At 33.1% G+C, this 61,723-nt stretch overlaps 5 protein-coding genes across 5 annotated transcripts; all 5 read right to left on the reverse strand.

Annotated features, from left to right (window-relative positions):
- Window positions 1-1,387: 1,387 nt before the first annotated feature.
- LOC132744643 (uncharacterized) lies at window positions 1,388-3,097 on the reverse strand. The gene has a single exon (XM_060733403.1). It carries the CDS (start codon window positions 3,095-3,097, stop codon window positions 1,388-1,390), a length of 1,710 nt encoding a protein of 569 aa, XP_060589386.1.
- Window positions 3,098-23,069: 19,972 nt separating this feature from the next.
- LOC132744627 (uncharacterized) lies at window positions 23,070-26,754 on the reverse strand. Its single transcript, XM_060733382.1, has 3 exons — window positions 25,881-26,754; window positions 25,226-25,555; window positions 23,070-23,713 (listed from the first exon to the last, which is right to left on the reverse strand). Exons 1-3 carry the CDS (start codon window positions 26,752-26,754, stop codon window positions 23,070-23,072), a joined length of 1,848 nt encoding a protein of 615 aa, XP_060589365.1.
- A 4,951-nt stretch (window positions 26,755-31,705) lies between these two features.
- Window positions 31,706-33,415, reverse strand: LOC132744628 (uncharacterized). Its single transcript, XM_060733383.1, has one exon. It carries the CDS (start codon window positions 33,413-33,415, stop codon window positions 31,706-31,708), a length of 1,710 nt encoding a protein of 569 aa, XP_060589366.1.
- Window positions 33,416-37,847: 4,432 nt separating this feature from the next.
- On the reverse strand, window positions 37,848-38,975 carry LOC132744629 (uncharacterized). Its single transcript, XM_060733384.1, has one exon. It carries the CDS (start codon window positions 38,973-38,975, stop codon window positions 37,848-37,850), a length of 1,128 nt encoding a protein of 375 aa, XP_060589367.1.
- Window positions 38,976-39,041: 66 nt separating this feature from the next.
- LOC132744630 (transcription intermediary factor 1-alpha-like) lies at window positions 39,042-39,554 on the reverse strand. The gene has a single exon (XM_060733385.1). The coding sequence runs from the start codon at window positions 39,552-39,554 to the stop codon at window positions 39,042-39,044; it is 513 nt and encodes a 170-aa protein (XP_060589368.1).
- Between the last annotated feature and the right edge of the window lie 22,169 nt (window positions 39,555-61,723).

The following is a 61,723-nucleotide window of genomic DNA, read 5'->3' on the forward strand; positions in this document are numbered from 1 at the left end:
TTTAACAAACAAGAACATTTAGAAAATGATGATTGCATGCACAAATTTATTTGACTATTGTTGCTTTTTGCAGAAGTTTGTAAAATGTTGTTCTGTTTTACGTAAAAATCTATAGATTTAAAATATTTTGTTCAAAAACTTTGTTGTTTAGGTGTTTGAACAAAATATGTCAATTCTGACCAATTTTTGTCCTATTACCTTGAAATAAGTGATGACGCGGAATTAGTGAGGTTGAGTATAAGTCTATATACTGTGTTCGTGGCGTAAAGGGGTATAACTAAAGATCACTTATGCTGTCAATCTGCAAAAAGCGGTGACTTCCCTTACAATGATGAAACGGTGAACAAATTAAAAATAATAATACATGTAAATGCTTTCATAGAATATGTGACAACATATGTCAAATTTCCATATAAAACATAAAATACACGAGGGGCTATTTACATTTGTAACACATTCTTAAGAATTAAAACATATCGTGTGTGAACATAATTCAGACGTAAATATATTGTATTAAAGATATAATTACGCTCATCTTTAGGTTAGATATTTTTATGCAGAAATTTATTGAAATCCTTACTGAAATTTATTTTTGAAACAATAGAATGCAAAATAGAATGCAAAAACTATGTTTGGGAAGCTACATTCCATTTTACTGGACAAATGATTTGGTTATTGCTTTTTAATGGCACTTTATATTCATACTGTGTTTACCAATAGTTTTATAGAGTTTAAAACGACAAAATATGCAAAAATAGCCTTTACTTAGTTAGTCATGCAGTAGACAAATAGTAGTCAACATTTCTAATTCAGCCATTTTTCGCAAATAACATGTAATTTATTACTTTAAAATTGAATCATTTGACTTTTCCTAAAATCAGAGTAACTTTTTTCTCAAGTTTTATTTTCTTGAAATATATTGGCTCATCTGGTAGCATGCAGCTCTAAGTGTTTCATAAAATTATCATTGTTTTAATTAAAATATATTAAATAATAATTATAATTAAAATTATAATTATAATTAAAAGTGTACACATTTGTTAATAAATGTAATGCAGTATCATTTTAATTATCCCGATTACAAATAAAAATAATTAAAAAAAATGTTATTTTCCACTGACTACACCTTATGGTATATTTTAAGAATTGATGATAGATTAATGAGTTTTCAACAAACCCCTGATGTAAGTGCACAGTATTATTTCCAACAAGAACTTTGGGCAATTCTAAAACTCACTTTCCAATAAATTAATTGTAATGTCTTTCAAATGTACATTTCTTTAATATTTTATTCTATATATGTAACACATATAATAAGTTGTATGTAAGTATATTTATAAATGACTTTGCTTTTGCAATAACGAAGTCAGAACAATAGTTGATAAAGTCATGCCTGCTTGTATACCAGGATGGAGTTTCCATAATAATTACATAGATACAAAGTGGAAGTGGCATCATTAAAACAGACAGACTGCAAGGCCTTAAGTCTGTCTGTTTTAATCGGCAAGATTTTAATTTTTCTGCAATCCTGCGAAACTAGATGTAAGGTTTCATTTCCACTGCTGCAAACAAGAACTGAACCATCCTCACAAACAGTTAATGACCTCGGCCTCTGAAAACTTTCGTCCTGGTAAGTGGCAAGTAATTTGCCATCAAACGAAAATTTCATCAACGAAGAGTTGTAATGATCAGATACAAAGAAACTACTCCCACATACGTTAACCTCTACACAACCAGGCCAACCTAAAGTACCAGCTGTAATATCGCGTACAATCACTCCCTCCAGTGTCAAAATTTGAAGTTTTGGTGGTCCGACAAAAGATACCACTAATGTATTCTGGTAGTGAGCTATCCCTCTACATTCTCCGTTGACTTTTATTTCTCTGATTGATGTCAATTTCTTGTCTGTAACTGAGAGGAAATGAATCTTCTCAATAACAGGTAATGTAACTGCAATCTGGTCGGTGGCTACGAACGTTATATCCCACGGCCTAATTTTCAAGAGAATCTGTGATGAAATACTTTTTTGTTTTATGTCTACCACTTTAACGGAGGTGTTTGCATTATCTACGCATAAAAGTGAGTCTGGTGATAAAAGAAGCATGTTTGAAATAAGGGCATTTGAATGAACAATAATTTCACTATCAAATATTGGTTTAAATTCAGCAATGCTGCATTCCTTTGAAAGATTGTAAGAAACTAACTTTGAAAAAAGCTTTCCCAGAGGGCAGTTTCCAGTAACCATCGCGTTCAAGTCACTGTTACGTACAAACTTATACTCAGTAAATGCTGTTTTTACATTTTGTTTCATGTCTTGCTCTAAATCACTCAGGCGAGTTTCTGTTTGCTTTGCTTCAACAAACAGGTCAGTGGTTTTCTTTGACTGTGATGTTAAACATTCAGCAATGTCATCTAGTTCAGACTTGATAGTTATCAGCAAACACTCATTTTTAGTTATAGCACTTTCATTTCCTTTCCTTAGACGTTCACATTCCTTTAGTATTGATTGTTCCATCTTGTTTAGATAATCTTCAATTTCTTTTCGGAATCTTTTTATTTCTTGAACAGCGGAAACGAATTCTTCAGCACATACTTTCTGGTCTGTCCCTGTTGCCATTATCTTGGAATCAACCTTTGTTTGGAGTTTCTCGAGTTTGACCAGAATAGCTTTATATTCCTCGCCGTTAACGAATTCGTCAGCTATATCCGGGATAAACTCAACCTGACATGCCTTGTGGTCAATAAACAAGCAATTACCGCACCCGACTGTATCATGATCTCTGCAGAAGTACTTGATTATCTCTAATTTGTGTTTATTGCAGGTCGAAGTACATAGTTGTTTGACAGTTTGTGGTTCGACTTTCTTTGGCATATTAGCCTTATCCAGAATAGTATGATGTTTACTGACAGTTACTTTGCGGTGATATTTGATACACGTTTTACACAGATATTCCTGGCAGTTCTGACAGAAACCATCGGCTTCTAAACTCTCACCGTCAGCTTTACATGGTTGACATAACATTCCATGACATTTAGATGATCCCAAAGATGACGTTAGACCTTGAACTCTATCTCTGGTCTTTCCGGGTACCTCCATTGTCTGCAGTTTAAAGTCTTCTATAAATTATTAAAATGCTGTAATACGATATTACTTGATAAATTCAATTCGAATATATATTGTATTTTCACAATATTTAGTGCACACACCGTAGTATAATTTACGTCTAATGAAATGATATTTGCTAAAATGTTGATAAGATAATGATTTGAATTACATGTATGTTTATCTCAGTGTTATATAATATATCAATATCTCACTAATCTACCCCATGTTATCAATGTGTATTTGATATGATTGTACTTCTACATGTATGTTATTGAAATATGAGAGTACATGTATTAAAATCAAACAAAGGAGAACAAAGGCCATTGGACGTAGACTCTACAATAAACTGATCATGCAGCCGGAGTTGCGGACTTTTACTGAACTTATCCTTCAAAATTTGGTGAAATTAACGCCAATACACTGTTTAAAGCTGCTTATAGGCATATCGTCTTAAGTGATTACAGGAGCCAAATGCTGTGTCAAAACAAATGTGCACAAAAATAATATGATAGAAGTGAAAAAAAATGCTAAAGGTTATGTGACATAAACATTTTTTCTTGTTTCTTTGGTCATTAAAAGTAGCTTAATCTGGAAAAACACAGTAATGATCCGCAAGGAACTTGATTTTATTTTCTTATACAGGGCCTTTGATAAACTCAATTGTGCATTGCCCCTATCAAAGTATCTTTATTTCGGTCTCTAAGAAAAGTTATGATTAAAGTTGCATTGAACAAAATTTCGCTCACATCACTTTCCCAATGCAGAATATGGAATCAATACATATCACAAACATGTCAACTGATAATTTGTCCTGAATGAATAATCTAATCAAAATCATGTGTAGAAAGTGGCTAAATCAGTACAGGTAAAATTTTATAATAAATCATAAAACTTCTAGACATGTATCCATAGGATACGATGCACTTCCGCTGTATTGTCACAAAACATCCTGTACAAATACTTAGGAGTTTAGCATAGCACACTTAAATATTTATAAATTGTTGACACATTTAGACGGCGCGTAAATTTGCGTAAAGTTTGAAGCAGAGATTAATTGAAACAAAGAAAGTGTCCATAGGATAAAAAAAAAACCCATATTTCGTTGTATGGCCACAAAATACCGTGTGCAATAATCTTTGCGTATAAAGAATGCAGTAATTCTTTTCTAGGTACACGTGACAAAAGTCGGAATATGTTATTGGCTAAATAAAGGTTAATACGTGTAACACTGGTAAACACTAATTAAATTTTGATATGTAACAAAAAATGTGTTTATTCGCACGACGCAAATGTTCTTTGAGAATTAAATGACACTAGCAGGTAGCTAATTATTAAGACAATACATCAACTCATCAAAGCAGATAATATAACTTATTAAACACCTAATAAAATATAACCAATGTACTTTTAGCATTGTACCAGATAATGTACCAAAAGAATTCATTGCTTAAGAAATAACATCGGCCTGAGAGGTGTATATCGGCTATTTAACACCGGTTTGGAGCTTTGATGCGTAGGAATTCACCACGAAGGCAGTAGGCCTGAGTGGTTAATTTTGTCGCATCAAATTGACAAAACCGGTGTTAAATAGCCGATATACACCTCTCAGGCCGATGTTATTTCGATTTAAACACGATAAAATAAGGAAAATCACTAGCGGAAATAACTTCCGGTGCCGATTTCGTATTACGCTGTTTGATTTTCGCACCCTACTGTTGCGAAGATATATAAATTATCAAACAAAAGAAATAATAAGAAAAAAACGTTATTTATCAAGTTATCAACAATAAAAACTTACGTCGTATTGTGTTTACATCAGTGCCCCATTTATCTTTCTTGTATGTATGAAATAGTGTCAGCTTGTTTATGAATGAGTTGTTTACTTAGGATGACGTCATTACGCTGCTTACGGATTGGCGCCGTTTTGTCAAAATATTTATTAACTGATATGGATCTAATATGTGACGTTAGTGTATGTGAGATATTATTTCGGTATTGTATGAAAAGAAAACATTATACAAACTGAAAATATAAATAAAAATGCTTTTTATTGTTGCTTTAAAATGCTTTGTAAACTATACAATCGAGGGTGAAAACATAACAGCGCATACTAGTATACAAGTAGTCCCTTACCGGTGTTTATTGGAAGTTTAACACCAGTTTTTTCCTTCTTTGTCTATAGTGACAAAATCACGTGAGTGTTAGAATATGAATTTAACCTCATTTTTTTTGTTTCAGAGTGCAAAACGTCCAAACCAAATCCATATCGTATGCCATATAGCCTCGTTTTCATTTTCCGAGCCAAAAACATTCAAATAAAATTAGTATCGCTCTCCCATTTAGCCTTATTTCCATATTTAGAGACCATAATAGCTTTATCAAATGCTTATCATACTCTATCTAGGCTCGTTTTTCTTCTTGAGAGACCAACTTTCGATGTCCAAAGTAATAAAGTTCTGTCATATTATCAATAACAAAATGGTATTGTAAAATATAGTTGTCATTAAACAGTTTTAGAACAATATTGATTCTAATGAACGCGTGCACAGCTGCAAAACCTATATCAGACCAGCCTCGCACCTCTGACAGCTACGTACTTGTCGTTTTGAATCCAGCAACCTTATAATATATTATAAGTAAATTATCTTTAAAGGTCCAATATGTCTTAGTATTGTTTTTATCCCCCCCCCCTCCCGAAAGCGTTTTATTTCTAACGTCCTGTTAAAGTTTCCAAAAAGTTTTCATTGGCAAATAACAATTAATATAGTTTACGGATAAGGAATAAATAAAATGTACACAGTGACATTTGTCATTAAAATTTCATGTATATTGTTTTATATAAGTATCTTCCCGTACTTACCCTTTTCGTATTTATTCTTTTTGTATTTGAACCACAAATTACATTTTTTCATGAATATAACTATAATGTTGTTGTTATATTAATGAAATAAATGTTGTTGTTGTTGTAGTAAAATATAATGGTTAATGTATGTGCATGATTATTTATAAGCAATATATACACGATATCATGTCTCTATAGTCATTTTATTATCCTTATACAGGCAATATTACCATTGAAGCAAAAATAGAAAATGGCAAAGATAATAAGTTTATATTTTGTCTTTATTTTTTGCAGGCTGAACATTTCATAAAAAGCAAATGTGTCACAATATCTATGAAACATAAAGTAATTGACTGAAATTGAAATACAAGGGCAACCAATATAAATAAAAATCTCGCATTATTATTATAATTTGTTTGATACATTTTACTAAAAAAGGCGGTAATTTCCCTTACAATGAGGTAACAGCGAACAAATTAAATAAAATAATACATGTAAAGGCTTTCATAAGATATGTGTCAAATTTCATTATGAAACATAAAATCAAAGGAGAGCTATTTACATTTGTAACACATTCTTAAAAATTATGACATATCGTTAGTGGACATAACATAGACGCAAATATATTGCTTTGAAGATATTTAGGTAAGAATATTTATTGAAATCTAGGAAATCCTGACTGAAATTTTCTAAATTGAACAATTGTTTTTTTATTGATTTTAATGGCACTTTATATTCATATAACCCTATAGTTTTATAGAGTTAAACACTTCAAAATATAGAAAAATAACCTTACTCCGTAAGTCACAGAGTAAAGAAATGGTGATAAATAATGCAAATTCTGCCATTATTCGCACATAATATGTAAATATTACTTGAATTTTTAATCATTCTTCAAATGTAAGTAATTTTTTTCTCAAGTTTGATTTTCTATCAATATTTAGGCTTATCTGGAAGCTTGCAGCTCAAAGTGTTTAATTAAATTAACATTGTTTAAATTAAAAAAATGAATAATGATTATAATTAAAAGAATAAACATTTGTAATTGAAAATGATGACGTATCACTTGAATGATCCCGATAACAAATAAAAGTAATTTGATACAAAAAATTGTTGTTTTTTTACACTGACTTCAGCTCATTGTATACTTTAAGTATTCATGACACATTTATGAGTTTTCAACAAACCTCTTATGTAAGCGCACAGTATATTTAACCACTGCTAACAACAAAAACTGGGCCATTTTTCTCTGACGCCTCTATAAATTACTGTCCAATAAATTTGTTGTTATTTCTTATTCAAATGTACAGTTTTGAATATTTTATCATAAATATGCATCACATTTAATAATGGTTGTATGTAAGTTTATTTATAAATGACTTTGCCTTTGCGAAAATGAAAGTCAATGGTTGACAAAGTCAGGCCTGCTTGTAAACCAGGACGGAGTTTCCGAAGTTGTTACTAAGATACAAAGTGGAAGTTGCTTCATTAAACAGACAGACTGCAATCTATTAAGCCTATATGTCTCAATCGGCAAGATTTTGATTTTTCTGCAATCTTGCGAAACTAGTTTTAATGTATTATTTCCACTGCTGCAAACAAGAACTGAACCATCCTCACAAACGGTAAATGACCTCGGATACTTAAAACTTTCGTCCTGATAAGTGGCAAGTAATTTTCCATCAAACGAAAATTTCATCAACGAAGAGTTGTTATTATCAGATACAAAGAAACTACTCCCACACACGTTAACTTCTACACAACCAGGCCAACCTAAAGTACCAGCTGTAATACTGTGTACAACCTCTCCCTCCAGTGTTAAAATTTGAAGTTTTGGTGGTTCCACAAAAGATACCACCAATGTATTCTGGTAGTGAGATATCCCTCTACATTGTCCGTTGACTTTTATTTCTCTGATTGGTGTCAGTTTCTTGTCTGTTACTGAGAGGAAACAAATCTTCCCAATATTAGGTTATGTAACTGCAATCTGGTCGGTGGCTACGAACGTTATATCCCACGGCCCAGATTTCAAGAGAATTTGTGATATATTCATTTTTGTTTTATGTCTACCACTAAAACGAAGTTGTTTTTTCTATCCACGCATAGAAGTGCATCTGATGATAAAAGAAGCATGTTTGAAAATTATGGCACCCTCTTTCTCAGCATTTGAAAGAACATAAATTTCACTGTCAAATACTGGTTTAAATTCAGAAATGATGCATTCCATTGAAGGGTAATAACAAGATGACTTTGAAGAAAGTTTACCCAGACTGCAGCTTCCAGAAACCATCGCGTCAAAGTCACTGCTACGTACGAACGTATACTCAGTATATGTCGTATTTAGAGTTTGTGTTAAAGCTTGCTCTAACTGACTCAGTCGAGCTTCAGTTTGTTTTGCTTCAACAAACAGGTCAGTGGTTTTCTTTGACAGTGACTTTGAATAAACTCAAATTGAAACAGTTTATAAATGTGCGTAAAGTTTAAAGCAGGGTTTTGTTGAAACAGGGAATGTGTCCACAGGATACGGATAGCCCCATATTTCATTGCATTACCACAAAATATCCTGTGCAATAACCTTTGCGTATAAAGAATGCATTAAAAATTTTCTAGGAACACGTGACAAAAGTCGAAATATGTTATATTTCTAAATAAGGGTCTATAACACTATTAATCACTACTGGAATTTTGATTCCAAATTTCGATATCGAATCGAATGTAATCAAAGTAAAAAAGTTCTGTCAAAATATCAATAACAAAAAAAACAGTTTTAGAACAATATTGATTCTAGTGAACTCTTGCACAGCTGCAAAACCTATATCAGACCAGCCTCGCACCTCTGACAGCTATGTACTTGCCGTATACTCAGTATATGTCGTATTTAGAGTTTGTGTTAAAGCTTGCTCTAACTGACTCAGTCGAGCTTCAGTTTGTTTTGCTTCAACAAACAGGTCAGTGGTTTTCTTTGACAGTGACTTTAGATATTCAGTAATGCCATCTAGTTCAGACATGATAGTTTTCAGGATATCCTCATTTTTAGTTATAACATTTTCATTTTCTTTCCTGAGACGCTCACATTCCTTAAGCACTGATTTTTCCATCTTGTTTAAATAATTTTCAATCTCCTTTCGGAACCTTTTGATTTCGTTAATTGCGAAAACGAATTCTTCAGCACATGCTTTTTTGCCTTTCTCTGTTGACATTATCTTGGAATCAACTTTAGTTTGAAGTTTCTCGATTCTATCCAGAATAGCTTTATATTCTCCGTTGATGAATTCGTCAGCTATATCCGGAATAAACTCAACCTGACATGCCTTGTGTTTAATTACCATGCAATTACCGCACCCGACTGTATCATGATCTCTGCAGAAGTACTTGATTATCTCTAATTTATGTTTCTCGCATGTTTCAGTACAAAGTTGTTTGATGGTTTGGTGGTCAACATTCTTCGGTATATTAGCCTTATCTAGAATAGTATGATGTTTACTGACAGTTACTTTGCGATGATATTAGATACACGTTTTACAAAGATACTCCTGACAGTTCTTACAGAAACCATCTGCTACTAAAATCTCCCCTTCGCTTGAACAAGGTTGACATAATACTCCATTGCATTCAAATGATCCCGAAGATGACGCAAATCCTTGAGCTCTATCTCTGGTCTTTCCAGGTACCTCCATTATCTGCAGTTTAAAACAACAAGGCTTTTATAAATCAACTCAATTCTGTAATACGATATTACTTGATAATTTAAATTCGAATATATCTAGTACACACACCGTAGTATCTTTTACTTCAACTGAAATGATGTTTGATTGAAGTTTAGTCTAACATTTTGATAAGATAATAATTTGAACACAGGTGCTCGTCCAGTCTTGGTGCCCATATAAAAAAATGGAAAAAAAAAACACAAAAAACATCAAAAACAACTATTTTGGGTTGAGTGTAAGAAAACAAAATGACAAACATTTTTTCCTATATACCATTACTACGAAAAGGTCACATAGTCGCCGTTACGCTACGGAGCTTTACTAGGACACGCTGAGGAACAACCACAATGTCGAGTTCTGTAAACAATACAAGCTATTTTTGTAATCTTAACACATCGTGCATTTAGAAAATTGTTAACATTCTTCTTCTACCTTTCTAACCTACATTTAAACTCGGGCACTCCCTAAAATAGTTATTTTATTTATTTATTTTTTTAATTTTCAATTTTTTTATATGGGCACCAAGACTGGACGAGCACCTGTGGGAAAATATATACGTTGTAAGAGACAAATATAGATGTTTATTTGGGAGACCTACTATAAAGAATCTCAATTCAAACCATTGAAAACGTTAAACAGAAAAATCCTAATCTATTTCGCAATCTAGGGCAAATTAGATGGTGAATATCGTATTTCACTCAATGAAAACGCACAGCCATATGCTTAATCTGTACCAAGGCGCGTGCCTTAAACTTCGCATCAATTTATTGGTTACTGTTGCCCTATTGTTCAGCGAACGTAGTCGTAGGGGGCCAGAACAGCGAAACAATACGGTGTATGTTTTCGACAAAATGGCCGACAATCACTGTTGTTTTGCAAGATTTTAACAAATTGGAGTGTCTAGTTTAAATGTAAGTTATTTAAGATTGTATGTAAGGTAGAAGAACAATGTTAACAATTTTCTAAATGCATGATGTGTAAAGAGTTGCAAAATAGCATGTATTGTTACAGAACTCGACATTGTGGTTGTTTTAGTAAAGCTCCGTAGCGTTACGGCGAATAGGTGACCTTTTTCGTAGTTATGGTATATTATGAAAACGAAAATTTCATATTTTTTTTTACACTCAACCCAAAATAGTTGTTTTATTTTATTTTTTTTTTATTTTTTTTTTTTAATTTCATTTTTTTATATGAGCACCCAAGACTGGACGAGCACCTGTGAATTTGAATTGCATGTATTGTTTGTTGTTATATACCATTATCAATATCTCACCAATCTACTCCATATTATCAATGTATATTTTGATATGATTTGTACTTGTACATGTATGTTCATTGAAATATGAGAAAACATGTATTTAAATCAAAGCAAAGGAGAGCAAAGGCCATTGAACGTAGACTCTATAATAAACTGATCATGTGTCGGATTTGCGGACTTTTCCTGGACATATCTTTCCAACTTTTGTGAAATTAACGCCAATAAACTGTTTAAAGCTGCTTTATAGGCATACCTTTTTAAGTGATCACAGGAACCAAATTCTGTGTCAAAACAAATGTGCACAAAAAATTTATATGATAAAAGTGATAAAAAATGCTTTAAGGTTATTTGACATTAACATTTTTTCTTGTTTCTGTGGTCATAAAAAGTAGCTAAATCTGGCAAATCACAGTTAATGATCCGCAAGAAAATTTGATTCTATTTTCTTAATACAGGGACCTTTTGATAATGTCAATTGTGCATTGCCATCATCAAAGTCTTGTCATTGTGGTCTCTAAGAAAAAGTTATGATGGAAAGTTGCAGTGAACAAACTTTCGCGTTAACATCAATTTCCCCATACAAACATGGGGAAAACTTTATAATTTGTTCATGAATGAATAATTTTGTCGAAAATCATTGTGTAGAAAAGTGGCTTAAATCAGTTCAGCGTGAAATTTAAGAATAAATTTCATAAACTTCACTAGACATGTATCGTAGGATACGATGCACTTCCGCCTGTATTGTCCAAAACATTCTGTACAAATACTTAGGTGTTACATAGCACACTTTAAAATATTTATGTGCCTTTACGATTGCTAAATAAACTTTTTGAAAACTTCAATGAATTTGGCTTGACAAATTGAAAAAACAGTTTATAAATTTTGCGTTAAGTTTAAAGCAGGGTTTTTTTGAAACAGGGAATGTTGTCCACAGGTACGGATAGGCCCCATATTTCATTGCATTACCAACAAAATATTCCTGTGCAATAACCTTTGCGTTATAAAGAATGCAGTAAAATTTTTTCTAGGAACACGTGACAAAAGTTCGAAAATATGTTATATTTCTAAAATAAGGGTCTATAACACTATTAATCACTACTGGAATTTTGATTCCAAATTTTTCGATATCGAATCGAATGTGAATCAAAAGTAAAAAAGTTCTGTCAAAATAATCAATAACAAAAAAAACAGTTTTAGAAACAATATTGATTCTAGTGAACTCTGCACAGCTGCAAAACTATATCAGACCAGCCTCGCACCTCTGACAGCTATGTACTTGCCTAACAGAATCAGTTTTTGAATCCAGCAACCTTATAATATAATACAAGTAAAATTATCTTTAAAGGCCCGATATGCCACAGAAAATTGTTTTATTCACCCAAAGCTTTTTTTTTCTGACGTCCTGCTTATAGTTTCCAAAAACGTTACTCATTAGCAAATAGTTTCTACCATCTTTTGCTTTTTTTGTTGCTTTGGACAGATAGTACAGCTACATTGATTTAATTTAGTATTGCTGTATGGAAGTCAAAAATATTACTTTGTTACATTCCGCTACTTTTTATGGAGAATAATGTTTACATTCAGCGCTCCTTTCATTCATGTGATAAAACAAACTAACATGCTTTAAAAAACCATTATTTAAATGTTATAAAACTCCGTGCTTGCCCTTATTTTTAAAAATTTTTGTTTCTGAGACCACAATGTGCCTTTAGAAGTGTGTAAAAATTGTGATTTAAATAACGTACGACTAGTTGAGTATTCTTATTTCCAAACGAAAAGTGTTTCCATAACTCCATATTAGAATAATATAATAATAATACTTGTCAAATTTTTATTTCCAAAATTTCCAACTCCACACAAGAATAAATCAAATTAATTTACACAATTCATGATCGGACAATCCTATGCATGTGTAATCTGTGAAACTGATCTATTACTATTATGTTTATCTGATCTGCAAAATGTGTCAAACAATACAAACACACAGGTAGTGTCTAAATCAACGATACAATTGATATGATTTACGGATAAGGAATAAATAAAATAGGACACAGTGACGTTTGTCATTAAATTTCATGTAATATAGTTATATATTAGTATCTTCCCGTACTTACCTTTTTCGTATACATTTTTTTCTTTTTGTATTTGAACCACAAATAACATTTTTTCATGTATATAGCTACATTGTTGTTGTAATATTAATGAAATGAATGTTGTTGTTGTAGTAAATAAAATGGTAAATGTATGTGCATTATTATTTATAAGCAATAATCGTGTCCACGAGATAGCTAAGTCGTGGCCACGATATACTATGTCGTGGTCACGTGGTCACACGTTTCATGTTCCTATAGTCATTTTTATCCTTAAACAGGCGATATAACTATTGAAGCAAAAATAAAAAATGGCAAGGAAAATCAATTTATATTTTGTCTTTATGTTTTGCAAGCTTAACATTTTTATAAAAAGCAATGTGTCACCAGATCTATAAAAATAAAGTAATTGACTGGAATTGAAATACAAGGAGAAGCCATATAAATAAAAATTATGCATTATTTAGGAGGAAACATAAATCAATAGTAAAATACGAATTAGTTAAATACATTAATCAACATATTTTGTTTACAAAATTTCATTTGGGGTAAGTACGGGACGTAAAGGCGTGTAACTTAAGATTAAGGCGGTAACTTCCCTCACAATGAGGTAACATCCTACAAATTTAATGATTAAACTTTTGTAAAGGGGCTTTCATAGTGTATGTGTCAAATTTCATTATGAAACATAAAATCAATGGAGAGCTTTTAACATTTATATCACATTCTTTAAAATTATGGCATATCGTTAGTGAACATAACATAGACGCAAATATATTGTCTTAAAGATAAACTGCGCTCTTCTTTGGGTAACATATCTTTATTGCAGAAATTTTATTGAAATTTTCTAATTTGAACAAACAAATGAAAATAATCTGTTTGAGAAGCTGCATTACGGTAGCACAAAGGTGACATGCGTGTATTTTTATTTATCTCGTGGCCACGAGATACTATGTCGTGGCCACGAGTTAATAAGTCGTGGCCACGAGATAGCTAAGTCGTGGCCACGAAATACTATGTCGTGGCCACGAGTTACTAAGTATCTCGTGGCCACGAGATAAATAAAAACACACACATGCCACCTTTGTGGCACCGTACTGCATTCTCTTTTACTGGTCAAGTTAAATTAGTTGTTGCATTTGAATGTCATATATTCGTTCTGTATTACTGATAGTTTAAGCAGAGTTTAAAGCGTCAAAATATGCAAAAATAGCCCTTATGGTACGTTAGTCACGTAGTAGAAAAATTATGATAATAACATACCTCGGACATGAATTTAATATTGCATCTTGAATTCATTTGAATATTTTTAAAATCTAGTACATTTGTTCTCAAGTTTGATCTTTTAGAGCATACAGCTTTAATGCTAAAAAAAAATTATTCATTATCTAAAAATAGTTTGAAGAATAATTATAATTTAAGAGTTCCTAAAAATTTCCTCCTAAAAAATATTGATGACGTATCTTTCTAATTCATCTTGAATTACATATATAATAAAAAAAGAAAACAAAACAAAAATGTTATTTTATACTGACTTAATCTTATGGTATATGCATTATAGATTTCTGAGATTTCAACAAAGATGTAATGTAAGTACACAGTATTTTTTTCCACTGCTAACAACAAAAACTTGGCCAGTTTTTCTGACAATAGCTTCCTTTCCAATAAATTGATTGTAATTTCTTATTCAAATGTACATTTGTTAAATATGCTAGTCTAAATATCCGACACATACAAAAAATGATTGTATGTAAGTATAAAGTCTTTGTTGAAGTAAAACGTATGTACAGTAATTTAATCAGCGTTAATGTAAGTGAGAACAATGGTTGATGAAGTCACGCCTGCTTGTATACCAGGATGGAGTTTTCAAAAATATCTACATGAAATAATGATCGTATGTAAGTATGCATTTATAAATGACTTTGTCTTTGTTTAAGTAAAGCGTATGTACAGTAACATAAGCAGCGTTAATGTAAGTGAGAACAATGGTTGATAAAGTCACGCCTGCTTGTATACCAGGATGGAGTTTTCAAAATATCTACTTAAATACAAAGTGGAAGTTGCTTCATTAAAACAGACAGACTGCAAGTGATCGAGCCTATCTGTCTCAATCGGCAAGATTTTAATTTTTCTGCAATCTTGCGAAACTAGATGTAAGGTATTATTTCCGCTGCTACAAGCAAGAACTGAGCCATCCTCACAAACGATAAATGACCTCGGTTTATGAAGACTTTCGTCCTGGTAAGTGGCAAGTAAGTTTCCGTCAAACGAAAATTTCAGTAACAAAGATTTCTGAATATCATATACAAAAAAGGTACTCCCACACAAGTTAACTTCCACACAAGCCGGCCACTGTTAAGGACTTGTTGTAATATTGTGTACAACCTCTCCGCCCAGTGTCAAAATTTGAAGTTTTGGTGGATCGACAAAAGAAACCACCAATGTATTCTGGGAGTGAGTTATCCCTCTACATTCTCCGTTGACTTTTATTTCTCTGATTGGTGTCAGTTTCTTGTCTGTAACTGAGAGGAAATAAATCTTCACAATAGCAGGTAATGTAACTGCAATCTGGTCGGTGGCTACGAACGTTATATTCCACGGCCATGATTTCAAGAGAATCTGTGATGAAATACATTTTTGTTTAAGGTCTGCCACTTTAATAGAGTTGTTACCTCTATCTATGCATAAAAGTGCGTTTGATGATAAAAGAAGCATGTTTGAAATAATGACATTGTGTTTGTCAGTATTTGAATGAACATTGATTTCACCATCATATACAGGTTCAAATTCAGCAATGCTGCATTCCTTTGAATGGTTGTAACAAGATGAATTTGAAGAAAGTTTTCCCAAAGGGCAGCTTCCAGAAACCATCGCGTTCAAGTCACTGTTACGTACAAACGTATACTCAGTGAATACCATATTTACATTTTGCTTCATGTCTTGCTCTAACTGACTGAGTCGAGCTTCAGTTTGCTTTGCTTCAACAAACAGGTCAGTGGTTTTCTGTGACTTTGACGTTAAACATTCAGCAATGCCATCTAGTTATTAAAAAAAAGTTGATAGTTTTCAGGAAACACTCATTTTTAGTTATAGCATTTTCATTTTCTTTCCTGAGACGTTCACATTCCTTTAATATTGATTGTTCAATATTGTTTAGATAATCTTCAATCTCCTTTTTGATTTCTTGAATTGCTGAAACGAATTCTTCAGCACATGCTTTCTGGCCTATCTCTGTTGCCATTATCTTGGAATCAACCTTTGTTTGGAATTTCTCGAGTCTGGCCAGAATAGCTTTATATTCCTCGCTGTTGATGAATTTGTCAGTTATATCCGGGATAAACTCAACCTGACATGCCTTGTGGTCAATTACCATACAATTACCCAAATGTATCATGATCACTGCAGAAGTACTTTATTATCTCTAATTTGTGTCTCTCGCAGGTTTCAGTACATAGTTGTTTGACAGTATGCGGTTCAACATACTTCGACATATTAGCCTTATCTAGAATAGTATGATGCTTACTGACAGTAACTTTGCGATGATATTTGATACACGTTTTACACAGATATTCCTGGCAGTTCTGACAAAAACCATCGGCTTCTAAACTCTCGCCGTCAGCTTAACAAGGTTGACATATATAACAACTTTGAGATGATCTCGAAGATGATGTTTGAATTTTATGTCTATTTTTCTTCTTTCCCGAAACCTCCATGTTTTGCACTATTTATAGCGGTGGTTTAAAACGGTTTGTTTACTGTTAAATAATGTTTTGACATGTCTCATTTCCCATGTAACCATGAATAAGTCCAATATTATAAAACTTTAGTCTATAATTTTACGTAGTCATTGTCTAACGTAAGAAAATTCTTAATTCATTCGATTTTATTCATAAAATATGCAATTTCTCAAGCCGTTCAAATACTTCCTTGCCGAATATATGCAATCCCGCATATAATGTTATTCTTCTCTCTTACTTTTGGATGCTCGCCCATATGGTCTCTTTCCGGTGGCGAGGGTAAACAAACCCAAACACACATTACTTTTGGATAAGTCTATCTTAACACATGTTGTATTTCATTTTGAACTACATGTAGTATTGTATAGAGTAAGGGAGCAGAATTAATGTTTAAATAGGAAATCGGAAAATTGTCAGACTTGTGATTGTTTCAAGATTCATTCTAGAACTACAACGTTGGCAGATAAAGAATCGCTCTAGAATTCTAGATAGCTTTATTTACACTCTTAAAACGCGAGTAAAACAATTACATGTATTTCCTTATAAAAGCCGTGTTAAGCTGTAAATATCCTAAACAGCGATAAGACCCAATATAACCTTTACACTAAATATATAATCAATAAAAACAAGAAACAAGTAGGAATATGTCTTATTATTGGTAGCATATATCGACAGATCGAACTTAAAATCAAAATGATGATGTTCATTAATTCGCCTGGCGTCTGTAATACGTCCATCGCTATCAAGGAATAATGCCTTCATCGAATTTGGATTTTGAAATAAGCCCTCTAAGAGAACATCGACGCGTCTATCCTCCCGAAAGGCATCGGATGAAGGAAAACTTAAATGAAAAAACTAGTTTAAACTTTAACAAGTGCAACAGACATAACAAAACATTCAATTATGATGATGTTATTCTATTGAAAATAAATTGAGTGTGTGGCGGCCGGGAAATACTAGATAGATAAGTAACACCGATTGTACAGCCTCGGATGACCTAAAACACATAGAGTTGTGCTTTTATAATCGGTACAGGAAAACGAGCATTTTTCCCGCCAATATTCATAAGCTAATGATGATGTTATAAATAAGCATACGACAGTTTGGTCCGAGTCGAGTGTTACGCTACCAATTATAAAGCCTCGAATGACCTAAAACATGCCAAGTTTTTTTTTATAAACAACATTATGGTTATGCAACAAATAAGCAGACGACGGTTTGATCTAAACTCTCTCTATGTTTGTTCATGAGTCGAATGGCTTTGTAAATTTCACCAAGGCAACGTTTATATGTCTTGTTAGATATACTGAAAGGGATGAAAAAGAAATAAGAGCCACCACCATGCTGGGACCACGCTCGACAATTTCTTATATTTTAAATAAAACACAAGAGAAAAAGAACACTTCAAGAAAATACCATTTTCTAATACAAAGCATATTAGTTAAATTTCATATTTTACTTTGATAGTCAAGATCATTTACAGATAAACACGGGGGAGGAAGTGTTACACGAAGGATGGAGTTCTGTGACGTCTTCAGTGTTATCACAAGAACTCCGGGACATTTGAAAAATCGGGTATAAATCTGTTAGCCGGTGCTTTATCTTTGCAATTTTGCATTATAATTAGGTAATTAGGTATGGCACGGATGAAGACCAGAAATAAACAGGTCAAAACTTGTGAATTGGCAAATTGGTGAATTTGGAAAATTTACTCAAAACTACCAGATTTGAAGCAAGAGTCGATGAAAAATAGCCTGTGAATTAGTTTTTGACACGTGATGCAAGATGTAAGACAATCTTAATCGTTAAAGTTTAATTAAGCACCTAAAACTCATTTTGGAAAGATGAAAATAACCATTTTTAACGAGTGTTTTTGTAGTATATACAGATGTTTTCCGACGAAATCCGTGACAGTTATCACAAGAACTCCTGAACAAGTTATCATAAGAACTCCATCCTTCTTGAACACTTCCACCCCCGTGATAAAGTCATATGTTGTCATATTTGTTGTTTGGTCCCAGTATGAATCAAATCTGTCGATTTTTATAAACAAATATCAAAGTTATTGCTATTTGAACAAAATCATAACGGTCAAGGCCACTTATTGTTAAACTTTAATAATACAGCATATCAGTTTTGTAACAAGTATTCTTTCGTACATGTATAAAGCAAAACCGTAAAATATGATACAGTTATCGCAACAAAGGTAAAGATCCATAATTTCATATTTATTGTGATCTAGGAGCAGTTAGTGGGGTGTCTGGGTCAATGTTGCACGGCCAAGATGTCCAAGAGATGATCAATCGGCGACATATTGGTCGATATAGTTGACCATGGTAGCAAGGTGATTCCGTTTTGTCTGAAGTAAACCATATTTTCTTCAGCTACTTAAGGAATATTAAAATGGCTGTTAAAAGTGTATTGATGTATGGTATCACCAGTGGACGAACACCTCCCCCTTGTATCTTCGTGCGTTCAGGTTTACATTTCATCCAACACATAATCTCCCTTATGGGCCTTGTCATTAATTACGATAATGTCCAAATATCTATCGGAGTGGAATCCACCCAAAACTATCACACTTCGATGGCTGATTAGGTACTTTGCGCGTTGCGTTGTCATCAGCGACAACGCAACATATATCGTGATCGCCTTTTCGTCCTGTGGCTAGCGACAAAACGAGAAAACGCCAAACAGCGCGTTGTCACGCTGTCGTCTTGTCTTCCTGTCTCTAGCGAACCGCACCAAGTGGCGCATTGTCGTGTGACGCGCCGTCGCGATGTCGCCTGTTGCATGGCTTATAAGCCAATCCTTCGATTTGAACCGAGCGACAATGTGACATCGCGACAACACGCCACACGACAACGCGCCGTTTGGCGTACATCGTCGACAGGACGATAAGACGAAAGTCCGACAACCCTCTGTTTGGCGCTTTGTCCTGTTGTCGCTAGCGCCAAAACGACGCACAAAAGCGTTCCAAATCAGCCTTCATACACTTCCCCGTCTGTAATGATTTATTCCTATTTTCATATACGTTAGTATATCGCTCATAAAGACGGCGGTATACTTTCAACTGCCTATTTTCTGCACAAATTATTTATTTGAGAAACGCTTCCCTATTGTCCAATATCGCAACGTGCTGGCCGAGTGATTTAAGGATTACTGACCGCACATTTATCAGTCATCTTCAAAGTCATGTTATTGCAAAGATTATGTTCTTTATTTTTGGTAAGTGCGTAAAATGAAATGATAAAGCCTTTGATGTAGGTAGAACTTAATATACATATATAAACTTGCCAGTTTAGATTATCCTCATACGGACAGACAGACAGTTCATTTACTAAATGTCTTGCGCTATAAAAAATATTTTGGTGTATGTTTCCAAGAGGCTAAAGTTGTTGACTTAAAACGACTTGTCCCTTACCGCTGTGTGTTCGAATTTTGTAATAGCTATGCAGCTAGCTTACATAACGTCGGAGGTTCTATTCAGGTGTCCGTTCGCGCCTGAAATAATACACGGAAGGACACCTGAGGTCTTTCTCCACCAGTAAAGCTGGAAGGTCGCTGGGACATATATTGTATTTTTGCGACGTAACACTCAACAAAAAAAGGTAACATCAACCGTAGTGCGAACAACGACAACATGGCTTTAGCAATAGCTCGTATTTTTTTCATCGAAAACATCGAGATAAAAATATGTGACCAATGTTCAAGATCACAATGGCAATAGGTTTCGCGGAAATAGTGGGTCCATCGCATCTGCGATGGTGTATTCGCGCAGAGGCGGTGGATAATAAATGGCCGTTTGCTTTTGTCGGTCAGTTAATGACTGGATTTTGTTAAATGTTTTAATGATTTACTGAACCACCACCGCTGCAATGGATCCACCGCTTCTGCGAGAGATATGGCCAGTGTGAAGTTTGAGGCGGACAACAGCAAAGGAAATAACACTTGTTAATTCTGGAGATTGTATGTAGACAGTCTTACAGTCAAAGTTTTGAAATAAGAATAACCAAACCAAAAACAGCTTGTCTTATTTACGTGTATCAGAAATTTGATCAGTAGCATCTATATGTATCAGAAATAAGATCAGTATCATCTACATGTATCAGAAATAAGATCAGTATCATCTACATGTATCAGAAATAAGATCAGTATCATCTACATTATCAGAAATAAGATCGGTATCATCTACATGTATCAGAAATAAGATCAGTATCATCTATATGTATCAGAAATAAGATCGGTATCATCTGCATGTATCATAAATAAGATCAGTATCATCTACATGTATCAGAAAAAAGATCGGTATCATCTACATGTATCAGAAATAAGATCAGTATCATCTACATGTATCAGAAATAAGATCGGTATCATCTACATGTATCAGAAATAAAATCGGTATCATCTACATGTATCAGAAATAAGATCAGTATCATCTACATGTATCAGAAATAAGATCAGTATCATCTACATGTATCAGAAATAAGATCAGTATCATCTACATGTATCAGAAATAAGATCAGTATCATCTACATGTATCAGAAATAAGATCGGTATCATCTACATGTATCAGAAATAAGATCGGTATCATCTACATGTATCAGAAAATAAAATCGGTATCATCTACATGTATCAGAAATAAAATCGGTATCATCTACATGTATCAGAAATAAGATCAGTATCATCTACATGTATCAGAAATAAGATCAGTATCATCTACATGTATCAGAAATAAAATCGGTATCATCTACATGTATCAGAAATAAGATCGGTATCATCTACATGTATCAGAAATAAGATCAGTATCATCTACATGTATCAGAAATAAGATCAGTATCATCTACATGTATCAGAAATAAGATCAGTATCATCTACATGTATCAGAAACAAGATCGGTATTATCTACATGTATCAGAAATAAGATCAGTATCATCTACATGTATCAGAAATAAAATCGGTACATCAGACTCGGTTAGCGTCTCTGAGAGCTATGTAATTTTCTTACAGAATCCAGTACTGTACTTTACCTTATACTATAATACAAGTTTTTTATCCTTAAAGGCCCAAAATGCCCCAGAAAAGAAATGTTTTTGTTTATTTTTGCATTTGTTGCTTTTTGACAGTTAGTACAGTAACATTGATTTAATTAAGTATTTTGTATGGAAGTCAAAATACTTCTATAATTATTAATGTTATAAAACTCGTGTTTGACCTTTCATAAAAATGAAAACAATATTAATTAATGAGGCGTAATGTATCTTAAAGAAGTGTTTAAAATCTGATTTAAACAACGTAAGACTTGTCAAATTTCTTATTTCCAAAGGAAAACTGTTCCATACCTCCATACCAGAATAATAAAAAGTCTGCTTCAAATAAATTAAAATTAATACAATTTATGATCAGACAATCGTGTTACATTGTAATCTGTGGGGCTGATCTATTGCTATTATGTTAATCTGATCGTAGAAATATGTCAAACAAAACAACATACAGATAGTCTCTAAATATTTAATCAAAACATTACAAAATTTTATATTTTACGGATACTGAATAAATAAAATGTACACAGTGGCATTTATCTTTAAAGTGCATATATGTAGCTTCCCGTACTGACCGTTTATATATTTATATAAAAGTAAAATCTCTAACTTGTCGTATATAAGAAAACATGCCGTAGCTTTCGGCCTTGCGGCCTTCTTCAGCAGCATTTATTTTAAATACAAATATATCAAAACAAAACAATGGAAGTGACGTAATGTCAATGAACAACGCCCGCCGTGGCGTTGTTTGCCGTCTGCCGCGTTATTCTTTGGTATTAACTCCATATGATCTATAGGTTCTTAATTTACTTTTCCACAAATTTTGTATTGTTTTTCTGTAATTGGTCATGTCTGTAGAGCTTTTCCAACCCCATTATTGAAAAATCATTAACTGTGTGGTCGTTCGTGTAAAAATGCGCAGCTAACGGATCGTTGTACTTGGTTCGTATTCTGGTGTCTTTGGTACAACGTATCCCCTCTTTCTCCAACATAAATATAACGTTCGCAACGCTTACAATAAACTGCATACACCACATTCGTAGATTTGCACGTGATCTGATTTCGAACCTTATACGAGGCCCCGTTCACACCAATGAATGTGTCTGCTTCAATAACGTATGGACAAAACGCACACTTTTTGGATCTGCAATGAGCACAGAAATTCGGCTGTTGAAAAAATAGTTTATTGTGTTTCTTATGAACAAGAATGTCCTGTAGGTTATTATCTCTTCTAAATGCCGCAATTGGAGGATTTGGGAATATTTCCTTCATTCTATCTGAGGTGTGTTATTCAGGTAGGTGTTTTCGTACTATTTGTCCTACATTCGGGAGCGCTCGGGAAAATGTCAGTACTACGGGGATTCTTTCAGTGTTTTCTTTATCTTCATTATACTGTAATAAGTCACTTCTTTTCTTACTATCTACTTTTTTTAATTCTGTTTCAATATGTCGATCTTCGTAGCCTCGTTTCTGTAACTGAGTTTTAATGTTATCCCTATGTTGTTTGTAAGTCGATTCATTCGTACATATTCGTTTAGCACGGAGGACAAGTCCATATGGTCTTGATCTTTTAGTCGATTCCGGATGAGACGATTCTTTATGCAAGTACAGGTGTTTATCTGTTGGTTTAGTGTAAAGGTCTGTTATTAAAATGCCATTCTGAATCTTCGTCATTACGTCGAGAAATTCAAGTTTTTCAGTAGAATATCTTAATTCTAACTTTATTCTGGGATGAAGGTTATTCCTAAGCTCGTGGAATGATTTTAAAGACTCGATACCGTGAGTCCAAAGGCCCCAAACATCATCAACATACCGAAAATACTCAAGCGGAAGTTTATCTGTTATCTCCATCAGCTGTGATTCCCATGATCCAAGATATATGTAGATGCGTAATTCATCCCTAATCGTGAGCCAATCGCTGTTCCTTCTGTCTGTGTGAATTTTCTTCCATCAAATGAAATAGTGTTATTTTCAAGGACAGTGTCCATCATATTGAGAACATCGTCTGTGGGTATGCTAGGGTTGGCACGTTGATTTAATGCACGTGCAACCGCATCTCGTGCCTCTGCTCTGTACCCAAGTGTCCCACGAGCAAATATTTATATAAATAAAACAAAAAAAACAGTCCACGAATTAACTTATTTAATTAATTGCCAACCGGTTTCTCTGATGAGAAACATTTCTTCCTGATGATCATAAGAGAAACCGGTTGGCAATTAATTAAATAAGTTAACCCATGGACTGTGTTTTTTTGTTTTTAATTATATATAATTATACATGTATATATATATTTGTATTAATTTTGAAATTGTACTTCAAATTACATTTTTTCATGTATATGGCTATAATGTTTTTGTAATATTTATACTTATAAAATATTGCTGTTGTTGTAACAGGACATTTCATAATATAATGGTTAATGTGTGTGCATGATTTTTATAAGCAATATACATACACGATTTATGTTCCTAAAGTCATTTTATAATCTATATTCAGACGATATCACTATTGTGGCAAAAAATAGAAAATGACAAGATTAATCAATTCATATTTGTCTTAATTTCTTGCAGGCTGAACATTTTCATTAAAAACAAATGTGTCACCAGATCTATGAAACATAAAATAAACTGGAAATAAAATACAAGGGGAACCCATATAAATAGAAATCACGCACTATTTAGGAGGAAACATAAATCAATAGGAAAATACGAATTAGTTTTATACATTTTACTACATATTTGCTTTACAAAATGTCATTTAAGAACAACCATTGGGTAAGTCTTAACACTGTGTACGGGACGTAAAGGGGTGTAACTTACGAAAAAGCAGTAACATCCCTTACAATGACGTAACAGCAAACAAATGAAAACTAATAATGCATGTTAATACTGTCATAGGATATTTATGTGTGAAATTTTATTATTGAAACATAAAAAATTATTTAAAACAAAAATGTCGTTCTACACTGACTTCACCTTATGGTATATTTTAAGCACGCATGATAGGTTAATGAGTTTTCAACTTCTAATGTTAGTTCACAGTATTATTTCCAATGATAACAACACGAACTTGTGATACTTCTATAAATTACTTTCCAATAAATTGGTTGTAATTTCATATTCAAATTAATGTACATTTCTTTAATATTTTATTCTAAATATGCAACACATTTAATGATGGTTGTATGTAAGTATATTCATAAATGATTTAGCCTTGCGATAATGAAAGTCAGAACAGTGGTTGATAAAGTCACGCCTGCTTGTATACCAGGATGGAGTTTCCAGAATAATTACTAACATACAAAGTGGAAGTTACATCATTAAAACAGACAGACTGCAAGTTATTAAGCCTATCTGTCTCAATCGGCAAGATTTTGATTTTTCTGCAATCTTGCGAAACTAGATATAAGGTATTATTTCCACTGCTGCAAACAAGAACTGAACCATCCTCACAAACGGTAAATGACCTCGGATACTTAAAACTTTCGTCCTGATAAGTGGCAAGTAATTTTCCATCAAACGAAAATTTCATCAACGAAGAGTTGTTATTATCAGATACAAAGAAACTACTCCCACACACGTTAACTTCTACACAACCAGGCCAACCTAAAGTACCAGCTGTAATATTGTGTACAACCTCTCCGTCCAGTGTTAAAATTTGAAGTTTTGGTGGTTCCACAAAAGATACCAGCAATGTATTCTGGTAGTGAGCTATCCCTCTACATTGTCCGTTGACTTTTATTTCTCTGATTGGTGTCAGTTTCTTGTCTGTTACTGAGAGGAAACAAATCTTCCCAATATCAGGTAATGTAACTGCAATCTGGTCGGTGGCTACGAACGTTATATCCCACGGTCCAGATTTCAAGAGAATTTGTGATGAAATACATTTTTGTTTTATGTCTACCACTAAAACGAAGTTGTTTTTTTCTATCCATGCATAAAAGTGCATCTGATGATAAAAGAAGCATGTTTGAAATTATGGCACCCTCTTTCTCAGCATTTGAAAGAACATAAATTTCACTGTCAAATACTGGTTTAAATTCAGAAATGATGCATTCCATTGAAGGGTAATAACAAGATGACTTTGAAGAAAGTTTACCCAGACTGCAGCTTCCAGAAACCATCGCGTCAAAGTCACTGCTACGTACGAACGTATACTCAGTATATGTCGTATTTATAGTTTGTGTTAAAGCTTGCTCTAACTGACTCAGTCGAGCTTCAGTTTGTTTTGCTTCAACAAACAGGTCAGTGGTTTTCTTTGACAGTGACTTGAGATATTCAGTAATGCCATCTAGTTCAGACTTGATAGTTTTCAGGATACCCTCATTTTTAGTTATAACATTTTCATTTTCTTTCCTGAGACGCTCACATTCCTTAAGCACTGATTTTTCCATCTTGTTTAAATAATTTTCAATCTCCTTTCGGAACCTTTTGATTTCGTTAACTGCGAAAACGAATTCTTCAGCACATGCTTTTTTGCCTTTCTCTGTTGACATTATCTTGGAATCAACTTTAGTTTGGAGTTTCTCGATTCTATCCAGAATAGCTTTATATTCTCCGTTGATGAATTCGTCAGCTATATCCGGAATAAACTCAACCTGACATGCCTTGTGTTTAATTACCATGCAATTACCGCACCCGACTGTATCATGATCTCTGCAGAAGTACTTGATTATCTCTAATTTATGTTTCTCGCATGTTTCAGTACAAAGTTGTTTGATGGTTTGGTGGTCAACATTCTTCGGTATATTAGCCTTATCTAGAATAGTATGATGTTTACTGACAGTTACTTTGCGATGATATTTGATACACGTTTTACAAAGATACTCCTGACAGTTCTTACAGAAACCATCTGCTACTAAAATCTCCCCTTCGCTTGAACAAGGTTGACATAATACTCCATTGCATTCAAATGATCCCGAAGATGACGCAAATCCTTGAGCTCTATCTCTGGTCTTTCCAGGTACCTCCATTATCTGCAGTTTAAAACAACAAGGCTTTTATAAATCAACTCAATTCTGTAATACGATATTACTTAATAATTTAAATTCGAATATATCTAGTACACACACCGTAGTATCTTTTACTTCAACTGAAATGATGTTTGATTGAAGTTTAGTCTAACATTTTGATAAGATAATAATTTGAACACAGGTGCTCGTCCAGTCTTGGTGCCCATATAAAAAAATGGAAAAAAAAACACAAAAAACATCAAAACAACTATTTTGGGTTGAGTGTAAGAAAACAAAATGACAAACATTTTTTCCTATATACCATTACTACGAAAAGGTCACATAGTCGCCGTTACGCTACGGAGCTTTACTAGGACACGCTGAGGAACAACCACAATGTCGAGTTCTGTAACAATACAAGCTATTTTTGTAATCTTAACACATCGTGCATTTAGAAAATTGTTAACATTCTTCTTCTACCTTTCTAACCTACATTTAAACTCGGGCACTCCCTAAAATAGTTATTTTATTTATTTATTTTTTAATTTCATTTTTTTATATGGGCACCAAGACTGGACGAGCACCTGTGGAAAATATATACGTTGTAAGAGACAAATATAGATGTTTATTTGGGAGACCTACTATAAAGAATCTCAATTCAAACCATTGAAAACGTTAAACAGAAAAATCCTAATCTATTTCGCGATCTAGGGCAATTAGATGGTGAATATCGTATTTCACTCAATGAAAACGCACAGCCATATGCTTAATCTGTACCAAGGCGCGTGCCTTAACCTTCGCATCAATTTATTGGTTACTGTTGCCTATTGTTCAGCGAACGTAGTCGTAGGGGGCCAGAACAGCGAAACAATACGGTGTATGTTTTCGACAAAATGGCCGACAATCACTGTTGTTTTGCAAGATTTTAACAAATTGGAGTGTCCTAGTTTAAATGTAAGTTATTTAAGATTGTATGTAAGGTAGAAGAACAATGTTAACAATTTTCTAAATGCATGATGTGTAAAGAGTTGCAAAATAGCATGTATTGTTACAGAACTCGACATTGTGGTTGTTTAGTAAAGCTCCGTAGCGTTACGGCGAATAGGTGACCTTTTCGTAGTTATGGTATATATGAAAACGAAAATTTCATATTTTTTTCTTACACTCAACCCAAAATAGTTGTTTTATTTTATTTTTTTTTTATTTTTTTTTTTTAATTTCATTTTTTTATATGAGCACCAAGACTGGACGAGCACCTGTGAATTTGAATTGCATGTATTGTTTGTGTTATATACCATTATCAATATCTCACCAATCTACTCCATATTATCAATGTATATTTGATATGATTGTACTTGTACATGTATGTCATTGAAATATGAGAAAACATGTATTTAAATCAAGCAAAGGAGAGCAAAGGCCATTGAACGTAGACTCTATAATAAACTGATCATGCTGTCGGATTTGCGGACTTTTCCTGGACATATCTTTCCAACTTTTGTGAAATTAACGCCAATAAACTGTTTAAAGCTGCTTATAGGCATACCTTCTTAAGTGATCACAGGAACCAAATTCTGTGTCAAAACAAATGTGCACAAAAAATTTATATGATAAAAGTGATAAAAATGCTTAAGGTTATTTGACATTAACATTTTTTCTTGTTTCTGTGGTCATAAAAAGTAGCTAAATCTGGCAAATCACAGTAATGATCCGCAAGAAATTTGATTCTATTTTCTTAATACAGGACCTTTGATAATGTCAATTGTGCATTGCCATCATCAAAGTCTTGTCATTGTGGTCTCTAAGAAAAGTTATGATGAAAGTTGCAGTGAACAAACTTTCGCTAACATCAATTTCCCCATACAAACATGGGAAACTTATAATTTGTCATGAATGAATAATTTTGTCGAAATCATGTGTAGAAAGTGGCTAAATCAGTTCAGGTGAAATTTAAGAATAAATTCATAAACTTCTAGACATGTATCCGTAGGATACGATGCACTTCCGCTGTATTGTCACAAAACATTCTGTACAAATACTTAGGTGTTACATAGCACACTTAAATATTTATGTGCTTACGATTGCTAAATAAACTCTTGAAAACTCCAATGAATTGGTGACAAATTGAAACAGTTTATAAATTTGCGTAAAGTTTAAAGCAGGGTTTTGTTGAAACAGGGAATGTGTCCACAGGATACGGATAGCCCCATATTTCATTGCATTACCACAAAATATCCTGTGCAATAACCTTTGCGTATAAAGAATGCAGTAAAAATTTTCTAGGAACACGTGACAAAAGTCGAAATATGTTATATTTCTAAATAAGGGTCTATAACACTATTAATCACTACTGGAATTTTGATTCCAAATTTCGATATCGAATCGAATGTAATCAAAGTAAAAAAGTTCTGTCAAAATATCAATAACAAAAATGGTGTTGTAAAAAAAAAAACAGTTTTAGAACAATATTGATTCTAGTGAACTCTTGCACAGCTGCAAAACCTATATCAGACCAGCCTCGCACCTCTGACAGCTATGTACTTGCCTAACAGAATTCAGTTTTGAATCCAGCAACCTTATAATATAATACAAGTAAATTATCTTTAAAGGCCCGATATGCCACAGAATTGTTTTATTCACCCCAAAGCTTTTTTTCTGACGTCCTGTTATAGTTTCCAAAATGTTACTCATTAGCAAATAGTTTCTACCATCTTTTGCTTTTGTTGCTTATTGACAGATAGTACAGCTACATTGATTTAATTTTGTATTGTGTATGGAAGTCAAAATATTACTTTGTTTACATTCCGCTTCTTTTTTGAGAAATAATGTTACATTCAGCGCTTCTTTCATCAGGTGATAAACAACTAACATGCTTTAAAACCATTATTTAAAATGTTATAAAACTCGTGTTTGCCCTTTCTTAAGAATGAAAACAATATTTGTTTCTGAGGCATAATGTGCCTTTAAGAAGTGTGTAAATTGTGATTTAAATAACCGACGACTAGTAGAGTATCTTATTTCCAAACGAAAAGTGTTCCATAACTCCATATCAGAATAATAATAATAATACTTGTCAAATTTTTATTTCCAAAATTTCCAACTCCACACAAGAATAATCAAATTAATTTACACAATTCATGATCGGACAATCCTATTGCATTGTAATCTGTGAAACTGATCTATTACTATTATGTTTATCTGATCTGCAAAATGTGTCAAACAATACAACACACAGGTAGTGTCTAAATCAACGATACAATTGATATAGTTTACGGATAAGGAATAAATAAAATAGACACAGTGACGTTTGTCATTAAAATTTCATGTATAAAGTTATATATTAGTATCTTCCCGTACTTACCTTTTTCGTATATATTTTTTTCTTTTTGTATTTGAACCACAAATAACATTTTTTCATGTATATAGCTACATTGTTGTTGTAATATTAATGAAATGAATGTTGTTGTTGTTGTAGTAGTAAATAAAATGGTAAATGTATGTGCATTATTATTACGAGATAGCTAAGTCGTGGCCACGAGATACTATGTTGTGGTCACGTGGTGGTCACACGTTTCATGTTCCTATAGTCCTTTTTTATCCTTATACAGGCGATATTACTATTGAAGCAAAAATAGAAAATGGCAAGTATAATCAATCTATATTTTGTCTTTATTTTTTGCAGGCTGAACATTTTATAAAAAACAAATGTGTCACCAGATCTATTAGTAATTGACTGGAATTGAAATACAAAGGGAACCAATACAAACAGAAACCATACATTATTTAGGAGGAAACATAAATCAGTAGGAAAATAATTAGTTTTTTACATTTATCAACATATTTTCTTTACACAATTTCATTTAAGAGCAACCATTGTGTACGGGACGTAAAGGGGTGTAACTTAAGATTCACTTATGCTGTCAACTTTAGGCGGTAACTTCCCTTACAATGAGGTAACATCCAACAAATTTAATGATTAAATATGCAAAGGCTTTCATAGTGTATGTGTCAAATTTCATTATGAAACATAAAATCAATCAAGAGCTTTTAACATTTATATCACATTCTTTAAAATTATGGCATATCGTTAGTGAGCATAACATAGACGCAAATATATTGTCTTAAAGATAAACTACGCACATATCTTTATTGCAGAAATTTATTGAAATCTAAATAATCGTTACTGAAATTTTCTAATTTGAACAATAAAATGAAAACAAAATCTGTTTGGGAAGCTGCATCCCGTTTACTGGTCAAGTTAAATTAATTGTTGCATTTGAATGTCATATATTCATTCTGTATTACTTATAGTTTAAGTAGAGTTTAAAGCGTCAAAATATGCAAAAATAGCCCTTACTGCGCTAGTCACGCAGTAGAAAAATTATGATAAATAATGCCATAATTCGCACATCAATTTATACTTTAATCTTGAATCATTAAAAAATTTTGACTATTCTTAAAATCTTAGTTCATTTGTTTTCAAGTTTGATCTTTTTGGGCATACAGCTTTAAATGCTAAATTAAATTATCATTATCTAAAAATTGCTTGAAGCCATAATTATGATTAAAAGTATAAACATTTGTAAAAAATATGATGACGTATCTTTCTAATCATCTTAATTACAAATACATGTATAATAAAAAAAAATGTTATTTCATACTGACTTAATATTATGGTATATTTTAAGTATGCATTATAAATTTCTGAGATTTCAACAAAGCTCTAATGTAAGTACACAGTATTTTTTCCACTGCTTACAACAAATACTTGGCCATTTTTTCTGACAACAGCTTCCTTTCCAATGAATTGATTGTTATTTCTTATTCAAATGTACATTTGTTAAATATGCTATTCTAAATATCTGACACATACAAAAATGATTGTATGTAAGTATACAGTCTTTGTTGAAGTAAAACGTAAGTACAGTAACTTAATCAGCGTTAATGTAAGTGAGAACAATGGTTGACAAATTCATGCCTGCTTGTATACCAGGATGGAATTTCCAAAATAATTACTCAGATACAAAGTGGAAGTTGCTTCATTAAAACAGACAGACTGCAAACTATTAAGCCTATCTTTCTCAATCGACAAGATTTTAAGTTTTCTGCAATCTTGCGAAACTAGATGTAAGGTATTATTTCTACTGCTACAAACAAGAACTGAACCATCCTCACAAACAGTTAATGACGTCGGATACTTAAAACTTTCGCCCTGATAAGTTGCAAGTAATTTTCCATCAAACGAAAATTTTTTCAACGAAGACTTTTGGTAATCAGATACAAAGAAACTACTCCCACGCAGGTTAACTTCTACATAATCAGGCCACTCTAAAATAGCAGCTGTAATATTGCGTACAACAACTCCCTTCAGTGTTAAAATTTGAAGTTTTGGTGGTCCGATAAAAGATACCACTAATGTATTCTGGTAGTGAGCTATCCCTCTACATTGTCCGCTGACTTTAATTTCTCTGATTTGTGTCAGTTTCTTGTCTGTAACTGAGAGCAAACAAATCTTCCCAATATCAGGTAATGTAACTGCAATCTGGTCGGTGGCTACGAACGTTATATCCCAAGGCCCAGATTCCAAGAGAATCTGTGATGAAATACATTTTTGTTTTATGTCTACCACTATAACGGATTTGTATGCATAATCTTCGCATAAAAGTGCATCTGGTGATAAAAGAAGCATGTTTGAAATAAGGGCATTTGAATGAACAATAATTTCACTATCAAATATTGGTTTAAATTCAGCAATGCTGCATTCCTTTGAAGGATTGTAAGAAACTAACTTTGAAGAAAGCTTTCCAAGAGGGCAGTTTCCAGTAACCATCGCTTTCAAGTCACTGTTACGTACAAACTTATACTCAGTAAATGCTGTTTTTACATTTTGTTTCATGCCTTGCTCTAAATCACTCAAGCGAGTTTCTGTTTGTTTTGCTTCAACAAACAGGTCAGTGATTTTCTTTGACTGTGATGTTAAACATTCAGCAGTGTCATCTAGTTCAGACTTGATGGTTTTCAGGAAACACTCATTTTTAGTTATAGCATTTTCATTTCCTTTCCTGAGACGTTCACATTCCTTAAGTATTGATTGCTCCATCTTGTTTAGATAATCTTCAATCTCCTTTCGGAATCTTTTTATTTCTTGAACAGCGGAAACGAATTCTTCAGCACATAGTTTCTGGCGTGTCCCGGTTGCCATTATCTTGGAATCAACCTTTGTTTGGAGTTCCTTGAGTTTTACCAGGATAGCTTTATATTCCTCGCCGTTGATGAATTTGTCAGCTATATCTGGGATACACTCAACATGACATGCATTGTGGTCAATTACCATGCAATTACCGCACCCGACTGTATCATGATCTCTGCAGAAGTACTTGATTATCTCTAATTTGTGTTTATTGCAGGTCGAAGTACATAGTTGTTTGACGGTTTGTGTTTCGACATTCTTCGGCATATTAGCCTTATCCAGAATAGTATGATGTTTACTGACAGTTACTTTGCGGTGATATTTGATACACGTTTTACACAGATATTCCTGGCAGTTCTGACAGAAACCATCGGCTTTTAAACTCTCACCGTCAGCTTTACATGGTTGACATAACACTCCATGACATTTAGATGATCCCGAAGATGACGTAAGACCTTGAGCTCTATCTCTGGTCTTTCCGGGTACCTCCATTGTCTGCAGTTTAAAGTCTTCTATAAATCAATTAAATGCTGTAATACGATATTACTTGACAAATTCAATTCGAATATATCGTGTATACTCACAATATTTAGTGCACACACCGTCGTATAATTTTCGTCTAATGAAATGATATTTGATTGAAGTTTAGTTTAAAATGTTGATAAGATAATGATTTGAATTACATGTATGTTTATCTCTGTCATATCCCACTAATCTATCCCATGTTATCATTGTGTATTTGATACGATTGTACTTGTACACGTATGTTATTGAAGAAATGAGAGTACATGTATAAAAATCAGATAACTTTATCGAAATCATGTGTAGAAAGTTGTTAAATCAGTACAGGTGAAATTTTAGAATGATTTTATAAACTTCTAGACATGCATTCATTGGATACGATGCACTTCCTCTGTATTATCACAAAACATCCCGTACAAATACTTCAATGAATTGGCGACAAATTGACATGATATCACTTATTTAACACCTTATTGAATATAACCAATGCACTTTTAGCGTAACAAACTAATTCATTATTGGATCCATTATTATGAATTTAGCCTCATTTTCATTTCAGAGTGCAAAACGTCCATACCAAATCCATATCGTAACCCATATAGCGCCGTTTTCATTTACCGAGTCCAAAAGATTCATATAGAATTAATATCGCTCTCTCATTTAGCCTTATTTTAATATTTAGAGTCCATAATAGCTTTATCAAATGCATATCATACTCCATCTAGCCTCGTTTTTCTTCTTGAGAGACCAAATTTCGATATCGAATCGAATGTAATCAAAGTAATAAAGTTCTGTCAAAATATCAATAACAAAAATGGTGTTGTAAAAAAAAAGGTCATTAAACAGTTTTAGAACGATATTGAACTCTAGCACAGCTGCAAAACCTATATCAGACCAGCCTCGCACCACTGACAGCTATTGACCCAGCAACCTTATAATATAAGGTTAGTAAAGTAAATTATCTTTAAAGGCCCAATATGCCTCAGAATTATTTCATTTCTGACGTCCTGTTAAAGTTTCCAAAAAGTTTCTCATTGGCAAATTGTCTTGACCATATTTTGCTTTTGTTGCTTATTGACAGTTAACTATAGTAACAGTGATTTATTTCAGTAATTTGTATAGAAGTCAAAATATTACTTTGTTTACATTTCGCTACTTTTATGACAAATAATGTAACATTCAGTGCTCCTTTCATCAGGTGATAAACAACTAACACGCTTTAAAACCATAAATTAAATGTCATAAAACTCGTGTTTGCCCTTTCTTAAGAATGAAAACAATATTTGTGTCTGAGGCATATTGTGCCTTTAAGAGGTGTGTTAATTGTGATTTAAACAACCGACGACTAGTAGAGTTTCTTATTTCCTAAAGAAAAGTGTTCCATAACTCCATATCAGAATAATAATAATACATGTAATACTTGTCAAATTTTTATTTCCAAAATTTTAAACTCCACACCAGAATACATGAATAATAAAATGTCTGTTTCAAATGAATTAAGATTTAGACAATTCATGATCGGACAGTCCTGCTGCATTGTAATTTGTGGGACTGATCTATTGCTATTGATGTTGATCTGATCTGCAAAATGTGTCAAACAGTCTAACACACAGGTAGTCTTTAAATCAACGATTCAATTGATATAGTTTACGCATAAGGAATAAATAAAAAGAACACAGTGACATTTGTCATAAAAAATTCATGTGTATAGATGTATTTACACACGTTGCCAGGCAACTTACCGCGTACATGGTTGAGCGGGGTTATGATTGTAGCCTGTGTTTGATTTTGGCGGAGATGTGCACGTGAAAAGTATGATACATGTATATGTACTATAGGTGTGTAAAATAATCATTTGAGGATTTGCTTTTCGGTTGTTCAGACGAGTTTTATCTTAACTTTACATTATTTAGAACATTACAGTAGTTTATGTAGATTATAACGTCGTAAGATACACGATTTTTTCAATCAATGTGTATAAATATAGTATTTAAAAATCAATGCATATAAACACTCTTGTTTTTCTAATTTCAGATTCTGATGTATGATACGCCAGGAATGCTTGTTTTAAAAAAAATAGGTGTTTCGGGGGACGAGAAGACGTCCATCCTGGTCTTGAGCCACAGGATCTTCCCACCTCCCCCTCCGAAAAATAAGTAAAAGGAGTTAGGGTTGGGTGGCCTGCTCGCAGCATCCCGATTTAAGAGTTCATGAATATATTATATGATTGTATTTTTGTATGTGTATACTTTATTGTAAATTCAAACATTGAATAAAGGAGTGATTATTATTTAAATTTAAGAGGCATTTTTTTTGTAAATTTTTCTCGTTTTTGTTTTTGTAGAACAATTAAAGTAACAGGGTCATTTTATCACTTTAATAATGTGCCGATAACATGATTGTGTCTAACAGTTAAGTTTTCTTTGTGAATTAGATTGTTCATTTAAAGTTTGTATGGGTCTCCATTTTTGTTAGTAACTGTTAACGACCTATATGCCTGCCATGAATTACATCTAAAGAGTAAATATGTTTGTTGTTTTGTTTTTCCGTTGAATGATACGAAATCAGTTTAAGTTTAACCTGTCATTTGTTAATCTTTTGTGTATAATGTCATAGTGGTTTTGATACGAATAAGTTATGTTTCTTACTGTGTATAAACTCGTCAAATAAACGGCTTGAACAATCGCTCTGAGCCAATTGCATATAAATTGTTTATTTTTTTTTTGTTGTAGTGTAGTATATGTAAGTTGGCGGGCTTAAGCTTGTAAATGATTTATACTCGGTTTAAAGAATTGAATAAGAGCATAATTATTATATATTAGTATCTTCCCGTACTTACCTTTTTCGTATATATTTTCTTTTTGTATTTGAACCACAAATTACATTTTTTCATGTATATAGCTACATTGTTGTTGTAATATTAATGTAATGAATTCTGTTGTTGTTGTAGTAGTAAAATATAATGGTTAATGTATGTGCATAATTATTTATAAGCAATATATATATACACGTTTCATGTTCCTATAGTCATTTTATTATCCTTATACAGGCGATATTACTATTGAAGCAAAAATAGAAAATGGGAAGGATAATTAATTGATATTTTGTCTTTATTTTTCCAGGCTGAACATTTTTATAAAAAGCAAATGTGTCACAATATCTATGAAACATAAAGTAATTGACTGGAATTGAAATACAAGGGGAAGCAATATAAATAAAAATCATGCATTACTAGTATTTAGGAGGAAACATAAATCAATAGGAAAATATGAATTAATATATACATTAATCAACATATTTTGTTTACAAAATTTCATTTGGGGTAAGTACGGGACGTAAAGGCGTGTAACTTAAGATTAAGGCGGTAACTTCCCTCACAATGAGGTAACATCCTACAAATTTAATGATTAAATGTAAAGGCTTCCATAGTGTATGTGTCAAATTTCATTATGAAACATAAAATCAATCAAGAGCTTTTTACATTTATATCACATTCTTTAAAATTATGGCATATCGTTAGTGAACATAACATAGACGCAAATATATTGTCTTGAAGATGATCTACGCTCTCTTTAGGTAACATATCTTTATTGCAGAAATTTATTGAAATCTAAAAAATCGTTACTGAAATTTTCTAATTTGAACAATAAAATGAAAACAAAATCTGTTTGGGAAGCTGCATCCCGTTTACTGGTCAAGTTAAATTAATTGTTGCATTTGAATGTCATATATTCATTCTGTATTACTTATAGTTTAAGTAGAGTTTAAAGCGTCAAAATATGCAAAAATAGCACTAACTGCGCAAGTCACGCAGTAGAAAAATTATGATAAATAATGCCATAACTCGCATACTTTAATCTTGAAATATTTGACTATTCTTAAAATCTTAGTACATTTGTTCTCAAGTTTGATCTTTTTGGGCATACAGCTTTAAATGCTAAATGAAATTATCATTATCTAAAATTGCTTGAAGCAATAATTATGATTAAAAGTATAAACATTAGTAAAACATATGATGGCGTATCTTTCTAATCATCTTGATTACAAATACATGTATAATAAAAAATAGAAAACAAAATGTTATTTCATACTGACTAAATCTTATGGTATATTTTAAGTATGCATTATAAATTTCTGAGATTTCAACAAAGCTCTAATGTAAATACACAGTATTTTTTCCACTGCTTACAACAAAAACTTGGCCATTTATTCTGACAATAGCTTCCTTTCTAATGAATTGATTGTTATTTCTTATTCAAATGTACATTTGTTAAATATGCTATTCTAAATATCCAACACATACAAAAATGATTGTATGTAAGTATAAAGTCTTTGTTGAAGTAAAACGTATGTACAGTAATTTAATCAGCGATAATGTAAGTGAGAACAATGGTTGATGAAGTCACGCCTGCTTGTATACCAGGATGGAGTTTCCATAATAATTACTTAGATACAACGTGGAAGTTGCTTCATTAAAACAGACAGACTGCAAACTATCAAGCCTATCTTTCTCAATCGACAAGATTTTAATTTTTCTGCAATCTTGCGAAACTAGATGTAAGGTATTATTTTCACTGCTACAAGCAAGAACTGAACCATCCTCACAAACGGTAAATGACCTCGGAAAATGAAAACGTTCGTCCTGATAAGTGGCAAGTAATTTCCCATCAAACGAAAATTTCATCAACGAAGACCATCTATAATCTGATACAAAGAAACTACTCCCACACACGTTAACTTCTACAAAACCAGGCCAACCTAAAGTAGCAGCTCTAATATTTCGGACAACCACTCCCTCCAGTGTAAATATTTGAAGTTTTGGTGGTTCGACAAAAGATACCACTAATGTATTCTGGTAGTGAGCTATCCCTCTACATTCTCCGTTGACATTTATTTCTCTGATTCGTATCAATCTCTTGTCTGTAATAAAGAGGAAACAAACCTTCTTAATATCAGGTAATGTTACTGCAATCTCGTTGGTGGCTACGAACGTTATATCCCACGGACTAGATTTCAAGAGAATTTGTGATGAAATACAGTTGTGTGTTATGTCTACCACTTTAACGGAACTGTTTGCATTATCTACGCATAAAAGTGCATCTGGTGATAAAAGAAGCATGTTTGAAATAAGGGCATTTGAATGAACAATAGTTTCACTATCGAATATTGGTTTAAATTCAGCAATGCTGCATTCCTTTGAAGGATTGTAAAAAACTATTTTTGAAGACAGCTTTCCCAGAGGGCAGCTTCCAGAAACTATTGCGTTCAGTTCACTGTTACGTACAAACTTATACTCAGTAAATGCTGTATTTACATTTTGTTTCATGTCATGCTCTAAATGACTCAGGCGAGTTTCTGTTTGCTTTGCTACAACAAACAGGTCAGTGATTTTCTTTGACTGTGAATTTAAACATTCAGCAATGTCATTTAGTTCAGACTTGATAGTTTTCAGGAAATCCTCATTTTTGGTTATAGTATTTTCATTTTCTTTCCTGAGATGTTCACATTCCTTTAGTATTGATTGTTCCATCTTGCTTAGATAATCTTCAATCTCCTTTCGGAACCTTTTGATTTCTTGAACTGCAAACACAAATTCTTAAGCACATGTTTCCCTGCCTGTCCCTGTTGCCATTATCTTGGAATCAACCTTTGTTTGGAGTTTCTCGAGTCTATCAAGAATAGCTTTATATGCCTCGCCGTTGATGAATTCGTCAGCTATATCTGGGATAAACTCAACATGACATGCCTTGTGGTCAATTACCATACAATTACCGCACCCAACTGTATCATGATCACTGCAGAAGTACTTGATAATCTTTAATTTGTGTTTCTCGCAGGTTTCAGTACATAGTCGTTTGACAATTTGTGGTTCAACATTCTTCGGCATAGTAGCCTTATCCAGAATAGTATGATGTTTACTGACAGTTACTTTGCGATGATATTTGATACACGTTTTACATAGATACTCCTGGCAGTTCTGACAGAAACCATCGGCTTCTAAACTCTCACCGTCAGCTTTACAAGGTTGACATACTTTACAACTTTGAGATGACCCCGAAGATGAAATTTGAACTTGATGTTTATTTTCCTTCTTTCCCGAAACCTCCATTTTATGCACTATTTATAGCGGTGGTTTAGAACGGTTTGTTTGCTATTGAATAATTTTTTGACCTATCCTATTTCTCATGTTATCGTGTATAAGTCCAATATAATAAAACTTTCGTCTACAGATTTACGTAAGACAATTTTTAATTCATTACGATTTTATTCTTAAAAAATGCAATTTCTCTAGCCGTTCAAGTACTTACTTGTCGACAATATATAATCGCGCATATCAACCAAGGCTTTCGGTTGTTTTCGTACAACTCCGGGTTAGAAGATTATTGATTATAGTATATTTTTATTTATGTCGTCTTTTGAAATGTCATAAAAGTATGCGTATATACAAAACAACATGTAGTTCAAAATGAAATTCGATACGTGTTGAAATACACTTAATATACAAAAGTAAAGGAGAACTCCGGTTAAGAAGATTATTGATTGATATTGACTAGACAAAGTGTATTCATAGGTAATCTTGAATGCTTATCTTTGTCGTCTGAAATTATGAGTATATAAATACAGTACTACATGTACTTCAAAATGAAATACAAAACGTATTAAGATAGGCATATCCAAAAGTAAAGGAGATCAGAATTGATGTACATTGTTGTATAATTATTCGCGACTTGAGTCCAAATGAACAGGAATATAATTATAAAGCATTGAAACGATAAAACGTGCATTATCATACTTTATTATAACTCACGTAAACTCTTTACTTATATATATAGCCTAATGTGTACCAATTGTAAAGCCTTGAATAGCCTAAAACACGATGCGTTGTTTTTTTATACTCAGTACGTACGAGAAATCGAGCATTTTCCCGCCAATATTTCATACACTATGAGCATGCAGCAAATAAACAGACGACAGTTTGCCGACTTTAAAAAAGAAATGATAAAATACAATTACAAATTGTTAATGAATCAATATTCAACTCAAATGGTCCGAAACCTATGGAACGCCACAGCTGCCTCATGTTGTTACATTTTATTTCATTTTTCCCTAAAAGCGTCTTATTTCACGGCGTCTCAACGCCGTGATATTGTGATGGGTAGTTTTCGGTAGCATGGGCAAAAGTCACGTGACAAAATGCCTTTCGATTTCTACAGCCGACATTTTATTGGTTTTACGCAATCATTGTACAGCCCATTTCTGTGAAAAGTTACATAGAAACAGTTTTTTTTTCAAAACCATATAGAATCTAAACAGTATTTGTATCAACACACGAAATGTCAGCGTTTTATATTAACACATTTCCGGTTATCCTTTCGACATGCTTGAGAAATTCGCCTTGAATGGATAATGTATGGTGGCTGATTTACGCCATCCGTATATTTTCGCGTCTTCGCCTCAAAATGCGAAAATGCGAACACACGAAGGGACGACACATTTTGACTAATGTGTTCTCATGTCGGATCTATGTGTCTCTCAGAGTGAATCACGTGTAAAATGTCTTTGAACATTACATTCCTAAGTTTCTATATTTGCAATAAAGAACTTAAATTGTCTTTTTTTTTTAAATAATTTCATTTTCTTTGCGCAATTCTCTAAAATGAGACTGAGTTTTTCAATATGCGTTTCACAATAAACATTCACCATACCAGGTTGTAAAATAACTTAATTTGGTCCTTAACCCTTTCCCCCATGAGCATATTGTGAAAAATGGCCGTTTTCACTGAAAAGCCTCCTGTTACAAGTTCAAACTGCTATGAAACTATGAAAAATGCTTCAATACTAATCAAACTTGGCACAAATGTTGACTGGACTATTGCCTTTGTAACGACATGCTCAGTCTTAAATTTCCCGTTACCATGGCAACGAGGGGACATCTCAAAATTGCCAAAAATCACTATTTTGCCTCGATTTTTTCCATCAAAATTTATTTCAAAGTGCTGCAACTTCTCAAGGGATTGAGTTAGAGTTAAAGGCTTTTCAGCGTTGGTTACACGTTACCTTATGATTGACCTGGGGTAATTTTTAGCCTCTGACAAGTCCAAAATTTTCTTCGCGATGAGGGGGACTCCGCGTTGTTTCGCGTATACATGAGGTAAAGGGTTAAATCAGTTTTTACCACAACATCAAACTTCATTCAGAATTCATGTCTCGTTATTGTGAGCAAAATTCTGAGTTTCCTTTAGATATGAGCAAGAAAATGTTTTATTATCCTCCGCCGAAAAGACGGTGGGGGATATAGAATTAGTCTCCATCCGTCCGTCTGTCCTTCCGTCCGCCTCTATACATTTTTGTCCGGAGCATGTCTCAAAAAGTATCAATTTGAAACTTCATAGGTGGAGGTAACAACTTGAAACTTCATTGGTGGATAAATCATATTTAGGAAAGTGCAGTGCACAAGAATGATAACTCTACGCTGCATATTTTTTTCATTATTGCCCTTTGTTATTCTTCAAACTCAATCTTTGTCCACAGCATAACTCGAAAAGCCTTTGAGATATCAACATGAAACTTCATAGTTGGATAGATCTCACTCAGGAGGTGTGCAATGTGATAACTCTACCATTCCTAAATTTTGAGTTATTGCCCTTTGTTAATTTTCATGCTTAATTTTTCACCTGAGTGGAGCATTATTTAACTAAAAAAAAACAAAACTTTAAGATGTCAATGTAATCTTCATAGGTAGATAGATCTTTTTCAGGATGAAAGTTGTGAGAAAGAATGATAACTCTACCCTTTATAATTTTTGAGTTATTGTCATTTGTTATTTTCATACTTTTTGTGCGGAGAATATCTAAAAAAGTGTTAGAGGTAACAACTTGAAACTTCATAGGTAGATAGCTCTTTTTGATGAGAAGTGCAGCACACTAGAATGATAACTAACCGTGCATTATTTTTCAGTTATTGCCCTTTGTTATTTTTCATACTTAATTTTGTCCAGGGTGTAACTACAAAAGCCTTTGAGATATGTACATGAACCTTCAAAGGTGGATAGATCTCACTCAGGAGGTATGCAGTGCAAAAGAGTGATAACTCTATCCTTCATAATTTTTAGTTATTGCCCTTTGTTATTTTTCATACTAATTTTTTCACCTGAGTGGAGCATATCTCTGAAATAGTCTTTGAAATGTCAACATGAAACTTCATACGTGGAGGAGGAATGTTGTGCGCAAGAATGATAACTCTATCTTTTATAATGTTTGAGTTATCGCCATTTGCTATTAGCTCACCAGAGCCGAAGGCTCAGGGTGAGCTATTAGTATCAAAGGGTGATACTCCGGCGTCCGGCGTCCGTTGTCATGCGTCAACAATTGTCTTCTTCTCTGAAACTGCTGGGCAGATTTACTTCGACCTAAAACGTACCTAGCCCTTTGGTCTGAAGCATGCTTGTGACAGTCACACTTGAATTTGCTCATGTCATTTCAATTGGCCCCTTTTAGGGGTCAGCAGAGCTAAAAATAGAAAAACCTTTAAACATCTTCTTCTACAGAACCAACGGATGGATGATCACCAAACTTTGTCTGTAGCATTCTTGGGTAGTCTTTTATCAAGTTTGCTCATATGAATTTGATTGGCCCCTTTTAGGGGCCACTAAAGCTAAAAATAGAAATATCATTAAACGTCTCTTTCTACAGAACTAATGGATGGATCAAACTTTGTCTGAAGCATTCTTGGGTAGTCTTTTATCAAGTTTGCTCATGTCATTTCAATTGGCCCCTTTTAGGGGTCAGCAGAGCTAAAAATAGAAAAACCTTTAAACATCTTCTTCTACAGAACTAATGGATGGATGATCACCAAACTTTGTCTGTAGCATTCTTGAGTAGTGTTTTATCAAGTTTGCTCATATTCATTTGATTGGCCCCTTTTAGGGGCTGCTAAAGCTAAAAATAGAAATACCTTTAAACGTCTCTTTCTACAGAACTAATGTAGCATTCTTGGGTAGTCTTTTATCAAGTTTGCTCATATGAATTGATTGGCCCCTTTTAGGGGCCACTAAAGATAAAAATAGAAAAATATTTAAAGAATGTATAATTATCTATGGAAGCTGTGTGCCTTATTACGGGTCTAATAAAATTGGTCTTTTCTTAAAAAATAAGTGCCTGTTTTTTAATGACACTTTATATTTATATTGTAACCTCCTTTAGTTTGTAGAATTTAAAACACACCTTTGTATGAAGTTGAAACATGTTTATTTTATATTTACAAAGAGACTGTATAGCAATTATAAGTATGATCAAATATGAAATTTGATGAAAGGGAAACAACCTATGTTGGAATGTCTTTCATAAATGTGATCTGTTACGCAATTATTCTAAGCTGGGAGTAATGACCTGTTTGCTGATGAAATTTTTTGAGGTCATGACCAATGGGGAGAGAAAAATTGATATTTACAAAATCACTTGAACTTAATGATTAACAACAAACTTTATAGTGATGATTTATCATAAATGCTTTCAGAAATAGGTAATACTTAACTGTAAAGGTAGTATACAGCTATGTTATACAGTAAATGCTTTTTTTCAAGTTTGAATACTTTCACATTGAATCAATTATTATGCTTTGTATCTGAACTGTTAACATATCTGCACATAGTTTTTCATTTTACTTGCTAAAATAAAACCCTGATCCCAAAACTCACTAGACATGCACTATGGCAAAGTTCAATGGTATTGTTGTAAAGTTGGATTCCAACTACAACAGGTTATATAATAATTACATAATATTGTATAATATTACTAAAGGAGTAAATCATATATAATCTTCATACATATTTTTCAAGAAATATTAAGGGTTTAAACTTTAACTGAGATTTAAGTTTATTTTAAAGTTTAATCATATTGAATATTGTATTGTTTTACAGACATTTCATTCTTATCATTCATTAGTTTAATGTTGATTATAGTTTGTAGAACTTATTGATACACTCATTAACAGTTAACTTAGCATGGCCTAAGACTCTTTATATACAACATATAGAGAATGGTTCTACTTTTAATTACACTGGCCTTTAAACTTAGTAGAGATACAAGTTACTGATTTAGCATTATATATGTTTGTAAATATGTTTAGTTTGATATTAGTTCTGTAGTTTTATTGTTTAGAATATATTTGTAAAAGTTTATTTTTTATTATTTTTATAATCATGGTCAATTGATACTGTTGCAAATTTTCCATGAGTCATAATCTATTTTTAGGATAGTTATGTAAAGTACTGATAAGCCTAGAGCATTTGTTAAGTAAATTCTGGTTGGCTGTAAATTGACCAATCAGATAAGTTGTTACATACAGTGCCACCTGTAGGTAGATGCTAGCTCCCTCTGGGATTCAGAAGTCCATTTATACAAGCATCTCAAACAATTTGATCATTCTGCTGCTAATTTTTGGAAAAGTAAGATCTCTAAAAGCTCTCTAAGGTTAATTAATTAATTATTTAATTTATTTTAGGCACTTTGGCATTTAAATGAACCTTAGAGATTATCCAAAATTACTGAAGCATTTTTGATAAATTTGTAAGTAACTAATTTAAGTAATTATATTTTGACAGAGTTAATTAAGATTAATTAATATCTTTTCTTTGTTTAAGTGGCAGCCATCTTGAATTATTAGATCCTTATTTTTGATGATATAGATTAAAACAGGGCTGGCTACTATTCAGATTTATTAGTTTAACAGCACAGAATCATTAAGGATATTTTTCATACTTTCATTTATAACAGTTTAAACAACTTTCAACTGGTTTAAATCTTTTATTCACTAGTTTATTTTTATTCTCATATTTTTGGTTAATTACAGACAGTTTATATTAAAGTACATTTCGTCAACTTGTTTAGTTTTAAGTAACTTTTAGTGTAAATAAAAACTTAGTTCATTAAAAATTTGGTTGATTTAAATTTATTCAACATTTGTGTTTTATTTCCCTTTGCATTCAAAGGGTGGTGTCTTCCTGACGATTAAATTTTTACCTATTAAAGAGTCCTCCTGAGCAAACTAAGAACATTAGGTAATAAGTAACTAAATTCTATATATAGAAAACATAAGGCTTTTAATTTTCAACACCACAACAATGGTGCCAAGTGGGATAGAGGCCTGCTTCTATTTTTAGAAACCACTTATTAACCTAAATTTTTTCATCACCACAACAATGGTGTCAGAATCGGGATAGTTTTGAAAATAAGTAAATTTTCTCAACTCAGGAGTACATTATTTATAAGTAAATTTTTGTATTGATAGTTTTGAAAATAGTAAATTTTCTGAACTCAGTAGAACATTATTTTTAATAAGTAAATTTTTGTATTTTTTGAAAATAAGGAATTTTTGTCAAAGTAAATTTTTGAATACAAAGTCAATTAATAGCAATAAAGTAAAGTCATAACAGTAAACACTCTTAACCTATCTTTTCTTCCTTCAACTGTTACTAGGTGATCTGTTCTATTTCAACTGATAGGGGCGGCCTGAAGGTTGAAGCTTGTCACAAGCCTGAACAGCTAACTTAGTTTCGGTTATTTTCATATAAGGTAGGACGGTGAATACATTGACATCCTTCCGGCTATACGTTTGCGGCAGTCCAGCAAGCTGGATGTTATATGGGGTAATCGTTCTATTAGTAATACAATAATAGGTGATTATATATTTCTGGCTATACTGTTCTGGCAGCTGGAAGCACAAGTGTGTCATATATGATCCTAGAGTTGTAAAATTCTTTTCTATCTTCCAGCCAGGCCTATTTTACCTCTTTAAATTCATATAAAGGCCAATCCCCAAAGAGTCCCTTACCCCAAAAATATAAATCACAAGTACAGAGATCAATAGCAACCAAAGTTATTGATTTATGAAGTACATAGTCATTTCCAACTAATATTAACTTTATTTTCAGCGTCCGACAGTGCCTATTTCACAAACACACATTTTAGGCGATATAGTGTGTATAATCAGAAAACTTTTGGTCTATTTTTAATATAAATTCTAAATTTTCATTTTAAAAGGCACTTCACTTGGCAAACCATTACTTATTCAAAATTTGTCTGTTTATTGGCTCCGAAATAAAATACTTCAAAATTTGTCTGAATATTGGCTCCGAAATAATAAGAAAGAAGATTCCTTCATATTGTCAAACGCTCTGAAATTGTCACAGAAGATTCAGCTTTAGACATGGCCAGCAGCTAAACACGTAAACACAATACCGAGATGGAACCCCTATCCAGGACACTTCAAACCAATGTCGGCATGAACACATCAGAAGAAGATGTCTACTTCTATGGGTATTCTCCTTCACAAGCATATCCATTACAATACACAACTTCATATCGGAGACATAACTGCTACTGTGACAGACATTATACCACAACATCCTCCAGACAACAGCTTCCTTCTTCTTCACTTTACAACGACTCAATCAGAGAAATCCGATATCTCCGAGAACAAATTCAGTTCTATCAGAAGCGACTTCAAGAACTCCAGCTATCACAAAGAAGAACCACAGAAAATGATCTACTATGTTATACTTCACCAGTCAACACATCAAAAATAAACAGATTGGCTCCATGTCATATGCCAATTAGACATCATCAGTACCAGCAACAAGAAGTATACCTCAGAAGACATCAAAAATATCAAGAAGAATCTGAGAATGGCTACATAGACCCTGAAGTATACCAGCCTAGACGCTCAACCTACCACACTGAACCTTCCTACAGCAAACCAAGATCGTTACGTACAAGTACACCATGTTACCCTAGAAACACAGTCCTAACTGTTACAAATAACAGAGAAGATTCTGAAGATATATACCACCATCAATTGGGGCACTACAATTCAAATCATTTCATAACTGAAGAACAATTTCATCAATTTGCAAGTGACTTTATACAATCACTGATAAAAGATGGATATAACTGGGGTGATGATAACTACCAAGATAAAGACATTACCAGAAATAAAGATTTCCAGCATAACACAAACTGCTCTTCAAACTGTCAAGAAGACTGCTGCCATACTTCCAGATGTCAAACTAAGCTACAGCTTTACAACAAAGTCAAAGAAGAAACTCTACCAAAGAAACATTTAAACTTCAAGGGACTGATTCTACAGGCCAAGAGTCAGTCCATGCAGTAACTGAAAACTACATGAAACCGGCCAATCACAAACCAGATGACAAACCACAAATGGTATCAGACACAACAAAGTCAGCAACAGTAGAAGACTACACTCCTGTTCTTGGTTACAACTTAACACCTTACCCAGAACTGATGCCAAAGAAAGCCAAACGACCACCTTTCAATGCCGATGAAATACCAACTGAAGACATCACCGACACAAACAGCAGACCAAAAGATGCAATCTTCGATTGGACAGTCTGCATGGCTACTGTTTACGATAACCTTTCAGTAGTCACATACGATAAAATACCAACAGGCGATGATAACAATGATGCCAATACCATTACCAGACCACAAGAAGTTGACAAAACAAAACCGGCGAAGACCAAAAACCACAAGAAGATGCCACATACAAATCAGATGACCAATACCACAGACCAGATGCTTGCGTGTATCCGAGAAGAGAGACGAAAATCGGTAACTATTCAAATCGTGACTGCGTTAAACTGAGCAAACCCGAGTTTGTTCATATATTGACAAATTATATTCGAAAAAAGTGTTAAAACATTTAGGGTGATAGAAAAGATGCCACCTTTTATAAAGTTTCCTTTTTCAATTCATTCTAAATTGATAAGAAGTAATTTAAGTCCAAATTGATAAGAAGTAATTTAAGTTTGAAGTTACACTGCCATACCTTACCATGTTGTTTTTATGTAAAGAAAGATTTTGTATACATAAAAGATATTGATATGTTGGGTTAGATTTTTGTTACAATAACTGATATTGTATTTTTATTTGTTAGCTTTTTTGTTAAGTACAAATTTTTCTGTTTGAACTTATGTAAGGCTGCTTTAGATTGTGCTTAGTGAGTTTTTGTGTTTTTAGATAGAAGTTAAATCTCTATGGGTTTGAGGTACCATGATATAGGATTTAAGTTTCTATGAGATTTTTGTATTTTTGGTAGATAGAAATTAGTTTTCTATGGACTGAGGTGCCATTATATAGATTCTAATTTTCTATAAGTTTTTATGCCATGATATAGAATTTAAGTTGCTATCGGCTTTTGAGGTGTGCCGTTATATAGAATTTAAATTGCTATGGGCTTGTTGTTTTTAGAAGACCAAGTGTTTGTGTCTTATTATTTTCTATAGGATTTAAGATCTATAGGCGTCTGGTGATATGTTTCACAGACATTTCTTTTTTCACTTAAGAAATGATCCTAAAGTAAGCGTTTGTTAACCATAGATGTGCATAGCTCCATCGCAGCTAGGTCTAACACATATGCTTTTTGTGATTTTTTCACAGTGGTGTGAAACTTTGATTTATTTAAAAGTTAATATGTATTTTTACATGTCATTAGACTAACAAGATTTAAGTCGGATATCATATATTTTTGTTGTTATGAGATAGACCTGTTTTACTCATGGTATAATTGTTAACCATTTTGATACTACCTTATTATTATTACAGTATTGTTAATTATCTGTCAAAGCTATATTTCTTATGATTGTATTTTAACATGGTGGTGTAACTGATGGTTTAATAAAACTTTTGGCATTATACTAATTAAAAGTAAAATTTAGTATTGATTCTATTAAAAGGTGATATTCTTTTCTAGAAAGTGTTTCGTATAAAAAGTGATAAAGAAAATTCGAGTAAAGTGTTATATGAATAGTGATAAAATGTTTCATGAATAGTGATAAAGAAAATCTAAAGTGTAGAATAAAGTGTTGACATAAGTGAAATGAATAACGCGCAAAGTTAAACAAATCAATAGATCGTGCATCTGAGTAAATATAATTAAATCGCGCATCTGAGAAACATTACCAAATCGTGCATCTGAGAGACAAATGATGATACCGCGCAACATGTAAATAATAGTGCAAAGACATTGGGTGCAATGAACATTTAAGGTGGTTGTGCCATCATGCACTTATACTAAACATAACTTGTTATCGCGCATAAGTATCAAATCCCATAATTGTGACAAAATCTAGTGCAAAGACATTGGGCACAGTATGAACATTTCAGGTGGCTGTGCCAGCACACTAGTAACCCCGAACATGACAAAAAAGAAAACCCGAACAAGACGAAACTAGAAAACCCCGATGATGACAGAAAGAAGAAATAATATTGTACAACTTTTTATCATATTATATAGATAATATTATTACAATAATTCTTCTATTCCAGGACATGACATTATAATTATTTAACTCTCATCTTTTTATCTACATGATGCATAGATCTCATTTATAGATATTTCTATTTCCATGTAACATGAGGTTAATAATTATCAATTAAAATTGCTTGTACATTTTTGTAAATATGTTCTTTATTCATTCTTTAAGTAGATTTGTTAGTTTATTGTTTTATACTTTATAGTTTCATCCATATATTATATTGACATGAACATTTTTGATAAGATAATATGCTATTTCTTTGAGGTATCTTAATGATACAGTTTAAGTTCAAGTTTTATCTTGGAAAAAAATTATTGCTTATTGCAATAAATTTTTTCTTTTTCCAAAACCGGTGTATTGTTGTAAAGTTGGATTCCAACTACAACAGGTTATATAATAATTACATAATATTGTATAATATTACTAAAGGAGTAAATCATATATAATCTTCATACATATTTTTCAAGAAATATTAAGGGTTTAAACTTTAACTGAGATTTAAGTTTATTTTAAAGTTTAATCATATTGAATATTGTATTGTTTTACAGACATTTCATTCTTATCATTCATTAGTTTAATGTTGATTATAGTTTGTAGAACTTATTGATACACTCATTAACAGTAACTTAGCATGGCCTAAGACTCTTTATATACAACATATAGAGAATGGTTCTACTTTTAATTACACTGGCCTTTAAACTTAGTAGGATACAAGTTACTGATTTAGCATTCATATATGTTTGTAAATATGTTTAGTTTGATATTAGTTTGTAGTTTTATTGTTTAGAATATTTTTGTAAAAGTTTATTTCTTTATTATTTTTATAATCATGGTCAATTGATACAAATTTTCCATGAGTCATAATCTATTTTTAGGATAGTTATGTAAAGTACTGATAAGCCTAGAGCATTTGTTAAGTAAATTCTGGTTGGCTGTAAATTGACCAATCAGATAAGTTGTTACATACAGTGCCACCTGTAGGTAGATGCTAGCTCCCTCTGGGATTCAGAAGTCCATTTATACAAGCATCTCAAACAATTTGATCATTCTGCTGCTAATTTTTGGAAAAGTAAGATCTCTAAAAGCTCTCTAAGGTTAATTAATTAATTATTTAATTTATTTTAGGCACTTTGGCATTTAAATGAACCTTAGAGATTATCTAAAATTACTGAAACATTTTTGATAAATTTGTAAGTAACTAATTTAAGTAATTATTTTTTGACAGAGTTAATTAAGATTAATTAATATCTTTTCTTTGTTTAAGTGGCAGCCATCTTGAATTATTAGATCCTTATTTTTGATGATATAGATTAAAACAGGGCTGGCTACTATTCAGATTTATTAGTTTAACAGCACAGAATCATTAAGGATATTTTTCATACTTTCATTTATAACAGTTTAAACAACTTTCAACTGGTTTAAATCTTTTATTCACTAGTTTATTTTTATTCTCATATTTTTGGTTAATTACAGACAGTTTATATTAAAGTACATTTCGTCAACTTGTTTAGTTTTAAGTAACTTTTAGTGTAAATAAAAACTTAGTTCATTAAAAATTTGGTTGATTTAAATTTATTCAACATTTGTGTTTTATTTCCCTTTGCATTCAAAGGGTGGTGTCTTCCTGACGATTAAATTTTTACCTATTAAAGAGTCCTCCTGAGCAAACTAAGAACATTAGGTAATAAGTAACTAAATTCTATATATAGAAAACATAAGGCTTTTAATTTTCAACACCACAACAATGGTGCCAAGTGGGATAGAGGCCTGCTTCTATTTTTAGAAACCACTTATTAACCTAAATTTTTTCATCACCACAACAGTATAGAAAAATAAAGTTTTGATTTTTTTTCACAAATGCAATCTTGTTAAGCATAAAATCTGCCATAGAATTTTGATACACTGATTACATCAGAAACTGTCTATAGGGTCATTGGTAGGTCAGTGAACAGAATTTTTCTCCAGGAAATAAAAATAGGCCAAAAGAAAGATTTTGTTTTCTGCACATACGGAAGAGCATTAGTGCCAGGTGTATGTTTTTTATTAACTCGAAATTTCGAGTTACTAACTCGAAATTTCGAGTTACTTATCTCGAAATTTCGACTTACTAACTCGAAATTTCGACTTACTAACTCGAAATTTCGAGTTACTTATCTCGAAATTTCGACTTACTAACCCGAAATTTCGACTGAGTAACTCGAAATTTCGACTTAGTAACTCGAAATTTCGAGTTATTTATCTCAAACTTTCGACTAAGTAACTCGAAATTTCGACTTATTAACATTACAAGAATGGCCAAAGTTATTTTAGATTGTATAAGATATAGTAGGCAGTGCCTTTGAACGATGGAGATGGAAAAACGGGTGCCTGGACAAAAACTATTGAAATTTAACTTAAACTTAGTAATGGCATGTACACACCCGACATAAAAAATACAAGGCTTCCTTTAATTTGTACGTTCAGGCGTTCTTCAGACGTTGTATTGTATCCCATCTGTTCGAACATATCTTTTCACTAATCATATTCTTCTCATCCCTGTAAAAAAGCCGACCCTATACTTTACGTGTGGGACATCTGAAGAAAGTATCGCAGCGTGGCCAAAATAGGGCGTGCTGAGGCCTTTGTCAAAATTGTTGGACTGACTATATTTCTTGTAAAATCGGATGCTTTTATATTGTTCCCAACATATATATTATAACAAGTATCACTTTTATCAACTTCTATCAACACAATATGAATCAAAGTATTAGTAAATAATGAATAATGTTACAAAAACATTATTGGTATAAAGAAACGTGACAGACTAACTGGCCTATACACGTCATTTAAAACTTATTTAACACATGATATTGCTCAGTTTACAATAGGGTGGGTTTTGGACTTGTTGTCTCTCCATATGATGGTTGTATGTGTGCTTAAGGAAAAGAAACTTTCGAGTTAGTAAGTCGAAATTTCGAGATAAGTAACTCGAAATTTCGAGTTAGTAAGTCGAAATTTCGAGTTAGTCACTCGAAATTTCGAGTTAATAAAAAACATACACCTGGCACTAATGCTCTTCCGTACTACAAAGATGAGTTTGTATGCTCATTTTTTTATATTAAATTCTGTTAAAATTGTTTTAGTATTTTTTCAATCTTTATTGAATTGGATTCAAACTTGCAATTAATTTCGGAAGACATTGTTGAACCTTGTTTCATGTCCATAGTTGAAAGTTGATATCAGTTGAGATATCAGATTTCACTTATGTGATTTTTTTTATGTATTGACTTTATGTTTGGACAAGGGGTGTAATTTCTGATGCTGAATTGAATTTTCATATCAGCTGACCTGCTTTGATTTCTTTGATATCATTTGACCTACTTTCTTGTTTATTGATATACAGACTTGTAATTTGGATAAGGGGTGTAATTTGTGATGCTGAATTGAATTTTGATATCAGATGACCTTCTTTTGATATTTTTTACATTGTTTTACCTATTGTCATTCTTAGGTACAGTTATATTAACATATAGAATGTATAAAAACATTGTTACTTCAAACATATTCACCTTACATATTTTCCATGTGTCATTTTGTGTATTCATTCATAAAAGTTTAGAAAAAAAGTCCTATCAAAATTACCCCTGCTCTATTGGTCAATTATTCTGCAATTATTCTTCATAGTCTCATAGGAATAGACTTGCAACATAAATATTTTTAATAAAGCCTTTCCAAAAAATAGAAAATATTTTCAGTTTATAAAGTGGACAATGAATGGTGGGCCATATGAATGATCTAGGGTTATCTTGGCCATATGGTTTATTATGAAGGAAAAAAACAATAAATGCTGTAAAGTATATAGCTACATGGGCAAGTTAAAGTTGAGTTTTCTAACACTAAAAAACAGTTGTTTCTGGTGAGCGACTAAGGGCCATCATGGCCCTCTTGTTTTTCAAACTTTTTGTCCGGAGCATATCTAAAAAAAAGTTAGAGGTAACATATTGAAACTTCATAGGTGGATAGATCTTATTGGGGAGCATTGCAGCACACTAGAATGATAACCTACCGTGCATTGTTTTTTCAGTTATTGCACTTTGTTATTTTCATACTTTATTTTTGTCCAGGGTATAACTACAAAAGCATTTGAAATATCAACATGAAACTTCATAGGTTGATAGATCTTACTCAGGAGGTATGCAGTGCAAAAGAGTGATAACTCTACCCTGCATAATTTATTGTATATAATTTATTATAATTTATTACTGAGTTATTGCCCTTTGTTATTTTCCATACTAGTTTTTTCACCTGAGTGGAGCATATCTCTGAAAAAGTCTTTGAAATGTCAACATGAAACTTTATAGGTGGATAGATCTTATTGGGGAGGAATATTTTGCGCAAGAATGATACCCTTTATATTTTGTTAGTTATTGCCATTTGTTATTTTTCATACTTTTTGTCCGGAGCTTATCTCAAAAAGGTGTTAGAGGTATCAACTTGAAACTTATTAGGTGGATAGATCTCATTGAGGAGGAGTGCATCACACAAGACATTTAACCTACCGTGCATTATTTTTCAGTTATTGCACTTTGTTATTTTTCATACTTAATTTTTTCCAGAGCATAACTACAAAAGCCTTTGAGTTATCAACATGAACCTTCATAGGTGGATAAATCTCACTCAAGAGGTATGCAGTACACAAGAATGATAACCATTCTGCTCTACTACATAAACATGGCTCTTGTAACAAGTTACATTATGATATTTTAAAATCTTCTGAACAAGTTAACATGTCAATTCAACACAATGCTATTTGAAGATACCTTATCAATATATTTAACTGTTTTTGTTGTTGGGGTTGGGTTTTTTTGTTTTTCGCCGTGACAATCATATTGCTGCATTTCCCAGCAATTTTTTACTTGTTATGTATAGTAGAAGTATTGGCTTGCCAACATTTTATGGGAACCTGTCTTAATGAAGTCTTATTGGGTCAAATGTTCATTTTATCTTTTCAAAACGTAGCGCTGACATGTCTAAACACTGTCTTATTATTTCAAAACGTCATGTTACCGTGTGCTAATCCAGTGTTTACATGCCGAATGAAAGTCTTAATATGTTTAACATGCACGCCGTCTTTTCGAATTAAAATTTCATTATGTCTGAACAAAGACTTGTTTAAATGTTGTGTTGAATTGTCTTGAAATTGTCTTATCATGTGAAACAGTAGTGTTATCTTGTCGGAAGTTGGTGCCATCTTGTCCAAATGTGATCCTGGTATGTTATGACACTGTTGTATTATGTTATAATGTCGTTTTGTCTTGTCCAAATGTGATATTGACTTGTCTAAACACCGTCACATTTTGTCAGACTGTCATGTCATTGTGTTCAAATTCGGTGTTATCTTGCTCAAAGAATGTCTTTTATGTCAAAATAGCATGCTGTCTTGTCCAAATGCGGTGGTAATTTGTCTAGAAATTGTTTTATTATGTGAAACAGTAGTGTTATCTTGTCGGAACTTGGTGTCAACTTGTCAAACTCATGTCTTATTATGTCGGCTAGTAGTGATATCTTGTTCAACCGTTATATTGACCTGGCTGAGTGCTGTCCTGTTTTGTCAAACTGTTTTGTTGCTTTGTATGAGGTGGTGTTATTCTGTCTAATTGTGCCAAAACAACACAGTGTCTTGTCGAAAACTGTTGTTATCCTGTCTAAAAATATACTTATTATCTGAAATATTAATGTTGACTTGCCAATAAATTTTGTTTGTTTGTGTAAACGTTATTTTATTATGTCAAACAGTATTGTTGACTTGTCGAAAGATGGTATTGTCATGTCTAAACACTGCCTTATTTTCTCAGATCGCCATGCTATTTTATTCAAACTTAATGAAAACCGGCCTAAACACCGTCTTATTATGTGAAATAATGGTGGTATCTTTACAAATATGGTTATGAAATGTTAAAACGCTATTTTAATTTGTCAAACGGTCATGCTATTATGTCCAAATGCAGATTCAACTTGTCTATCTTCGTCTAATTATGTCAAATAGTCATATCATCTTGTCGAAACGTGGTGATGTCTTGTCTTGAATTACTATTTTTTGTCAAAGTGTCATTTTATTTTGTCAAGGTTCTGTGTTATTTTTACCAAACATCGTCCTTTTATGGCGAAGTATCTTTTTTTCCTTTTCAAATGTGGTGTTTTCTAGTAGTATAGGGGCCTCTTTAGCCCCAAGACTGCGCATGCGCGGCGGCCATGTTGTTTTCTATTAATAGTAACTCATTTGCATAGAAGAAATGACCTCACTACACAGGCGCGGCGGCCATGTTGAATAACAGACGCGCGGCGGCCATTTTGAATTCTATGTTAAGACTGACATCATCACGTTATAAATAGAAACGCGAATAAAAAAATATCTCCCGGAAGTATACGGAGCTGACTCGTATACACGATTTAGGGCTTGAATCGCGCACATTGAGGGTCAGGTGCTCGGCCCTAAACGGAGAGATGACAAGATAAAACAAAGAAATAAAAAAATTATCTTATTATCAAAACGTATCAAGTAGTATAAGTAAATGAATTGTTTATAATAAAAAAGTAATTATAACATATTTAAATATCATATAGATTTATCCATACACGAATTGAACCTATTTTAAAAAAAAACTATATTGATGCAAAAATAAATATATAAAACGAAACCGATCTTAGGGCTTGAATCGCGGACATTGAGGGTAAGGTCCTCGGCCCTAGACGGAGAGATAATTACCATCATGACAGATAAAAGAAATGTTTGTAAATAGATACGTACTTAACATTTTAATTTATAAAAAATAGTTTTTTAATAGGTTCAAAATAATATTGATACAAATATAACTCGTTTACTTACCTACATTTAGTAAGGAAATGACTGTCATAGCGTAACGTTCTTGTAGACTGCGCATGATCTATTTTTAGTCGCGGTATTTCACAACCACCAGGAGCTATTTCATCAGCCCCACGCGGGTGTCAATGAAAGAAAAAGGCATTAAGTACAGTCGCCGCTCAGTCTAGATTCACAATACCTAGCGGCACTATGTTGAACAAAAACCCTTTATCCTTCGTTACTAAATATAACTTTTTATTAATCACAAAAGAATCTATTATCCTTTCAAACGCAGCGACCGTCAAGTACAGTCGCCACTTAGTCTAGATTTACAATACCTAGCGGAACTATGTTGAACAAAAACCCTTTATCCTTCGTTACTAAATATAGCTTTTCATTAATCACAAAAGATTAATAGAATTGACGGACCTTTTTTGTTACGGTTGATAAACCGGAGGGGATGAATTAATTGAAATATGGACCAATGAAGATGGTTTATTTTTACAACGCATCAATTATACAGATTCTGCCGAACTAAGGCGTGTTTGGTATCAAATGGAACGTCTTAAGCCGCTCTTTATGAATACGGACTAAAATCGAAATTAAAATCACTCATGCGTAAAAATCATTAAAATAACTAAAATAAGCTTACCCCCAGTCTTTACTCCTTGCCTATCAAACTATTTATGACAAGTTACTATAGCCTATCGTTAAACGGTCCAGTTACGACAGGTTTAAACCGGTATTGCTATTTTTGATTAACCAATGAAATTGAAGAACGAGGTTTTTAAACCATTTTTTTTAAAGTTCATAAAACCCTTAGATTTATATGCCGTTTGAAAGATCTCTGCCAGTAGATACAGAAAATGTATTATTATATAGATCTATCTTTTACTGTTTCTGAGATAGGAGAGTTTCAATATGGCAGACAAAATCACTCATGCGGAAAAACGCGCATAACTTTTTCGTTTATGAACGAAACATAGTCATGTTTGTTATCAAATTGAAGGTTTTGACGAGTACATTCTGACGCTGGCGATAGTAAAGTTCATACTGGAAGTCAAAATCACTCATGCGTAAAAATATATATTTTGGTTACTAGAGCAACCGAATCCGATATGATTTTTAATTGTTGACTACCAATTGAAAGAACAGTTCATTACCTTTAATTTACACCCCCATTTTCGATTCGATTTTCAGCCGTTTTTGAGTTATGACGCAAGAGCGATTTTAAACCCTAAATTGCGAAAGTCAATAAAAACGTTACAACTGTTTTCCAATCGATTCGTCTCGTCGCGCTGATAAAGAAAATATATAGTTTTATGGGTTTATCTTTTACCGTTTTTGAGTAATTCGAGTTTAAATTCACCGGAAGTGACGTCACAGAAATTTTAAAATCGATTTCTTCGTTATTACTTGACCGAATATATACGTGTTTGGTATCGTTGGAAAGCATTTTACCACACCTGTTACCTGACGCTATTCAAAAAGCCATTGGACCGGAACTGAAATCACTGAAGCGTAAAAACGTGTTTTCTGTACCACGCCTGGACCGATCTTAGGCGTGTTTGGTATCAAATGAAATGTCTCAAGCCGCTCTTTATGAATACGGACTAAAATCGAAATTAAAATCACTCATGCGTAAAAATCATTAAAATAACTAAAATAAGCTTACCCCCTAGTCTTTACTCCTCGCAGTCTAAATCGGAAATGAATGAATCGCTACGGTTAATCGTAATCAATGGAGTAAAAGAAGCGTTCTGATTGGTCACTGATAAGACAGTACTTACACATTTTCATTAGTCTAACTGCAACATGATTGGACTAAACAGAGAGAAGCGGGGACTAGTTGTCTTGTATTACGGGGCAATAGCAGTAGCATAAACCTATTCTAATGGGAATAAATAAAAACAAAACACATGGTAATTTATATTTTTATTTCATACAGAACATTGTTTTAAAACTAGTGATATACTTGTTTTGTCACTTCTTTTTTCTAATTAGTTTCTTCATTTTAGACACTACTGAACGATCATTGTGCTTCTTCTGATACGGATCAAATTCTTTGACGATGTTTTTCAAAGTCTTTCCCTGATATCGTTTTATGACATAGTATGCGCAGTAGAGGCCGCACACATTAGACGAAAGTTGTTGTAGTTGGCCGTAGTTTCTGAGATATTTCTTGTTAAGTATCTTATCAAATCCCACGCCATAGCTTTCTGGACTATTTCCAACCGAGTCGAAATATTCGTAGGGTCCGTGTCTAGGAAAATAGAAAACTACCCAATGTTTTCCCGGTCCGTTACTCGTATCTGTGTTTGAAATCACAAATCTTCCGTTTTGTTTACGAATTTCATCAGCCGCACACACTGTCACTGGGTATCTTTTCAATATATTTTCTAGCTGGTAATAATCCATTTTAGAAAGTGAACCGAGTCCAGTCAATATCCGTTTTACGCGTCTTAGGTGCCGACGTTTCTATATTGGAATCACGTAATCGTTTTACTTCCGACTTTGCCATTTCAACCGCTTGAGCCACGGGGCTAACCATATTAACCACAGGGCGTTGTGCATTTTGAAGCTTCTCTTCCGTTTCTTTAAGCTTTTTCTCCGTTTCTTTGAGCTTCGTTTCTAGTGTCACGAGCCTTCTACGCGAATTACCGCTACCTATAATGTACCGGCCTCTATGATCGGGTGCCACGTAACCGTCTCTCAAATCTTTAAAATGCTGATACCATTTATCTGGGTCATTTATATACGGCACCCATTTTTGTTGTTTATGATCGTACACCTCTATGGAACCCATGTTGTGTTTTGAAAGTAAAGGAGCAAAGATCATTCTTACGATATTTTTATTTTCCATCTGATTTGTGATCTTCATTGTCATCATCTTTATTATTCTCACCATTAAAATCCTTGATGTCGTGATTAGGCCATAACGCCTCAAACCGGTCTTTTCTAAGTTTAACGGCTTGTCGGATTGATTCTTCAATGGTCATGTCGTGCTGATGTCTAAGTTTCTTCGCTGACTGGAGAATTTGTTGCTGAGTGGGGTCCTCTTGTAATGCGTAAAAGTCAATCAGAAACTGGGCATAATTTTGTCTCATCTTCTTTCTCAAATGTGGCAACGCATCATTAGCAGTGCGAGCATAAGCCTCAGCAAAAGAGTACTCTTGATCTATGTAACTGTTTAGCCCGTCTTTAAATTGTTCTTTACAAGACTGTCGTAAAGGCTTTTGAAATCTTCTATCCATATGTCATGACGTTTGCGTTCTTCTTTGAGCTCTTCTTTTATACGCTTACCAGGAGGTCCCATAAAAAAAGCTTGTCTCTTTACACCTCTATCACCACCCTCTATATGCTCTTTATCAGTATCATCATCTGCATCTTCATCATCATTTGCATCTTCATCATCATCATCATCATCATCATTTATCGTCGTGTCAAACGAATTACCTTCACCGTGTAACTGGTTCTCCGGAGGTATATCCATCCGTTTTCTAAGTTCAGGATTGTTGGCCTCAAAAATGTCATTACGTAAACGATTATGTTCAGGTGTACTGGATTTAAGATCTATTACCAAATAACCGTAACGTTTCGACGTAGCTTGTTCGAACCGTTTCATAAAAATGGCACTTGATGTGGGATATATTCTTTTGGCCAATGTCGCCACTTGCTGTCTGTCGATAGGATTATTGAACAATATCAGGTACTGGGTATTTAAAGATATGTCCCTGCAAGCTTTTCCTTGAGGAAATAAATTCTGGGTGAGATATATAATAGATATGTTTCTGTGGTGACTGCCCTTGGTAAAAAGATCAGCAATTCTTTGATCTCATTTGGCTTCTGTCATTAAATCGTCAAAAACAATCAAGTTCCTTTTACGGGTATTAATATACTCTTGACTATTCAAGTAGTCGGGGATACCTCGTACAAATTCTATCCAGGGTATTCTACGTTGAAGTTCATCGTACAGAGGCTGCCATTGCCCGGAACACCATATGATGCGCTCTGGTGGCGGATTTACTAGATCGGATAAAAGCAGTGTTTTAGTCCATTCAGTTTTTCCACTACCACTAGGCCCGGAGACGACCATGGAAAATGGGTGTTGAAAATTCATCTTTTCTGAAGTGTCCCTATGAGTGATTTGTTGCGATAAAGAATCACTTTTAACAGTGTCATCACTCCCATGTACATAACGTTGATGTCTCAGCATGACGTCACGTCTTGAGAAAGATTGCTGGCAAACAGAACACTGATTCATTATTAAAGTGGTCACAGAAGTACACTGCGGTATTCTTCCATCTATTGATATGATCATCCTTCTTACGTTGTAGACAGTTTTCTTTGTGATGGCGGCGGTGGAGGTGGCGGCGGCGCGGTGGAGGTGGCGGTTGCGGCGGCGGTGGCGGCGGTGGCGGCGGCGGCGGTGGCGGCGGCGGCGGTGGCGGTGACTAAAAGAATTACACTCTTAATTCATGTAATCTCTCCGCTACAATATAAACGGAAATATGTATTTACTTATTATACTTTACTCTTTCCGTAGTGTCATGACCTTGTCTATACTTGAAGTAAACCTCTTTAGGCTTATCCACTGAAGTAGGTTCAAGTCTATGCCGCGAATTGTAGCCGTTCCATTAATGAACTCTCTAATATCTAGGAATACATAATTAGCCTGACTGCACACTGTAGCATATAAATTGTCTTGAAGATGAAACTGCTCAACAAAAGTACATACAGTTTGGTTCAAGTTTGGTCGTATGTTTCCATCGTTGGCTGGTACACCACAATCCGAGTACACGTAAATCAAGAAAACAGGTATAGTACATATCAAGGCAATCACAATAATCCCTATCCATTTGATAAAGTTTAAATGATAATGCAGGGATGTGTTTCGAAATGAAACACTTTCCTCAACGTCAACATTTTCCAAGATTTGACGCATTGTCATAGCCAATCATTAAGTGTTTCTGGTTGCCAATCACCGCCGCTAGAGTTCTGAAGTCAGAATGACGAAAGGGGCTTAAGTGCTCTCTTATATACTCTCCACTGGGCAAGTCATATCTATTTTTTGGTAAGAACGTCATCGTTCTCCATTTTA

This window comes from Ruditapes philippinarum, unplaced genomic scaffold, assembly GCF_026571515.1.
Source record: "Ruditapes philippinarum isolate M1 unplaced genomic scaffold, ASM2657151v2 ctg643_1_1_1_1, whole genome shotgun sequence".
Classification (NCBI taxonomy): domain Eukaryota; kingdom Metazoa; phylum Mollusca; class Bivalvia; order Venerida; family Veneridae; genus Ruditapes; species Ruditapes philippinarum.

Excerpts from the sequence above, each read along its gene's own strand:
- LOC132744627 (XM_060733382.1), bottom strand. The coding sequence starts at position 26,754 with ATGGAGGTACCTGGAAAGACCAGAGATAGAGCTCAAGGATTTGCGTCA. Across the intron at positions 25,556-25,880 it reads TTCTGGAAGCTGCAGTCTGG|TAACAGACAAGAAACTGACA; the intron begins GTAAACTTTCTT and ends GTTTCCTCTCAG. Across the intron at positions 23,714-25,225 it reads ATTTACCGTTTGTGAGGATG|ACAGAAGGAACAGCGATTGG; the intron begins GTTCAGTTCTTG and ends AAATTCACACAG.
- LOC132744630 (XM_060733385.1), bottom strand. The coding sequence starts at position 39,554 with ATGGAGGTTTCGGGAAAGAAGGAAAATAAACATCAAGTTCAAATTTCA.
- LOC132744643 (XM_060733403.1), bottom strand. The coding sequence starts at position 3,097 with ATGGAGGTACCCGGAAAGACCAGAGATAGAGTTCAAGGTCTAACGTCA.
- LOC132744629 (XM_060733384.1), bottom strand. The coding sequence starts at position 38,975 with ATGGAACAATCAATACTAAAGGAATGTGAACATCTCAGGAAAGAAAAT.
- LOC132744628 (XM_060733383.1), bottom strand. The coding sequence starts at position 33,415 with ATGGAGGTACCCGGAAAGACCAGAGATAGAGCTCAAGGTCTTACGTCA.